Source organism: Mytilus galloprovincialis, chromosome 7 (genome assembly GCF_965363235.1).
Source record: "Mytilus galloprovincialis chromosome 7, xbMytGall1.hap1.1, whole genome shotgun sequence".
NCBI lineage: Eukaryota > Metazoa > Mollusca > Bivalvia > Mytilida > Mytilidae > Mytilus > Mytilus galloprovincialis.
In genome coordinates this window covers 73,303,244-73,371,201 of record NC_134844.1, presented here as the reverse complement: position 1 = coordinate 73,371,201, position 67,958 = coordinate 73,303,244, and the positions used below count along the sequence as shown (strand labels likewise).

Here is a 67,958-nt window from a genome sequence, read left to right as displayed (position 1 = left end):
ATCCTCTACATTGCTACTTGGATCAAAATTTACAAGGAGACTAAAGAGTTTCCGGTTTGACTTCCATGATGTGCTGACGTGTTTTCATCAAAGAGTGTAATCCAGAAGATATTTAGTGTACCCGCAGGCCATCAAGTTTTGGTGGCCTGCTATCGTCAAAGTTACTGTTCCAAGTCAGGTATATTCTGAACTTTTAATTGTTATTTTTGAATTTTGAGTGACTTTAGACTTCCCCTTCGCCATGTCTGGTGAGAGGGGAGGCCGTCTTTTAAAAGAACTGACATTAATTGTCGACGTTGCAGACAACAAGAAGGTTGGTGCAAATAGTATAATAGAAGAAGCTGAGGTTTTTTGTGGAGAAGGTAACGTTTTGGCGGTGGTACCCAGAAGTGGTAACTTATATGAAATAACTGTAGCAAACAGTGACGCGGCTGATGAACTCAGTAATGGTCCTTTTGTTATTGGTACAACTAGATTTAATTGCAAAGCGATATATTCCAAAGATAGAGTTGTAAGCTTTATGCACTTGCCGGTCTTTATTTCTGATGATGTGATTAGGGATAAGTTGGAAGCATATAATGTCGAATTAAAATCTCCGATAAAACAACACATGTATGATGGTACGAGTGTGACCGACGGAACGAGATATGTTGTAGTTAAATTTCCGCCAAATATATCCAGTCTACCGTACACCATGAAGTTTGATTTAGGTAACAATCAACATGAATACATAAGAGTCAAACACGACCACCAATCAAAGGTGTGTTCGAATTGCTTGTCACCTAACCATTTGTATCTTAACTGTCCAAACAGTGTCAGAGTTTTGGGCATATTTCCAAATATTGTGAAAGCTCCAAATGTATAAAATGTGGATTTTATCCTCGTAGATGTAAGTGCGAGTCGTCAGATAATTGTACTGCCTCTGGAAATTCTGAAAAAAACGACGAAAAAAAAGACACAGAAACTAAACCAAAACAGCGTGATACCAATGAAAACGAGCAAAACGATGAATCCGAACAACCCCTCCAGAAGAAAATCCGAGTTGAAAATGACACACCTACAAGTGAAACGTTAGAGAAATCTAAACCCGTTATTGACAATTTAAATGCCGATACCGTTCAGTCCGGAATGCGGTTCGATAAAATTGCTCCCCTTGTTTATTTCGCTCTCCTGTCAAATCATGTAATTTCGCTACCTCCAATGTTAGACGCTACAACGATGGGTGTCGTCAAAAAAGGTACGACTAAAGGAATCCGCTAGGAATTAGACGATCACCATTGGTATAGGTGAGTTGTTTAATAGTTGTTGCTTTGTGATAAATGCATGTTTTGGATTAATTGATAATCAGGAATAGCTGGAAAGGAAAGAAACGTGTTGCTACGTGAACCCGGAAAGGCCGGGACGAATTAAAAAAAAAATCTAGAGACGATCGTTCTGAGTGTGCCACCTACACATTCAAACGCGTACACAAGCACAATATTCCCTACCTATGTAATGTGTTTTCATAATTATGTGATATAGAGCAAAAAAGGTAGCAGTTTTTTGTGTCCTGTTGTTAAGCATTTCCAGGGGAGATAATGTTATTTTTTACGGTGTGTTTGATAGGTTTGTTACATTGTAACATTATGTAATACACACTCAGAAAGTGGATTAAATAGCCTCCCACACTAAATTAACTGAATTTCAATTATTCTATTTACCGTAATGCTATTATATAAACTTCGGAGGTTCATATCACTTATTTTCAACGTTTTAATATCTAGTCCAGTCATTCTATGGTTATACCTCAAACTAATTGCAACAGAAATGTTTTTTGTGGAATTCGTGAGAAATATAACGTATAAGAAACATATCAAAAATCGAGAAAAATCGAAATAGGGGAAAGTCGTCAATTTTAGCCCTAAAACAATCTGGATTTTACTTCAAATATTATGGAAAGATATGGCGCCCGTAGATTAAGAATGACGATATGGGAGACAACTCGTAATGGTCAACTGCAGACGACGCATCTAGGTTCCATCCTTTTCATTCTGGTAAGTTAATATAAAACTTATATATAAAAGTTTTATACGTATTTAACATTCTTAAGAGATAACGCTACCATGCAAGGTATTTTGGATGTTTTTAAAAGGCGTAAGATACACGGGAAATGTCAAAATATAGTACGCGGCAGAAATGAGCTCATTTCGGTTTGCCGAGGTTTCTAAACCAGAAATCACATACAAAACAGCTCTGTTTTTTTATATTTGGACTACAGTATAAACATTACATACATTAAACAGTCCCGTAATAAGGAAATTTTATTCTTGTTGCCAGGAGTTGCTGACGAAAAAAAAACTATGGAACGCCGATAGTGCCAAAAAAGTTACAATCGAACTAAATTTAATTCATGGAAAAATGAAGTTGTACCGATAATTAAATACAAAATTGATGCAGACAAATCGTGTTATGGAGCTACCATTTATTTTTTCATGTTAGTATGGGGGCTAGGATGAAATAAAAAAAAAATATAGGGTGGACAGGAGATGAGACAATTTAAAAAAAAATCAAATGATAAAAAATGAATATTTATTAATCAACTAAAAAAGGGAAATTAATATTCAACAAAAATACCATTATACAATTCAGTTGAGAACAGATACTACATCGGAATAATGTATTGGTTATAAGTCAACATATATCTTTTTTAATATTGTATTCAAAACAAATCTTATATGATAAAAATAAAATGAAAGCAAAATCAAAATCATTGAATCTCATCTTAACAGTTTGATCTTCTTTTTTTTAGGTAATGATGGATGCTTGTGTTTTTTGTCGGGTGTCTCTAACAAATGGTGAAGAAATAACACAACTAAGAGAAAAAGGATGTAACACGGTTAATAGGACCAGCCAAACCAGAAATGATACAATCGTCACAACTCCTGGACAAAAAGTTCATCAGAAATGCCGACGTGATTACATTAATGCTAACTCAATCAAGAAGGACATGCGAGAAAAGGATGTATCGATAACCGAGCCAACTCGTGACTTACGATCTTCTACTCCTGATTTTGAGTTCCAGAAGAACTGTTTATTTTGTGGATGTTTTGCAAAATTTTCAGAGAGCAAAAGGGGAATCGACGTGTTTCCTGTCAGGACAACAGATTTTTCTAACACCCTTAGAAACATCTGCAAAGAAAGAAATGATGAATGGTCCGAAATCGTTTTGAGGAGGCTCAACATTGCACCATCAGATTTGCACGCGGCAGACGCAATATACCATCAAACATGTAGTGTTAATTTTAGAACTGGTAAGCAAATCTCCGTCTCGAAGCAAGCAAACAAAGAGGTCAAACGAACGAGACCAGGACGACCAAAAGAAGATTCATCAGAGAAAGCTTTCCTGCAAATAGTTAGAGAATTGGAAGAAACGCAAGACGAACTTGCATCCGTAAGCGATCTTGTTCAGGCTATCGAAGACATTTGTGGAGATAAGGCGTATAGTGTGGTGCACATGAAAAAGAGACTGCAAACTTATTTTGGATCTGATATCATCATCACGGAAGTAAACGGAAAGCCGAATATAGTCACATTCAGGAGAACAGCATCATCTATACTGAACGAATTTTACAGAAGACCATCATCTAAGAGTCCAGAAGAGGAAAAACTATCGATGATAGAAACAGCAGCTAAGTTAATAAAGGCTGATATTATGAGTATTAAAGATTCAAAAGCTGTGTATCCGTCTTCTGTTGATATAAACTCAGAGCAAAACATTATATTTGTCCCAGATTCGTTACAAACATTACTACGTGCATTATTTAGTCAAAACGACTCTTCTGTTAAAGTTGCATCTGTTGGTCAAGCTATTATTCAGGCTTCCCGACCAAGAACACTTATTGCACCGCTACAAATTGCCCTCAGTGTACAAATGCACCATCACTTTGGATCAAGATTTCTATTGGACACTTTGAACACTCTTGGTTTCGCTTCTTCCTACACAGAGGTTCAACGATTTGAACTTAATGCTGCTGCTGCTGCTCATGACAGAACCAACACACAGTTTGGGAATGGTACTTTCGTTCAGTACATAGCTGATAACGTAGACCATAATCTGAGAACTTTAGATGGTCATGGAACATTTCATGGTATGGGCATGATTGCAGCTGTCACTCCAGGATTCAGACTTGACAAAGCTGTCCCTAGGCTGTCTCCCACACTAAAGGAAGTCTCTGACCTAGCAAAAATTAACATAGAATATTATAAAATGCAATCTAAACAATCATTACAGGCAGAGTTCGCAACCATGAATTATGAGCGAAATATGATCGATACAACGTGGAAGTTAGACCTTCTGTCATAAGTATGCTGGCCTTTGACATGCAACCGACCAAGTTGGTCCGCAATTATGCACAAAGTGATGGACGGTGACTACCCAGGAAGATCATCTGTTGTTTTTTTGCCAATGATAGACATGAATCCTAGTGATCTCACATGTATAAATTCAACACTTAACTTCATAGGCAAGCACGCAAAGGCTCAACATTGTGTACCTATTTTGACATTTGATCAACCCCTCTATTGGAAGGCAATGAACATAATTAAAGATGAACCATTGAACAGTCCTTTAAAGTCAGTTATCTTGAGACTTGGAGGCTTTCATTTAGAAATGAGTTTTGTAGGCGGCATTGGTCACTTGATGGAAGGATCAGGAATCACTGAGCTACTGGAAACAGTGTATGCACCAAATGCAGTAACTCATATGACTAGTGGAAAGGCAATTGCACGAGCAGTAAGGGCACATTTTTTGATAGATACAGCTCTCACGTCAATAATCTTGTCACACATATACGGCATACCACTTCCAGATGAAATCGAAAATGAGACTGGTACCAATGATATTAATCCAGCAAATTACATAAATACCGACAGTACCGATATTAACGCTGATGATCTTTCGGGTGAATTGCATGAAGCAGATGCGATGTTGGATGAACTACTGAAAGGAGACATATCTGTCGAAAAAGCTTGCGACGATGTTTTAATAGATCAAATTAAATCTAGGATAGATAACTTTCGGGAGTCACACAAAAGTTATCGTACTTCACAACTATGGTTCCAATATATGGATATGATAGATATTCTCCGTAGATTCATCAAAGCTGAAAGGACTGGTAACTGGGAACTGCATTTACAAACAGTCAAGGACATGCTTCCGTATCTTGCAGCTTCGGGACACAATCTGTATGTCAAATCATCACGGGTATACTTACAACAAATGGAGAACTTGAAAACAACCCATCCCGAAGTATTAGCTTTTCTACAATCAGGCCATCATGTTATAAGGAGGAGTGATAAATTTTGGGCAGGTCTTTCTTCTGATTTGGTCATAGAACAGGTTTTAATGAGAAGCTTAAAGACGACAGGCGGTATGACTCGAGGAAGAGGTATGTCAGAGGGTCAGCGTGCCCAATGGATTTTATCTATGCCAGACTGCGCGGAAATGAACAATGCTTTGCAAGAGTTTACTGGAGTCAATTATGGAACAAGTGACCAACATAAAGAAGGTGGGGAGTCAAGGAGATCTAGAGACTGTCAAGATTTGAAAACATTTTTATCGTTTCTTATTAGCAGAAGTCCTTTTGTAGAGGAAACGAGTTTGCGAAACATAGAAACAGGGGTCTCGGCGGACAAATTTGTCAATGTTGATAATTCGAAGGAATTAGGCATTAAAATTCTGAAGTCCATGGACGGAAAAAAAATAGATGAATTTTCATTTAACAGGAAAGAACAGGCCACTATCTTAAGTGCAAAATCGGCTATCAAAGTTGATGATGATGTCATTATTGTTGATTCACAGCTTCTCTTCCAGCGCTTTCTTGCTGCATCAAATGGCATATATGAAGATCAGTCCGAAATATTCCCCTATGAACTCTGTAGTCATCCCAGCTCAATGTTTGATCCAAATGGTCTCATGCGAACAGCGCAAAAGTCTAGTCTTGCAGATGCTATTTGGGGAAAGGGCGACTGTTGCGCATTTGAAATGAGCGAAAACGACGAAACTCAGTATGTTATTGATGGCGGCTCTCTTCTCCATCGTATACACTGGCAAAGCGGACTTTCTTTCGGTGAAATTTGTCAAAGGTACATTGACAGCGTAGAACGGAAATACAGTAAAGCGATAGTTGTATTTGATGGATATGCTTCGGGTCCAGATACTAAAGATGCCACTCATCAGCGGCGCACCAAAGGAATCATAGGCACAAAAGTTTCATTCACAGATAGAACTCCTTTCAAATCTAAAAAAGAAATATTTTTAGCAAACATTGAGAATAAGCAGAACTTTATTAATCTCTTGAGTGCAAAGATGGAAGAAAAGGAATCAAAACTAAACACGCAGATGCCGATGCTGATGTTTTGATTGCCCTTACTGCCATCGAATCAGCGAAAACAAAAGCAACTGTTTTGCTTGGAGAGGACACTGATCTTTTGGTACTACTCCTTCATCATGCGGACGTTGCATCAAATTCGCTGATATTCAAATCCGGCAATGTGTCAAAAGTTAACACACATATTAAAATATGGGATATTTTGAAGACCAAATTGCTGCTTGGTGAGGAACTATGTACATTTTTACCTTTAATTCATGCTATCAGTGGTTGTGACACAACTTCAAGAATGTTCGGTGTCAGTAAGGCAGCGACCCTAAAGAAATTTGGAGAACATGACTTTCTTAAGACTCAGGCACAGTTACTTTGCAATGCTTACGCAAATGATGATGTTATTTCTGCTGGTGAAAACATTATTTCCTCTTTATATAATGGTGCTCCATATGAAGGACTGAATGTTCTTCGCTACAGAAAGTTTGCTGCAAGAGTATTGACAAACAAAACATGCGTTCAAATTCATACTTTGCCGCCAACATCAAATGCGGCTTCATTTCATAGCCAGAGAGCTTATCTTCAAATGAAAATGTGGATGAACAAGGACAATCTAAATCCGTGTGAATGGGGTTGGAAAGTCGCTAATGGAAACCTTGTCCCGGTTAAGTGTACAATGGACGCAGCTCCCTCTAAATTGCTGAACATTATTCGATGCAATTGTAAGACAAACTGTGACACTAAAAGATGTACTTGTAGAAAAAACGGACTTGAATGTTCAGTAGCTTGTGGCGAATGTAAAGGAACTGGTTGTACAAATTCGAGCAAAACAGTTGACATGGACGATTAAGTGACAATCAACTTCTAAAGATTTATGTAGAATACGCAAAAACCATAATAAGCATAATTAAGGGGTTTCGGTAAAACAATTGCATGGTTTTGTTATCATATAAAGTAAATATTTTGGTTTAAAAATAAGTATAATACCGGTCAATCGTTTTTTATTGTTGTTATATGATCTATTGATTTTACGAATTGGTCATTATTTGATCCATCTAAACACTTCACATATATAAAATTAATTTGAAGACTCATGATATAATTTGATTTTTATTAAGAAAACATAAATTCCCAGTTTTTATCAAAAATACTAACATTTTCACCCAAAATTATCACTTCCTATACTTCAAAAATCATCATAGTTTATATTTCTTTATTATTGTTATAAGATCTATTGACTTGATTAAAAATTATGTACGTTGCTATTTTCGTTTTTTAGTCGCATCAAATTTCCAGTTTTCGGCGATTTTTCATCAAAATCCAAGGTTTTCACCCAAAATTTTCAATTTCCTGATCTTTGCAGTTCATCAACGTTTACATAAATCATAACTATAATAAGATCTAATGACTTTCTTAAAAATTGTGTCCGTTGCTATTTTTGTTTTTTAGTCACGGCAAATTTCCAGTTTTCGGCGATTTTTCATCAAAATCCAAGGTTTTCACCCAAAATTTTCAATTTCCTGATCTTTGCAGTTCATGAACGTTTAAATAAATCATTACTATAATAAGATCTATTGACTTCATTAAAAATAATGCAAGTTGCTATTTTTGTTTTTGAGTCACGGCAAATCAAGGTTTTCACCCAAAATTAACAATTTCCCTTCATCCAAACATTCTCGATTTTTTTTATGTTCAACAGTACACCTAAACCAGCTTGGAAAACTAGAAGAACATTCTGTTGCAATTAGTTTGAGGTTTGGTCATATTTTGGCTAGAATGACTAGACTATAATCGGATTTTTTTTTACTATTGATGTTGAACGGGTCATAGTAAAAAAAAATCCGATAAAACCATTGAATGTAAATGATATGAACCTCAGAAGTGTTATATATTGACCTTTAATATAAGACCGGAGGTTCATATCATTTACATTCAACATTTTTTATCGAATTTTTGTTATTAACTATCAATGTTCAACGGTTCAACGGTTCAACATTGGTAGTTAAAAAAATCCGATAAAAATTAACGGTTCAACATTGATAGTAAAAAACAATCCGATAAACATGTTGAATCTTAAAGATATGAAACTCTGAAGCCTTACATTATAGGACTATCGTTTATTAGTTCTTTATCCTAACTAAATGGTTTTTTTTGTGTGGTGTATATTACAAAAAAGGGGGAGGGGCTTTTAAAAACACCAAAATACCTTAACAATCCTACAATATTTATTTACAGAACGAGAATTGAATTCCGATCCGTTTGTACGGGGAACATGTGGTTGCAACCCCCTCTTTAATTGCCTGTTCGATTATTTTTTTTTGCAGTGTCGAAAAGGGAGATAGACAGCAGTTTTATCAAGAAGTTATGTACGTACTGCTTTACATTTGACAGTCAGGAATTATTCTGAAGTATACATGTCAACCAGAGGCATGGAACAGAGAGGAGAGGTTTTAAAGTACCAGATGCTTATCTGAGATTCCAATTTGAACTAAAGAAAGCAATATATAAAGATATGTAGGAGAAATAATCTATATGAATAAAGTTATGTCACAAAAGGAACTTGTTTTTTTTATATACAGAATTTGTCAAACGTCTCCATAAAAGAAGAGATGTGAATGCATCCTCCATAGTCTTGTAATACTAATGGTAATAATTTATATAATTTCTGAGATGATATAGCAGTGCTATTGGTTTCCCCTTTCTCCTTCTTCAAAGAACTTGATCATCTGAACTCTTTCTTTTTTTTTAAATTGGAGCCCTGTTCAAGAACAGTTAAAATATTTTAGCATATGCTTAATTTTCGTTATCTTTTACAATCATATTTTTTTTTTAAAATAAAACAGGTTGTACATTCTACATAAAGTATGCCAGTCAACCGCAAATATTAACACCCAAAAAAGGTCTTTAGTATATTCATTTTTCAACTTAAAAAATATGCCAAATGTTTAAACATCCTTAACATTACTCTTGTACAAAACTGTAACAGATTATCAAAGACTGTCTCGTAAGTACAACCGCTGCTCTTTTAAGCACCGTCTTAGCAACAACTTGGTTGATTGTAAGAGTTCGGTGTAGAGACTGAAGACTTGAGACAATAACATGGAGATAAGTATGTATAAGAACAACGTTTTCAAGAATATAGGCGGGGGAAGGGTGGGGGTGGTCTTTCGTCTGAAAAATATGTTTGATTAAACATAGGGAATCACTGGAGCGAGCTCCACTTAGCTCAGTCTTAATTCCTTGTTGATGGATTGTTTCCTGGCTTGCCTTGGTAGAGTATTGTCTACATGTTTCACACTCAAGTAATATATATATACGCATGTGCAGTACATGAAATATGAAGACACCGGTGTTCTACTATAGTACTTGACTTGTAATAGTGAGCAAGTATGAGAAAAATAGAGTGAGCCACCGTATACGGTGAAAATTAATATAAAGGAACTTTGATATTCTTGAATCTGTTTCTGAGTTGTGAAGAATTAAGATACAACTAACAGTGGGACGGTTATTCAAGTAAAGTACTATAATACAATCGAGTCTTTATGTGATAAACTATAGTAAAATTGAGTCTAATGTAAAACGGTTAAATAAGTAAAGACTCTTAATGTCTTGCAAATTTTCGACTGTAGGTAAACTAATAAGAAAAGAAAAAGATATAAATAGTAAATTCAAATCGTATGAATAATATTGGCGAACGAAAAAAGCATCACATTATGTCGCCGGACAATTGTAAGATGCTATAAGATAGACTAAAAATGTATCGAAAATATAGCATAAAAGAAATTATGAAATAACTCGGTGCAATCCCAATTTAAGATGCAAACACATCAAAACAAAATCACACCATATCTCCACATGACACAAAACAAAAAGCAACTGCAATCAACAAATAAGACGCAAAGAATATAAAAAAAAAATCCATTCGCGGGCAACTATACCGACTTATTATACTGTATGATCGGACACAAACACAGATCCCGCTAACATGTTTAACCCCACCATTATTTATGTATGCGCCTGTCCCAAGTCAGGAGCCTGTTATTCAGAGGTTGTTGTTGGTTTATGTGTTACATATTTGTTTTTGTTCATTTTTTTTTAAAATAAATAAGGCCGTTAGTTTTCTCGTTTTAATTGTTTTACTTTGTTATATCGGGGCCTTTTATAGCTGACTATGCGATATTGGCTTTGCTCATTGATGAAGGCCGTACGGTGAATATGACACCAAAGAAATAATACGCAAACTAAATTACAAAATTGCAAGATAAACAAATGACGTATAAAAATAATTCCGAACAACAATTGGTTAACACAAACAAAAGGAATACAACGATATAAATTTATGCTACCCCAAAAACTCAACTTCACAATGGTCAACTAATCCGGGTTACTGTATAACTAAGGTGTAACAAAATGTGTAACAAAACTTTTTAAAATTATACAGAAATTATGACTGTCGGTGTAATTGTAATTGTTAAAGAAAAAAACATGTCAAACATGTAAATACTATTTAAAAGAAATAGTTTTAATCACTTAAAAGTCATGTGATGTTACATATATAGGACGGGTGTGTTCGATTCGTAAATTAATTTACAAAACCCCGTCATATATCATCCAACTTTGAAATTGCGTCCAAATGTCAAATTTAGGTGTGCCACTTTGGGAATGGTCTTAAACGATTGGCAATTCATTTCTTAATTTTTGTAATTTTTCCCAGATTTTTTCTATGTCCAGCAAAAAAAAGTAGCAGTTTATAAGGAGACCCCCTAAATGACGTAACAGCTTGACTTATGGTTGTTTTAAAAACGATTGTTTGCAAGTTGCATTGTCAACAATTGTACAATATGAAAATTAAACAACGTGAATGCAAATATTTATTATGACTTTACGGAAATTAACTTTTGTGACATCTTGACAACCGTATACAAAGTTCATTTCACTTTTCTACCTTCTAAACACAAGAGGTCGAATTCTTTTGTTCTATTTAAACCGCATATCGGACTGCGTTATAACCGTTGAAGTACACAACAATGCAGATACCGTTATAAACGTAGATGAACATAACAATGATGAATCCAATGGTGAAGAAATAAATATAATCGAGACTGAGATGTGTGAAGCAGAAAAACCGTGTGAACAACGACGACCGAGGTTGCTGATGAAGCAGTTGATAATGAACTTGATTTACTTATTGATAATGACAATGTTGTTAATTCTTTTGATAATAATGTGCCCAGCCCTGGGGATATGTCTGAAAAGGGGGGTACAGATGTTGTGTGTGGTAAAGAGTCAGTGGACATGGAACACGAAGAGTGTACCATGACCTCTGACCCTGATGTATCTATTGACAAATTGAACTCAGAAAATGAGTCTTTGGTTGAAATGACTGATGAAGAAATGGCTAATGAATTAGTGAAATATGGTGGTAGAGCTAGACGTAATCGCATTGTTGTTAGGCCAAATATTCCATATGTTAGAAGACATTATGTCGGTAATAAGTCGAGTCCTAAAAATACTTAATTTTTCGCTTTCAAGGGACAACTTATTTGGTATATTTTTTTCTTGATGGTTCAATGTGTATCCATCAATGTTAATGGTTTGTTAGATGTTGCTAAATTTATAAAGATGTGTGCAATTTGTTCTGAAAATAGATATGATATTGTAGCTTTACAGGAAACCTTTTGGAACCCTGATTTTATTGTTGAAAACAAAAAACATTGGAATGGTGAAATTTTTTTTTCATGTTCAGATACAAACAGACAAGGAGTAGCATTTCTTGTTAGTCCAAAGTACAAAAATTATGTCACTGAAATCAAAGGTTTTGATGGTAGATTTATTTATATTCAACTTGAAGTTGATAATAAAATTATCGACATTGTAAATGTATATTGTCCAAATATCGTCAATGAGAGAGATCTGTTTCTGAAAAAAGTAAATGATAATATACCAAAGTCGGATGATTTGATATTGCTTGGTGACTTCAATCAATCACTATCCCCATTGGATAGGGTTGGAAAACATTTTGAAGATAAAGCTTTTAAATCGCTTAATAATTTATTAGATAGCTTTAACATCTATGATGTGTGGCGCGCTCGATTCCCAACATCGCGGGTATTTTCTTGGAGACGTGTGATCGAGAACAAATTAGTCCAGAGTCGGATCGATTATATTTTCATTTCTAAAATGTTTACATCGTTCGTTAAAAATGTGTATTATAAACACACAGCTTTTACGGATCGTTCGTTTGTTGTATTGAATATCGATTTTTCTTTAATAGAACGCGGGCCGGGTGTGTGGATTTTCAATAATATGCTCCTGGACGACGAAGTGTATGTTGAAAAAATAAACAATTTAATTATAAACGAAAAGAAATGCCGACTTTATAATGAAGCCCCATTAATTTGGATAGACAATTTAAAATATAGAATAAAAAAGAAACTCAAGTGTATGCTAGAGATAAAAAATGTAGAGAAAAGGCTGAATATTTTAAAATACAAAACAAGTTTAATAAGATTTCAAATCTAGCAGCAAATAATTTAGAGTATAATACGAATGAATATGAAGAAATAAAATCTAAAATGAAAGATTTTGAGGATAAAATATGTAAAGGCGCAATCCTTAGATCAAAAGCTTACGGGGCTGTTGAAGGCGATAAAAACTCAAAATATTTCCTGCAGTTGGAAAAATTTAGACAAGAAAATAATGCTATTAAAGAATTAGAAGATGATCAAGGCAAATTGCTGACAAAATCTACTGATGTCTTAGATGAAATACAAGATTATTATAAAAATCTGTACTCATGTACAAATATTGATGAATCTAAAATGAAAGAAATTCGCAATTTTCTAACAAATAAAGTTTCTGAAGATGATGTAAATTTTTGTGATTCAGATATAACATTAGAAGAAATCTTTAAATCTTTACATGAAATGAATAAAAACAAAAGTCCTGGTTCTGACGGTTTAACAGTCTCGTTTTATTGTAAATTTTTTCATTTATTTGGTGAAATTTTTCATAAAATTTTTCAAGTCATAGATCAAGGAAAAATAATTCTTCGTTCAATGAGATTAGGTATGATAACATTGATTTATAAAAAGAAAGGCAAAAGAAATAAAATTTCAAATTATAGACCTATATCGCTATTAAATGTAGATTATAAAGTCTTGGCACGAATAATGGCTAATAGATTAAAACATGTACTGCCTAAAATAATTTCTCCCAGTCAAACATGTTGCATTTTAGGAAGAGACATTGCTGACACAACTGCAAGTCTGAGAGACATAATTGAATTAATAGAAAATGATAATTTAGAAGGAAATTTAATTAAAATAGACCAAGAAAAGGCCTTTGACAGAGTGGACCATAAATATCTATTTCATATTTTAGAAAAAATTGGATTTGGTCCTCAATTTGTTCATTGGATAAAACTGTTTTATAAAGGAATTAGGAGTACAATAAAATGTAATGGATTTTTGACAAATTATGTGCCAATTTTAAATAGTTTAAGACAGGGGTGTCCAATTTCTGCTCTTTGCTACGTTATAGCAGCAGAACCTCTAGTACAGGCAATTTTGAAAAATAAAAACATAAAAGGAATAGAAATTCCAAATTCAGATAAAAATTCTACCGTTTTTGCGCACGCAGATGACTTTACTTTTACAGTTAAAGATAAACAGTCCATAGATGAAACTTTTAAAGTGTTGAATACTTATAGTGAAGCTTCAGGTGCTAAAATAAACAAACAAAAATCAGAAATAATGTGTTTAGGTTCAGGTTCAATTTCAAATCAAGAATTAACAGATTATGGAATAAAACAAGCTGATGAAGTGACACAATGTCAAATATTGGGAATTTACATATGGAAAAATTCTGAAATTTGTGATTATCTTAATTGGGATTCAAAAATTAAAAAGGCAAAAACCATTTTATTCTTTTGGTCTAAAAGAGAATTAACGCTGCACGGGCGTGCAACAGTTCTGACATCATTAATTATGTCTAGATTTTATTACACTTTAACAAGATTTCAAGATTTTATTGTACACTCTGACAGTTTACACTGTTACAAGAGGCAGATATACATAATATACAGTTTGACAGAAGTGGTATAAGATTTGTATAATAACAGAACAAAATTGAAATAAACATATATACAGGTCAATTGAATATAAGTCATCAAACACACCGTAACATACGGTTGTTTGACACGTGATTTAAACGATCAAAAGAAATACACTTATCATGACATACATACATATATATATACAAATGTATATAATATGATCAACTGGATTATAACACACAAATTGAATTAGGTAAGTACTAGACAGTTTCTTTTATCAAAAATACTTCATGATTTTTTGCAAAAATAATGCGACATTATTGAGTACTTTTATATTACAATAGTATAACAAACCAAAGAGCTTGTCCTCTGTTGGATTAAGGTTCATCATAACTATATTTTGTAATAACAGAAAAAAAATAATTAAAAATATATTTCAAACAACAATAACAGAATGTTTCATACCAAAATGTTCGCTTTTTATTGCTCTGTCTGATATATTGAAGGTCTCCTGGTCAAAATATGTAAAACAGTGTCTTTATCATGAATCTGTACACCAATGTGCAAAAAAATGCACCTATCTCCAAATACAATACAAATCTAAAAAAAGTAAAAAAATAGGTTTAATTGATCATATATTAGTTCCTGCCATACTTCAAATATGGTTATTATGAATAATAACAATGTAATTGAGTAAATAAAATCATGTCATTGATTTTTTTCTTTTAAGATTTCTCTATGAGGAACTACTTTTTATTAAAGTATGGTGTGCCTGTTTTCAATAAATGTGTCATGATTTTAATATCAATGTTCAAATATAGCAGAATGTTTTATCAAACCCTACAGTGTGTTACAAATTTTAAGATATAAGTTATACAAACTTTCAAATGTATAAACATTTTACCCATTTAATAAAAAATAAATAATAATAACTTATAGATAAAGGAATAGTAGTTACCTCCCTTGCATTTTATCTAAAGAGTTCAATCAATACCAAATGAAACCATTTCAATGGCATTTCTTGAATTAATGGTTATTTTTTTACATCTATATGTATTGTCAGTAAATACTTTTTACTGACATTAATCAGACACTTATTTATTAAACTACTCTTGCTTTTGTCAAATTCTAGTGTTGGTTGTGAATTGTAATACAAATGTAATTCCAGGATAATGTTACAAATTAACAAATGAAATAATCATTTATATTTCAACCTACTCATTGAAAATGATCTTTTTATGTAATATAAAGATGTCAAATAGAAATGGTTAAAATAATATTAAATGTTTTTTTTTTACAAATTGTGACTTGGATTGATTTTTTTCTCATAAGCATGAACACATCTTCTTATATCTAATGAATGGTAAATAATAATGACATAACATTCACATTTCTAAATAAAATACATAGTCTTAATTAACAATATACATTTACGATTGAAATATAATCCCATGTTCCCTATATCATGTATATATATATATAAATATGTTATATAAATACCATTAAATATCAATAAATTTCAAAGATCCTTTCTTGAAATCGTCATTTAGATGATCAACAATGTTTGCTTCTTTGTGGTTTTCATAATAAACCTCATACTCAGCATCTTCGTCTCCGTCATTTTTATCTATCACTGCAGTAACAGTCCCTTTATACCATTTGCCGGTACCATCATCCTCAATCCATTCATGTGATATTCTCCTCCCTACAAATTTTAAGCTGCTACACTTTCGCCTTGATCTGCAAAGATAACAATACATTTTTCAAGTAAAAAAATCCTAAATTAAAAAAAAAAATGGAAAGCTCAAACTAAGTACAGGAAGCATTTCACTTGGATCATAATGTTTCATGTTCTGTCATGCTTTTTTAAATATTTGCAAGTTCATGAACATATGTACATGCAAATGACTGTGCAGTGATTTTTTATACATCTTTGTGATTATTGCATGTTTGAAATTTAATTTCATAACATACATGACAAAGGTACCAAACGTCCTGACTTTATTTCATTCCAATGTTCTTTCATATCTTTTTCCATGAACATGATGAATACAAATATGTTGTCTATCTTTTGTTGCTGCATAATATTTTTCTTCTTTCATTTAGTATTTTTCACATCAATTACCCATTTTATTTGACATCTGCCAATTTGGGAATCTTATAGCTGAATATGCACTATGGGCTCTGCTACTTGTTGAAGGCAGCAATGTGATCTCTTGTTACATTCTATGTCGTTTGGTGTTTTGTGGACAGTTGTCTTATTGGCAACCTTATAACATGTTCTTATATCTATATATACATGTATGTGTAAATGTATGTCAAGACAATTGAATATCAAATTTTTGTAATCACTAAAAAAGAACATTCCTCTTGTAATACAAGCAATTTTTTAAAACTTTTCCTAATTTCTATAATATATTTGTTTAGGATTATGTGAATGTTTTTTTTTCTTCAATAAATCAGTATTTTTATAAAAAAAATTGATTAAAAGGATAGGATGAACTTTAAAAAAAAAAAATTGGACAGGATTTTTTTATAGTAAAAACAAGGAATGATGATAAACTATTATATAAAGGAACTAGCCAACAGAGTGAATCATAAAAAGGCAGGACAATTTTTTTTAAACCCCATTACCCCCCATTAAATAAAATGGTGGCTCCCTCACTTTAAATACATTGTTTCTTGCATGTACAGTTGTCTAATTGGCACTGAAACATTATTCATTAGTTCTTTACCCTGTAGTGAAATGCAAATGTTTTCAATTTTAAAATATACCTTTTCAAAGTAACTGTGTTTGAAGCAGCAGCACTAATATTAGAAAGGCAGCTATCCAAGTTCTGGTCTGATTTTCTTTTCCTAGATTTAGTGTGTGAAGTACTAGTTGAAGGCTGGTTTTCCAAGTTAGGTGATGACCTACTCACAAACTGAAAATAAAAGATATGAAAAATACAATAATTGTATATTTAAGGATATCCATAAACATAAATCCAAATTAACATATTGGCATTCTTTCTTGCTGTTTGAAAAACTATTATGTCAATAAATTTATGGAAAAGTACACTATATACATGTAGTGTACCCTTACCTAAACCTACATGAAGTTTTAAATTAAGAGTTGTATGTTAACATTCATATATTCTTTAACTTCTAATTGTCTTTAAGAACTATGATATGGCTGTCGGTGGACGTCATGTCAATATCTGCAAATGATATTATTAAATCACTATTCAGTGTTTCCATATTGGTTTAAAATTATTTTTTAAAAATAAACACCTTCAGTCAAACATAGATTTAACTATTTATTTATGTCTATATTAATATGGTTGTCAATGTGACTCAAATATATAGTTTTTTTCCATAATCAAGTACCTATTTACATCTTTTAATCTAATATCTAACAGTTTGACTACTCCTTCTGAATTTTATTCAGAAAACAAATGTAAATAGAGTTTAAATATAAATTTATTCTTTATCAAGAATAACAGCTGTTTTCATACCCAAATTCCAGGTTCTCTTATTCCTGGATACTTTGAAATCCTAGGTGCTGATAGTTCGGGTAAAACCGCTTTAAAAAAGAATGAAGAGAGTTTGGGTTGCATTTGATGTGTCCAGAAAACTGAGTCCTTAAAAATTCTTTCAACGTGCAGTTCATATGGATTCGTTGTCCTCACAATTAAATCAATCCAGGGTTTGTTGCATACATTAAGAAGGCCTTGGCATTGGTAGTAATAATTATGTGATCTTTTAACTTGTAACTTTTTTTCTTTTAATTCCAAACAGAAGTTTTTAACTTGTTTAACAGCATCTGTAAAAGATGTGTCTTTCCTATACAGAACATTTTTTATTTCTATTAACCCAACACTGGGTGGTTTTCCTATTTCCTCCTCGGTAACCTTTCCATCCGGACTTCCAGCTAGAAATTTATGTGTTTTATCTATAACTAATCCCATTCTTTCTACTTTTACATGAACATTTTGTTTTAATTTATATTGAATGTATTCTTTAATTGTGATTCTTTCTTCACTCAACCCATGCCTTGTTGCACTGTTTCCATAAAATTTTGAATTCAATAATTGGTTAAGTAATGGTGTTACAGGAATTTTTGGATTTCTTTTAAAAATTAGGCCAAAGTTTGATGCTGTTAGTCGTGTTGCTCTTTCGTCACGCCATCTTTTGCAAGAACCTTGTAAACGGGTATTTATTTCAATATCATCAATTTCACTAGGAGTAATTTCAATATGTTTCTTAAGGTACTGTTGTTTTTTCTTGTCTAGTTCCTCTGAGGAAATGTCTGCCTCAACCTGAATAGCTTCTGGACCATAATGTTTTTTGGAACTAGCAGCTGTTGATTCTTTGGCAGATTTCATTTTTCTCTTATACCGTCTACTTTTGATTTCCTTCTTTCCTTTTGTTTTTGTGTTGTTTTTCAGGCATTGTAATCTCTTACTATATAAAGTAGTATAGTAATGTCCAGAGACAGATGAAGTTGTCTCTTCCCAGGTTTGTGGTGACCACTGAATACCTTTATTAAAGCGCAAACTTGCAGCATAGCATCTGTTATGCCAAGACCCACGATTACAATGATTATAGATCTTACCCCCATCATACTTGGTGCGAACATGCATCCACATTTCCGCTAAATTAGATGTGAAATTTCCAAGCAAACTTGCGCTTTTCTTTGCAACACGACTTAAAATTAATGATAAATCTTGTCTCATACATGACATCAAATCAGTTATAGATAAATTTGAGGATAAACGCGACTCTTCCAATGCATCATTACTTGTACCTTCATTCCAAAAACAACTTTGTTCATCAAAAATATTTTCGGTGTCATCATTATCAATAGCTTCATGACCTTGTGCTGAACTTTTATCTTTTAAATTGGCCTTGCAGAAATCTGAACATCTCGAATGGTCTCCATAAATATGGTTGATACAATTGGTAATGTCATGCTCTAAATTTTTTATAGCTTTTCTTTTATCACTCTCCAAAGATCTCATTCTAATGGCACATCTGATTGAGCTAACGATTCTTACTCTTATTTGTTTCGTTAATTTTCCCTTGCCTTTGTACTCTGGGTTTTCATTAACAAGTTTCTCAAGATTAGAGCGCACACATTTACAAACATGATTTGAACATTCTATTTTTTTTACATATTTCCCCCAAACAGGTACATTTTGCATAATCTGGGCATATACGCTGGAATCACCATCACCAATCAGATGCATATATCGAACACCATGTTCATTAGCTTTCAAAAATCCCTCTACAATTATATCTGCTTCCATAGCCTGACTGGATTTGTCCCAATTTTTAAAACACTCATGTTCTTTGGCATCAACTTTCAAATTGCTTGCTCTATTACAAATATAACAATATTTGTTTCTCACCCCTAAATGTAAAATTTTTTTAGTTTCAGCACCTATTATGACACCTACTCCACCTAAAGCATTATAGGAGTGTTTATGAGAGCGCTTACTCCAACCGCCATCACATATTACAGTTACGGAAGGCACACCTAAAAATAACAATGAAAACTAAAAAAAGGGAAAACTAACTAGAGGCTCTCAAGAGCCTGTGTCGCTCACCTGACTATATTTGTGTTTTTTAAATCAAATAAAAAAATATAAAAATCATAACAGACACTTAAATAATGATTGAGATCTAGTTTAAAATTTCTTTCAATTCAGTGGTTCTCGAAAAGAAAACATTTGCATGTATTTCTCAACGTGTCTTAAGCCTCCCCCACCCACTGCCATATTGGATGATCGATCGGCAACAAAGTAAAAACACTTAGTCACCATCTCATAAGGAACATTCATGCTATGTCTCATTCCATTCAGTGGTTATCTAAAAGACAACTTTTTTATGTTTTTCCCTTAGGGTCCTATGTTAAAATAAGTCCACTGCTGCCCAGCTGGTGGCCATTTTGAATGATGGAGCTGCTACAAAGTAACAACATGTAGTCAGCACCTCATAAGGAACATTCATTCCATGTTTGGTTTCATTCAAATGACATACATGTACACTAAAAATAATTATTTCAAAACAAGAATTGTGTCCACAGTACATGGATGCCCCACTCGCACTATCATTTTCCATGTTTAGTGGACTGTGAAATTCTAATAAATTCTGTAATTTGGCATTAAAATTAGAATGATCTTATCAAAGGGAACATGTATACTAAGTTTCAAGTTGATTGGACTTTTACTTTATCAAGAACTACCTTGACCAAAAACTTTAACCTGAAATTTGCACTATCATTTTCTATGTTCAGTAAACCGTAAAATTGGGGTCAAAACTCTAATTTGGCATTAAAATTAAAAAGATCATATCACAGGGCACATGTATACTAAGTTTCAAGTTAATTGAACTTCAACTTCATCAAAAACTACCTTTACCAAAAACTTTAACCTGAAGCGGGACAGACGGCCGAACAAACAGACAAATGAACAGACGAACGGACGCACAGACCAGAAAACATAATGCCCGTATACTATCGTAGGTGGGGCATAAAAATCTAAATAGAATGTGTCATGTGTTTACAATGCATATACATGATATATGTGATCAATGAAGATGTGCATCTTGAAATTTTATTCATATCATTCAATTTAATGCATTATTATTGTCAATATGAGGACTTTTTTATGTTTAAATTTACTTGAAGAGATACATGTATAAGCCAAAAACTGCTGTATACCCCTGAAGCCTATATTGTAGATAAGTTAAACTTACATGTCGGATGATAGTGGCTAAGTAGTTTCAGACTAATAAATCATGTGAATTAGGTTATATATATATATATTTAGAATGACGACAAGACAGCCAAGCGATGATGAAAACTTAATTAACATAAAATCAAAGTATAAAAAATCTTCAGCCAAACCAAATTTCAAATAATATTCCTTATTTTCGCGATCTTAAATTTAAACAAATATTATATATTGCTTGGGAAAATTTATTTAAATATATGTCCTCACTGTGTACAACAATGTCAAATAACTGCATTAGGACATCATAAGGATAATGAACAAAATAAAGTTAATATAAAATAGAATAATATCTCAATTTGGTTTGGCACAAAGGAGACTTAAGATCTCATGAAATAAAAAATCATTTCATAACCCTTTAAAATTTGAACATAATTTTTTGGTATTTTGTTTGGTAAAATAATATACATGCATCTTCCAAAATTAATAACCATAATGATAAGTATTAAATCATCTCCATTAATTGTTTTGTTTTCCAAAAGTTTTACATCAATACCAATTCTAACTACTATATAAAAATAATAAAGTCATAAAAATTTAAATTATATTCTATAATTGTAAGGTTATGAAATGAACTTAATAAAAAAAATGGTAAATAAGTATAACGGTAAGTCAGTCAGGGTAAATACTTTTCCATAGGAGGTTGAGTAACACCAGTTCATGTAGTTATCTCCCCAAGTCATCTTTATTTAAAGTAATACATAATAAAAAATTTCATTCAATATCTTAATTGTGTATACATTTGATGCATGAACTATAATCAATATATATATATATCTTCGTTATAAAACTAGTATTTTCCCTGACTGTGGCAATATTAACTAATAAATAATCAACATTAATTAAGAAATCAACATGGAAATGGATGTTTTTTGAGAAGATAGCATGATTTTTTATTGTAATTCCTTGAATAATTCATGTGAAGATGTTTAGATACATGTATATATCTAATTTTTGGATTGTTGTATAGTCCTGAACAATCATGAAATATATAACACTTGGATTGAATATTGAGCAACAATTTGTGGAAGCCTAAAGGCTTTATAAGCATTGTGTATAATTGTTTTGAATGAAATCGTATAAACCGTAAGGAATATTCTGTATCGAGATATTTTACATACACATGATTATGTAATTTTTTATTATATAATAACACGATATATGCTGTATGGGTTTTGCTCATTGTTGAAAGATCTTATTGAACTTTTCAACAAGTATATTACATGTCTTAATAACATGCAATATATGATTACCATAATGTTTCATTTATATGATGGATATGACATACCTGCCAACTGTCACTATTTGCGGGGGATTTCCCCATGGAGGCTCCCAAATTGAAATTTTGAAAGAGCAATTTTGTCCACAATTTAAACAAAACAATTCATTTTCCAATGAATTTAGGCTTATAAAAAGTATGAAGAAGCCAAAAAACAACATTAAAATGTATTTGCAGTCCCCCTTAAAGGTATTTAAGAACTATGACAGCCATCTTGAACCCAAAACCCCCATGGATATTTTTAAAAGTTGGCAGGTATGAAATGATATTTATCAAGTGTACCGGTACAAGATAACTCTGTTATTGAAATTTTTTCAAGGAGTCATAATTAAAAGTTTACAGTAAGAGTTTTTAACAACCATAAAACACAATATTGAATAGTTGCTGGTACATGTCATGCACATATAATATATCAATTAGAATATATTATAATAATAATTTGATAATTGATAATGTTTCCTAGGATTAACCAGAAAGTCAACAATAAAGATAATACTTGTGATATAATCTGATAAAAATGTAATGGTCAATGATGGTTGAATTATAATTTTAATTGTAATAATTTTTTTGAAATCTAAGTTTTATTTTTTATATGTCCAATAGTTACAATAGGTTATAAACATGATAAATTATGACACATGTAGTTAGGTTTTCTCTCATTTGTTTATAGCATCTACATAACTGGAAAGTGTACATGCACTTTTTATAACAAAATCACTGGAAGTTTATATTTCATGTTTAATTATAATTACTTTTTTGTCCATTTATCATGATTAATTAAGATAATCTAATCCTGTTATTGAGGGACCAGTTTAATATATAAAATGAAAAAAAAATGCTTTTAAAGTTTTTTAAGACTGATTAGACATGCATAATGTTATAATTCAGTTTATTCTTATTTGAAAATTTAAATTTATAGGATTTGTATTTGAATATATGTACAAAATGTACACACAGACACAAATGCATATATTTATCAATTAGAACTTTAAATCTACATGTACATGATGTAGACCCATAATGGGTTATACATGTGTGAATGGTAGAATGCTTTGCATCTATCCTATTTTATGTATTTGTGTACTTTAATTTAATTACATGATATATACATGTACAATTGTCCTGTGACAACAGTTGTAGGATTGTTTAATTGCTTTCATTATTTTTTTTTAGATTAAATACACATCAAACATGTCAAACATGCAATGACATATGTGTTCAAATATAAGCCTGAGAAATGAAATATGAAAATTATAAAAAAAATTATCTTAAAAATGAATTAGATATGTTAGATGGTTATTTGTTTACATAAGTACATTTGTAAATTACATGAATTACATGTATAGGAAATATCTAAATTTATATGACTTATTGAGTGTAGAGGTTAATGAATCAAGAATGTGTCCATAGTACATTGTACATGTATGCACCAAAACGCGTCCAAGTTGATTGAAAACTATCTAGAGTAAAAGCTATAAATTGGAGCGGGATAGACGGATTATGTATGTTTAGTCACAGTGAATTGTGAACATGTGTACTACATTTCAAGTTGATTGGACTTCAATAAAAACAACCTTGACCAAAAACTTAATCTGTAGCGGGACATACAGTCAATCAAATGTATGAACAGACTGAAAAACGGACGAACAGACCAGAAAACAAAATGTCGTCTACTATCGAAGGTTGTGCATAAAAATGCGGTTAGCTTACAATCGGTATAGAATTTATTAAAACATTATCTGTAACATGCCATGTGCTAATTTTTAATAATAAATTATTTCTTTATTGTCATTTCCACTAGGCAAAATGAGTATTTAAACTATTTAGGAATATGATTTGTTTAATAACAAAATATAAATGTTATATACAATGTACAGGTACATATATACATGTACATGTACCTTATACATTTTAAATCCTCCTAAAAGGGTACATGTTGAATAGAAATATGTTAACTCTGTGTTTTTGACAAGTAGTGAAAATATTGCCTTAGTGGGCCATCTGGTTGGCCATATGGAATATAAATGCAGAAGTTTGCAGACATGTTAGATCAGCATGATCAGATAATGTTAAATAAAATGCATCATGAAGAGACATTGGCATTGCAATATTTGTATGTGATCCAAAATTTGTTAATGTTACAGTGGAAGTCAAAAATGTCCATCCACATCATCCTGATGGTCACTTTTGCAAGACCTACATGACCTATTTATCATATTTATTGGTTATTAATTAAAGTCTTTAAAATTGATGAAATATTTGCCACTTGACATTTAACAAAAATAATGAAGTAACCAATTAGTTAAATTTGGATAATGTGCATATTGAAATGCCTTGATTTTAACTGACACAGTGTATATTGTTTTTTTTGTATGGACAGTCAAGACACTGTTCAAAGTGAAAGGGCCTCATATCCTAAATGTCCTATATTACATTCATAGTGATACATAAAAAAAAATAATTATCAATAAGTTAAACTGTTGAAGTATTAATATTTTTTAAAAGTTATATGCACGTAAATGGTGCTTATAAAAATTATGATGGACTTCAATGTAAATAGAGTAAATATGTCATTTTCTTATATTCAAAATATGTTTTATATTCAGATATTAATTCCATTTTTATCAACTGAAATTATTTCATCAACCAGAATAGACATTTTGCACCTTGTAAGTTTTGATTAAAACATTTCAAACAGTCATTTTGCAGTGGCCAATTTTTGACAATTAAAACATGATGATATGCACCATAAATTATAATAGAGTATATTTATATTAATGAGAGACAACATGTACACACCTTCATGAAAGTTACCCTTTGCAATAGCTATTTTTTTTTCCTCTGCAATAGCTTGTGAAAAGTCTTCTTGCAGAAGATCTTTCCACCACTGACTGATTTCGTTTTCAATCGTTGTAAATGTATTTTGTGACATAGTCGGAGAGTCTAATGTCGCTAATACTTCATTTAAATGTGCTAACCCATTTCCGCTGGCCAGTGCTCCCCATACAGCACGGACATTAACATCGAAATGTCTACTGGCGTTTGTTTCGAGTCTTGAACTAGTGTCAAATGACAGCTTCTGCTGACAACCAGAGCAACGGGCTTGAAGTGTTGTAGCCAATCCATAATTAGCGGGCTGTGAAATGATCTCAACCATATTACCTCCCCTTACAGCTATATCTCTTGCCTTGTCACAAAAGACAACATGATTAGCAATATCGTGGTAATGCTGTTGTAATTTCTGAATTGCAATTAATCGGTATCCAGATGCCGGTGAGTTACACGATTTGTAATTGGAAGATTTTAAACACCCATCAGTTGCTCGAAACACCCTATCTGAACTGTTCAAATGTTTTCTAAGTAAGTTTATACGACGCCTAGTAAAGGATGATAGCGATCGCTTCTTAAAAATCTTCAGTCGTAAACCTTCTCCTGCATTGCAACCATATGTTTTGCTTTTGTTTCCACTATATATGTTTTTAGATTTGCGATGTACTCTAAATCTACCCGAAGGCAACCCAAACCTCTTATATGTTTTCTTCTTTCTATTAACCATTCTTAGAACCTCATATACTCTTGTAAACCTGTTTTACTATTTCAACTTTGATTTTGTGATAGTATGCTTGCAACAGAAGCCCTCCATACATTGGTCAACTAATATAGAACCTAATAATTGTTTATTACATTTTTTAAAATATATTTATATGGTGAAATATTCCTTACCAATACATTAGGGCTGCATATAATTAACTGAAAACAATTTAAAACAAATTTTAAATTATAAAAATAATCATCAAAGCATGCCGATCAATGATTGAAATGTGATGCTGCAAAGAGATCGATGGAAAGATCTAAGTAGTTTTTTTCATGGTATCCATAAATAACATCATTTATACCTGTATGAAATAAGCTGAAGACGTACGAAGATGTAAAAACCCTGAAAATCTGTACTTTCACTTCGTATGTTCAAAAGATCAACCAGAGTGCAACGTTCCTGTGTAACCGGAAGTGTTTATTCCTGAAATAGTCCAAAAGAATGAAATATATTACGATATAACATACGATCGAAATCGGAATAAAAATTGGATTTCAAACTAAAAAGATCAAAAAATCCTATGAAAGATATTTTATTCAGCTATAAAATTCTTTCTTAATATTTTTAACGATAATTTCCTACGCACACTTTACGGACATGCTGCTGAAATGTAAACATAGCATTTGTTTACAAAATAAAAGAAGGTATACGTCTGCATACATAACTCCGATTTCCATAAAAGTAGGCACACACACTAGAAGATTTAAAAATTAACCAATGGTTATAAAACTGGAACTGACAGTGGAAAGAAATTCTTATATTGACCTCAAACTTTCTTAACCCCTATTTGCAACATGGCAGCCTCCATGTTTTTAGCATGCTCAAACTTTGAAGTACTGTTCTTTCCTAACCAGAGAGAGAGAAAATAAAAGAGGTATGGCAGGAACTGGGGGTGAAGATAACAAATCATTTGGTATGTTTAATTGGGGATGAAAATGTTCCAATAACTTGTTCCAGTTTTTTTGCTTACATGTGTTGTTAGTTTGAAAAGCTCGACAAGAAATGCATGTTTTTAAAAAATAACACTCACATATACAGACCACCTGTACAAAATAATTGACCTCAGAACATACACATATCATTGCATTTGACTTTTATTGGAAAACAATAGTAAACTGTTCATAATAGTGTAAACAAAAAGTTGTCATTTTGGTATCCATTTTGAAAATGAATTCCTTATGATGAACCTTAAAAAAATAATATCTTGGTATATGCATTTTTCTAATTCTTTCAATATTAGGGTTACAACATACTAGCAGATAATGAAATTCATTTCCTATCACCCCCATGTCACATAATGTGCATATTCTGTCCTCACGAGGTATATTTAACCATCTACCGGCTTCTATAGGGAATTTTAAATTTGAACATCGCAGTTTACTCAATTGTACTCTGCGTTGTTTATTTAGTTTTACCAAGTAGCCTTCAAGACAGAAATCCCTTTTAAATGATAAATAAAGTTCCCCTCTTGAGGCACTATCAGCCATATTGTGCCATTTTTGTACAAATTGGTCTTGTAAGATTTGTTTAACATAATATTTTATACTATTTTTACTAAGAATTTCTTGGCTATCCCATACAAATGATAAGCCAACATCATTCAGTATAGATTTCACATTTAATAACCATTTTGATTGCATATTTGCTGAACAATGCATTCAATCATTGAAATAGTACAAGAAAAATACCCAGAATTACGAAGTTGGGTGATCATAAATGCATACGGAAGAATTTTAAATGCAATACCGCAATTGTGGAAAAACGAATTAACAGCAATAAATCCAGTTAATGTTGACAGATTTCCATGTTTAACGGTCGGAACAAATATGACCGAATTCCCGAAGGCTACTACAAAAATTTTCTATAAACTCCTCCTACTTGTAAGGGTTTTCCGAGCCGCCCACATCAGAAATGTTTTGGTTGAAACACTTCCCTTCAATGTGTTTTCGTGCATTATATACCGGGTTGTCAATCAATATCATATCCCGTCTGAGTGTATTAGTCTAAATTATAGGGTGGCAACAAACACTATATTTACGCTTGATAAATTACAACGTATTAACAAGGTAGATAGTAACACGTGTTTGTCATGCAAATCAAGCCCTGAGGATATGTTTCACCTTTGGAGTGGTTGTATGTTTCAGATCGATTTCAAACGGTATTTAATTGACATAATACACAATGTACTTTTAAAAGACACACAACATACAATCATGGATTATGATCAGCTGATCTTACATGGATATTTGGTTGATACAAAAGCAGTTAACACATATTTTGTCAATTTTCTATTAAGTGTTGCAAGATTGTCAATATATATAAAGCAAGACAATTAAAAATTTACGAAGAAAAAGATATAGGTACAAAAAGATTATTTATCTTTACAATACACAAATATGTTGAATATGAACACACATATTACAAAATGACCAACAAATTACATCTTTTTATTAAATATTTTGTGGAAAAGAATCCACTGCTGCTGTACACGCATGAATCGGGTAGCTACAAACTTTTAATTTAAAACGTCCATCAGTAGACGTGAAGGTAGAAAGACATTAAGAGTTATTCCTCTTGTATCAATATGTTTAATTTAGTGCCTGTGATAGACGATATTTTATATTTTAAAATTGATAAATATTTTGAGCTCTCATAGACAATCATTGAATGAACATTATTTCGAGCTCTGTATAGAAAGTAAACATACAATCTACATGGAATTCTGTTAAGATTTACTAACACATAAATTGGTAAATTAACAAAAATTGTTTTAAATACTAGTGAATTCGGAGACTTGCCGATTCACATTTTATTGTACATATTGTGAATAAAAATTTTATTGAATGAGAAAAAAAAAGTGCATCGGACTACTATCACAAAGGTTCCTGGTTCGATTCCCGTTCGGAATGAAAATTTCAGGAACTCAATTTTCGGCTCTCCCTTGACACCATTTGTGAGTATGTTCTTAAGGAAACGATGATAGTCCGTCGGAAGGGGTCGATAAATGGCTGACCCGTGTTAAGAGAGAGCCATATATCTTGCACGTTAAAGACACCCTTTTAGATATCGAAAAAGAGAAGGCTAATGCCGCTACAAGGCAGCACTCGCACCCGCAAAGTGGATATAAGTTGCAAAACTTGTTTCCTAATCCACTATAAATAAATATGTTTAAACTATATAAATTGTTCCAAAGTTTCTATTTTAAATAGCGCTAATGGAATTGCTATTCATTTGAAAGCTTAAATTGTTTCCCAGTGTATGTTAAAAAGCCAGATTTTAATCAAATGTATTGTGTGTATCTTCAAATGATTATTACAGGAAGCAATTGATGTTATATTGTGGGTTGATTTTAAATGTCTAACAATTTTCTTTTCTTTGCAGCTGCCATTTTGATGCCATTAAAGGCGCAGATCTATGGGTCTACTACCTGACTATTCTGACATTTGTCGTCGTCGTCGTTAACGTTATCCTCTACATTGCTACTTGGATCAAAATTTACAAGGAGACTAAAGCACCGGCTAACGTTTTGGGGCATGAGGCTCAAGCTATCAAAAGTATCCACAACTCTGCCAGAAATATGTCGTTCTTCGTTTCTGTATTTTTGATACAATGGTTCTCATTGGCCGTGTACTCTATTACAGCTCTACTTGGACGTGTACCGGAAGTTATATTGTACAAGGTTATTTTATTTCCTTGAATAACCTTGGAGGAGTTATGAATGGACTAGTTTTCATTATTCTGAAACGGCGGAGAAAGAAAAAACCACAGAAAACAGATTCCATGACAACAATGACAATTAGCCAATCAGTGTCGACCGTATCCTCGAAGTTTTAACAAAACAAATTTGTGAGATTAAGCCCTATTTTTCAGCATATCTACACAATTTATAACATTTTAATTAAGAATATTGTACTTTTTTTTTTAAATATTGGATATTCTTGTTTATATATAAATTATAAAAATGTAATGTCATCGAGCGTTGATGAATTGGTACTTTTTCTGTTATATACCTCGAAATTTTGTATAAATTTTTATTACGGTGGTCAGCGGAGAAACGACAAGCTGAAGTAATTTACCATTTGTTTCTCTTTTCTCTTCTTTTAAAAAGAACACTTTGTTTTGACAAATATTAATAGTTTAATTAATTTCAGAGAATGCTTTCCAGTTATTGATATGAATTAAAGTCTTATACTACTAGTTTGAGGTCTTATACTACTAGTTTGAGGTCAACAAATGAATGTCTTAACACTGATAGCGAATTTTAATATGGATTTCATTACTGTATATATCTTAAATATAAATATATTGCTGATAAATGATAACACTTCTATTTTGGGCCCTTTATAGCTTGTTGTTCGGTGTGAGCTCCGTGTTGAAGGCCGTACATTGAACTATAATGGTTTACTTTTATAAATTGTTATTTGGATGGAGAGTTGTCTCAATGGCACTCACACCACATATTCCTATATCTACATTCAGTAATCAATTTCATATTTTTTTTTACATTAAAGCTTTTGGATTTGGAATCGAGCATTATTTTAGAGAAGCGAAAGCCGAATTTTCTTCATTAGTTAAGAATGATTGAACATCAGTTTGCATTTTATTCCATTTGCAACGGTTTAATGCTCTTGAACTTCTTACTTGTTTGGCTTTATAAATATTTTGATTTAAGCGTCACTGATGAGTCTTATGTAGACGAAACGCGCGTCTGGCGTACCAAATTATAATCCTGGTACTTTTGATAACTATTTAAACCACTGGGTCGATGCCACTGCTGGTGGACGTTTCGTCCCCGAGGGTATCACCAGCCCAATAGTCAACATTTCGGTGTTGACATGAATATCAATCATGTGGTCATTTTTATAAATTTCCTGTTTACCAAACTTTGAATTTTTCGAAAAACTAAGGATTTTCTTATTCCAGGCATAGATTACCTTAGCCGTATTTGGTAGAACTTTTTTTAAATTTGAATACTCAATGCTCTTCAACTTTGTACTGGTTTGTCTTTATAAATATTTCGATTTGAGCGTCACTGATGAGTCTTATGTAGACGAAACGCGCGTCTGGCGTATTTAATTATAATCCTGTTACTTTTGATAACTATGTTAACCTATCTTCATTTGATTTTTAATCATTGTAAATAGACAAAACTTTTCAATTTTGTAAATACTTATGTTGAAAAGAAATTCTGCTTTACATTGAAGTGTATGATAAAAATGTTATCAATTTACATTTGCAAAATGCCGCTTATGTATTTAAATCAACTTAATCTAGTTGATGTTAGAAATTGATTCTAAACTGTATTGGAAAACTCGCAGTCGTATTAAGATCGCACAGGGGGATACAGAAAAAAATAAAGTCAGTGACATCTTTTGATTTGTATCCCCAAAGTATATAAACTGTGTCTGAATGTCTAACCTAAACCAAAACGGAAGCTGCTGAAGGAAATGAAGTTAAAGCCTATACAACCACGTGATTTGGCAAAACTATTCTTTTGATTGCCTTTGAAAATGCATACATTGTATTATTTAAACGGAAGTGTACTTACTTTACATGTTGAGAAGACTATAGTGTCATAAACTATTTAAGATTTAAATGTCACTCGTAATTCTTTTTTTCAGATAAAACTAGAGTCTTCAAGATTCGCGCCCACTTCGATTCGATAACTTGGAAGGTTTGCTAAAAGGACAAAATCGATAAGTAACGCCAACGGCCCTCTAAATAGGCAAAAAATAAACTAACATGTCGAACAAAATAGTATAATTTCTTTGCATTTTGAAACCTCTAATTTAATAAATACAACCTAGTTTGCCATCGTGTGATAAAATCCTAAGCGAGTACAAAATGTAGAAAAATGGTAGTTTTTTCGATGCTTCTGTACATTTTAAAATATGACCCACAATAATATTCAAACAAGTCATTCTTTGGAAAAAAATGTTTCAAAATTCCAAATATCTTCGTGGGTCGTAGGTACGCTCATAGTTAAAAAGATAAAAAAAAATACATGAAAAATCTGGGCAGTTTCGATGGCCCATCGTAATATTTAAATGATATGCGGACCGGATATTATTTCCGGTACTACACTGAACTGAGGTAGACGGAGATCTGTACACTTTTATAAATGATTTCCAATTGTCTGGTAAGTTTTTTAGCTAGTTAACCAAATATAAAACATTCATACAAGTTACATTTTCTTTTAAGGTAGATAGGGTGTCTTCCTCCATCTTGGATTTTGAAATACTAGAAAACAAGGTCTAGATCTTTGATGAAATGTGCAAATTTTTATAGTAGTAGGTAATTCATGTGTAAGAATTTTCATTATAATATAGAAAATGCCATGTTTGATCATATTTATGATTGTATTTTACAAAAGTAAGAATTCTTTTGTTTGATTTATTTTTTTCCAACTTTGTCAAATAAGGGGAGGCAACTCAAATGCAAGGGCAGATAATTCAGATAGTGGTACTTTTACAATAGAATGTGTTAGGAATTTACCCATTTTTACATGTAGCAATAAAACGAGTCCGGTGACCCCATTTTTTCTTTTTCTTATCTGAAAGCATAATATTGAAGCTATCTTCTCATATTTTATCTCAAAATTCTATGGTGTGGTTTGCGTTTTCTGGCGGAAAAATGGGTTTTCCATGCATAATCTATACAAAATCTTGACAATTTTGAACAACCTGTAGCGTGAAAATAAGTCCGGTGGCCCATTCTCTTTATTAATGTTTTTAAACAAGCAGGATATGAACTACATTTTGGCAAATTATTAAAAGATTCTATGGATTATAATTTAGACACCCCATCTACCTTAATTGTGTTAAATACAATGTTTTCCCCGTGTAATAAGACTAAGGTTGCCTGAAGCCAAAGATCCAGGTGGGTAAAGTTACGGATTTTTTTTTCGGAGGTCCAAAGTTGGGGTCGGGTGACCCTACCCTCCCCCTTCTTTAATTCATAGCCAAGTCCCTACGGCAAAGCTTTTAACCACACTAGGTACACTCGATAGTCAATTGCCTAAGCTTGCCTGGGCCTAAAGATCCAGCTGGGTAAAGTTACGGAATTTTTTTTTCGGAGGTCCAAAGTTGGGGTCGGGTGACCCTACCCTCCCCCTTCTTTAATTCATAGCCAAGTCACTACGGCAAAGCTTTTAACCACACTAGGTACACTAGATCAGCAATTGCCTAAGCTTGCCTAAGCCCAAAGATCCAGTTGGGTATAGTTACGGAATTTTCTTTTTGGAGGTCCAAAGTTGGGGTCGGGTGACCCTACCCTCCCCCTTCTTTAATTCATAGCCAAGTCACTACGGCAAAGCTTTTAACCACACTAGGTACACTAGATCAGCAATTGCCTAAGCTTGCCTAAGCCCAAAGATCCAGTTGGGTATAGTTACGGAATTTTCTTTTTGGAGGTCCAAAGTTGGGGTCGGGTGACCCTACCCTCCCCCTTCTTTAATTCATAGCCAAGTCCCTACATCAAAACTTTTAACCACACTAGGTACACTCGATAGGCAATTGCCTAAGCTTGCCTGGGCCCAAAGATCCAGCTGGGTAAAGTTACGGAATTTTTTTTTCGGAGGTCCAAATTTGGGGTTGGGTGACCCTACCCTCCCCCTTCTTTAATTCACAGCCAAGTCCCTACATCAAAGCTTTTAACCACACTAGGTACACTCGATAGGCAATTGCCTAAGCTTGCCTAGGCCTAAAGATCCAGGTGGGTAAAGTTACGGTTTTTTTTTCGGAGGTCCAAAGATGGGGTCGGGTGACCCTACCCTCCCACTTCTTTAATTCATAGCCAAGTCCCTACGGCAAAACTTTTAACCACACTACGTACACTCGATAGGCAATTGCCTAAGCTTGCCTGGGCCCAAAGATCCAGGTGGGTAAAGTCACTGATTTTTTTTTTTATCGGAGGTCCAAAGTTGGGGTCGGGTGACCCTACCCTCCCACTTCTTTAATTCATAGCCAAGTCCCTACGACAAAGCTTTTAACAACACTATGTACACTCGATAGGCAATTGCCTAAGCTTGCCTAAGCCCAAAGATCCAGGTGGGTAAAGTTATGGATATTTTTTTTTCGGAGGTCCAAAGTTGGGGTCGGGTAACCCTACCCCCCTTCTTTAATTCATAGCCAAGTCCCTACGGCAAAGCTTTTAACCACACTAGGTACACTCGATAGGCAATTGTCTAAGTTTGCCTGGGCCCAAAGATGCATGTGGGTAAAGTTACGGATTTTTTTTCTTCGGAAGTCCAAAGTTGGGGTCGGGTGACCCTACCCTCCCCCTTCTTTAATTCATAGCCAAGTCCCTACGGCAAAGCTTTTAACCACACTAGGTACACTCGATAGACAATTAACAAAGCTTGCCTGGGCCCAAAGATCCAGGTGGGTAAAGTTACGGAACTTTTTTTTTTTGAGGTCCAAAGTTGGGGTAGGGTGACCCTACCATCCCCTTCTTTAGTTCATAAAATTTTCCCTACGGCAAAGCTTTTTTGCCCACTAGGTACAAATGATAGACAATTGCCTAAGCTTGCCTGGGCCCAAATACCCAGGTGGGTAAAGTTACGGAACTTTTTTTTTTAGGTCCAAATTTGGGGTAGGGTGACCCTACCATCCCCCTTCTTTCGTTCATAAAATTTTCCCTACGGCAAAGCTTTTTTTGCCCCCTAGATACAAATGATAGGCACTTGCCTAAGCTTGCCTGGGCCCAAATACCCAGGTGGGTAAAGTTACGGATTTTTTTTTTCGGAGGTCCAAAGATGGGGTCGGGTGACCCTACCCTCCCACTTCTTTAATTCATAGCCAAGTCCCTACGGCAAAACTTTTAACCACACTACGTACACTCGATAGGCAATTGTTTAAGCTTGCCTGGGCCCAAAGATCCAGGTTGGTTAAGTCACTGAATTTTTTTTTATCGGAGGTCCAAAGTTGGGGTCGGGTGACCCTACCCTCCCACTTCTTTAATTCATAGCCAAGTCCCTACGACAAAGCTTTTAACCTCACTAGGTAAACTCGATAGGCAATTGTCTAAGTTTGCCTGGGCCTAAAGATGCAGGTGGGTAAAGTTACGGAATTTTTTTTTCGGAGGTCCAAAGTTGGGGTCGGGTGACCCTACCCTTCCCCTTCTTTGATTCACAGCCAAGTCCCTACGGCAAAGCTTTTAACCACACTAAGTACACTCCATAGGCAATTGTCTAAGCTTGCCTGGGCCAAAAGATCCAGATGGGTAAAGTTATGGAATTTTTTTTTTCGGAGGTCCAAAGTTGGGGTCGGGTGACCCTACCCTCCCCCTTCTTTAATTCATAGCAAAGTCCCTACGGCAAAGCTTTTAACCACACTAGGTACACTCGATAGTCAATTGCCTAAGCTTGCCTGGGCCTAAAGATCCAGCTGGGTAAAGTTACGGAATTTTTTTTTCGGAGGTCCAAAGTTGGGGTCGGGTGACCCTACCCTCCCCCTTCTTTAATTCATAGCCAAGTCACTACGGCAAAGCTTTTAACCACACTAGGTACACTAGATCAGCAATTGCCTAAGCTTGCCTAAGCCCAAAGATCCAGTTGGGTATAGTTACGGAATTTTCTTTTTGGAGGTCCAAAGTTGGGGTCGGGTGACCCTACCCTCCCCTTCTTTAATTCATAGCCAAGTCCCTACATCAAAACTTTTAACCACACTAGGTACACTCGATAGGCAATTGCCTAAGCTTGCCTGGGCCCAAAGATCCAGCTGGGTAAAGTTACGGAATTTTTTTTTCGGAGGTCCAAATTTGGGGTTGGGTGACCCTACCCTCCCCCTTCTTTAATTCACAGCCAAGTCCCTACATCAAAGCTTTTAACCACACTAGGTACACTCGATAGGCAATTGCCTAAGCTTGCCTAGGCCCAAAGATCCAGGTGGGTAAAGTTACGGATTTTTTTTTTCGGAGGTCCAAAGATGGGGTCGGGTGACCCTACCCTCCCACTTCTTTTAGTCATAGCCAAGTCCTTACGGCAAAACTTTTAACCACACTACGTACACTCGATAGGCAATTGCCTAAGCTTGCCTGGGCCCAAAGATCCAGGTGGGTAAAGTCACTGAATTTTTTTTTATCGGAGGTCCAAAGTTGGGGTCGGGTGACCCTACCCTCCCACTTCTTTAATTCATAGCCAAGTCCCTACGACAAAGCTTTTAACAACGCTATGTACACTCGATAGGCAATTGCCTAAGCTTGCCTAAGCCCAAAGATCCAGGTGGGTAAAGTTATGGAATTTTTTTTTTTCGGAGGTCCAAAGTTTGGGTCGGGTAACCCTACCCCCCTTCTTTAATTCATAGCCAAGTCCCTACGGCAAAGCTTTTAACCACACTAGGTACACTCGATAGGCAATTGTCTAAGTTTGCCTGGGCCCAAAGATGCAGGTGGGTAAAGTTACGGATTTTTTTTCTTCGGAAGTCCAAAGTTGGGGTCGGGTGACCCTACCCTCCCCCTTCTTTAATTCATAGCCAAGTCCCTACGGCAAAGCTTTTAACCACACTAGGTACACTCGATAGACAATTAACAAAGCTTGCCTGGGCCCAAAGATCCAGGTGGGTAAAGTTACGGAACTTTTTTTTTTTTGAGGTCCAAAGTTTGGGTAGGGTGACCCTACCATCCCCTTCTTTAGTTCATAAAATTTTTCCTACGGCAAAGCTTTTTTGCCCACTAGGTACAAATGATAGACAATTGCCTAAGCTTGCCTGGGCCCAAATACCCAGGTGGGTAAAGTTACGGAACTTTTTTTTTTAGGTCCAAATTTGGGGTAGGGTGACCCTACCATCCCCCTTCTTTCGTTCATAAAATTTTCCCTACGGCAAAGCTTTTTTTGCCCCCTTGATACAAATGATAGGCACTTGCCTAAGCTTGCCTGGGCCCAAATACCCAGGTGGGTAAAGTTACGGATTTTTTTTTTCGGAGATCCAAAGATGGGGTCGGGTGACCCTACCCTCCCACTTCTTTAATTCATAGCCAAGTCCCTACGGCAAAACTTTTAACCACACTACGTACACTCGATAGGCAATTGTCTAAGCTTGCCTGGGCCCAAAGATCCAGGTTGGTTAAGTCACTGAATTTTTTTTTATCGGAGGTCCAAAGTTGGGGTCGGGTGACCCTACCCTCCCACTTCTTTAATTCATAGCCAAGTCCCTACGACAAAGCTTTTAACCTCACTAGGTAAACTCGATAGGCAATTGTCTAAGTTTGCCTGGGCCTAAAGATGCAGGTGGGTAAAGTTACGGAATTTTTTTTTCGGAGGTCCAAAGTTGGGGTCGGGTGACCCTACCCTTCCCCTTCTTTGATTCACAGCCAAGTCCCTACGGCCAAGCTTTTAACCACACTAAGTACACTCCATAGGCAATTGTCTAAGCTTGCCTGGGCCAAAAGATCCAGATGGGTAAAGTTATGGAATTTTTTTTTTCGGAGGTCCAAAGTTGGGGTCGGGTGACCCTACCCTCCCCCTTCTTTAATTCATAGCCAAGTCCCTACGGCAAAGCTTTTAACCACACTAGGTACACTCGATAGTCAATTGCCTAAGCTTGCCTGGGCCTAAAGATCCAGCTGGGTAAAGTTACGGAATTTTTTTTTCGGAGGTCCAAAGTTGGGGTCGGGTGACCCTACCCTCCCCCTTCTTTAATTCATAGCCAAGTCACTACGGCAAAGCTTTTAACCACACTAGGTACACTAGATCAGCAATTGCCTAAGCTTGCCTAAGCCCAAAGATCCAGTTGGGTATAGTTACGGAATTTTCTTTTTGGAGGTCCAAAGTTGGGGTCGGGTGACCCTACCCTCCCCTTCTTTAATTCATAGCCAAGTCCCTACATCAAAGCTTTTAACCACACTAGGTACACTCGATAGGCAATTGCCTAAGCTTGCCTGGGCCCAAAGATCCAGCTGGGTAAAGTTACGGAATTTTTTTTTCGGAGGTCCAAATTTGGGGTTGGGTGACCCTACCCTCCCCCTTCTTTAATTCACAGCCAAGTCCCTACATCAAAGCTTTTAACCACACTAGGTACACTCGATAGGCAATTGCCTAAGCTTGCCTAGGCCCAAAGATCCAGGTGGGTAAAGTTACGGATTTTTTTTTTCGGAGGTCCAAAGATGGGGTCGGGTGACCCTACCCTCCCACTTCTTTTAGTCATAGCCAAGTCCTTACGGCAAAACTTTTAACCACACTACGTACACTCGATAGGCAATTGCCTAAGCTTGCCTGGGCCCAAAGATCCAGGTGGGTAAAGTCACTGAATTTTTTTTTTATCGGAGGTCCAAAGTTGGGGTCGGGTGACCCTACCCTCCCGCTTCTTTAATTCATAGCCAAGTCCCTACGACAAAGCTTTTAACAACACTATGTATACTCGATAGGCAATTGCCTAAGCTTGCCTAAGCCCAAAGATCCAGGTGGGTAAAGTTACGGATTTTTTTTTTTCGGAGGTCCAAAGTTGGGGTCGGGTAACCCTACCCCCCTTCTTTAATTCATAGCCAAGTCCCTACGGCAAAGCTTTTAACCACACTAGGTACACTCGATAGGCAATTGTCTAAGTTTGCCTTGGCCCAAAGATGCAGGTGGGTAAAGTTACGGAATTTTTTTGTTCGGAGGTCCAAAGTTGGGGTCGGGTGACCCTACCATTCCCCTTCTTTGATTCACAGCCAAGTCCCTACGGCAAAGCTTTTAACCAGACTAAGTACACTCCATAGGCAATTGTCTAAGCTTGCCTGGACCCAAAGATCCAGATGGGTAAAGTTACGGAATTTTTTTCCGGAGGTCCAAATTTGGGGTCGGGTGACTCTACCCTCCCCCTTCTTTAATTCATAGCCAAGTCCCTACGGCAAAGCTTTTAACCACACTAGGTACACTCGATAGACAATTGCCAAAGTTTGCCTGGGCCCAAAGATCCAGGTGGGTAAAGTTACGGATATTTTTTTTTTTGAGGTCCAAAGTTGGGGTAGGGTGACCCTACCATCCCCTTCTTTCGTTCATAAAATTTTCCCTACGGCAAAGCTTTTTTGCCCACTAGGTACAAATGATAGACAATTGTCTAAGCTTGCCTAAGCCCAAAGATCCAGGTGGGTAAAGTTACGGATTTTTTTTTTCGGAGGTCCAAAGTTGGGGTCGGGTAACCCTACCCCCTTCTTTAATTCATAGCCAAGTCCCTACGGCAAAGCTTTTAACCACACTAGGTACACTCGATAGGCAATTGTCTAAGTTTGCCTGGGCCCAAAGATGCAGGTGGGTAAAGTTACGGAATTTTTTTTCCGGAGGTCCAAAGTTGGGGTCGGGTGACCCTACCCTCCCCCTTCTTTAATTCATAGCCAAGTCCCTACGGCAAAGCTTTTAACCACACTAGGTAAACTCGATAGGCAATTGTCTAAGTTTGCCTGGACCCAAAGATGCAGGTGGGTAAAGTTACGGATTTTTTTTTTCGGAGGTCCAAAGTTGGGGTCGGGTGACCCTACCCTTCCCCTTCTTTGATTCACAGCCAAGTCCCTACGGCAAAGCTTTTAACCACACTAAGTACACTCCATAGGCAATTGTCTAAGCTTGCCTGGGCCAAAAGATCCAGATGGGTAAAGTTATGGAATTTTTTTTTCGGAGGTCCAAAGTTGGGGTCGGGTAACCCAACCCCCCTTCTTTAATTCATAGCCAAGTCCCTACGGCAAAGCTTTTAACCACACTAGGTACACTCGATAGGCAATTGTCTAAGTTTGCCTGGGCCCAAAGATGCAGGTGGGTAAAGTTACGGATTTTTTTTTTCGGAAGTCCAAAGTTGGGGTCGGGTGACCCTACCCTTCCCTTCTTTGATTCACAGCCAAGTCCCTACGGCAAAGCTTTTAACCACACTAAGTACACTCCATAGGCAATTGTCTAAGCTTGCCTTGGCCAAAAGATCCAGATGGGTAAAGTTACGGAATTTTTTTCCGGAGGTCCAAAGTTGGGGTCGGGTGACCCTACCCTCCCCCTTCTTTAATTCATAGCCAAGTCCCTACGGCATAGCTTTTAACCACACTAGGTACACTCGATAGACAATTGCCAAAGCTTGCCTGGGCCCAAAGATCCAGGTGGGTAAAGTTACGGAACTTTTTTTTTTTGAGGTCCAAAGTTGGGGTAGGGTGACCCTACCATCCCCTTCTTTCGTTCATAAAATTTTCCCTACGGCAAAGCTATTTTGCCCACTAGGTACAAATGATAGACAATTGTCTAAGCTTGCCTAAGCCCAAAGATCCAGGTGGGTAAAGTTACGGATTTTTTTTTTTCGGAGGTCCAAAGTTGGGGTCGGGTGACCCTACCCTCCCCCTTCTTTAATTCATAGCCAAGTCCCTACGGCATAGCTTTTAACCACACTAGGTACACTCGATAGACAATTGCCAAAGCTTGCCTGGGCCCAAAGATCCAGGTGGGTAAAGTTACGGAACTTTTTTTTTTTAGGTCCAAAGTTGGGGTAGGGTGACCCTACCATCCCCCTTCTTTCGTTCATAGAATTTTCCCTACGGCAAAGCTTTTTTGCCCTTTAGCTACAAATGATAGGCACTTACCGAAGCTTGCCTGGGCCCAAATACCCAGGTGGGTAAAGTTACGGAACTTTTTTTTTGAGGTCCAAAGTTGGGGTAGGGTTACCCTACCATCCCCCTTCTTTCGTTCATAAAATTTTCCCTACGGCGAAGCTTTTTTGCCCACTAGGTACAATTGATAGACAATTGCCTAAGCTTGGCTGGGCCCAAATACCAAGGTGGGTTAAGTTACGGAACTTTTTTTTGAGGTCCACAATTGGGGTAGGGTGACCCTACCATCCCCCTTCTTTCGTTCATAAAATTTTCCCTACGGCAAAGCTTTTTTGCCCACTAGGTGCAAATGATAGGCACTTGCCTAAGCCTGCCTGGGCCCAAATACCCAGGTGGGTAAAGTAGCGGAACTTTTTTTTTTAGGTCCAAAGTTGGGGTAGGGTGACCCTACCATCCCCCTTCTTTCGTTCATAAAATTTTCCCTACGGCAAAGCTTTTTTGCCCACTAGGAACAAATGATAGGTACTCGCCTAAGCTTAACTGGGCCCAAATACCCAGGTGGGTAAAGTTACGGAACTTTTTTTTTTGAGGTCCAAAGTTGGGGTAGGGTGACCCTACCATCCCCCTTCTTTCGTTCTTAAAATTTTCCCTACGGCAAAGCTTTTTTGCCCACTAGGAACAAATGATAGGCACTTGCCTAAGCTTGCCTGGGCCCAAATACCAAGGTGGGTAAAGTTACGGAACTTTTTTTTTTGAGGTCCAAAGTTGGGGTAGGGTGACCCTACCATCCCCCTTCTTTCGTTCATAAAATATTCCCTACGGCAAAGCTTTTTTGCCCACTAGGTACAAATGATAGGCACTTGCCTAAGCTTGCCTGGGCCCAAATACCCAGGTGGGTAAAGTTATGGAATTTTTTTTTTAGGTCCAAAGTTGGGATAGGGTGACCCTACCATCCCCCTTCTTTCGTTCATAAAATTTTCCCTACGGCAAAGCTTTTTTGCCCACTAGGTACAAATGATAGGCACTTGCCAAAGCTTGCCTGGGCTCAAATACCAAGGTGGGTAAAGTTACGGAACGTTTTTTTTTTTTTAGGTCCAAAGTTGGGGTAGGGTGACCCTACCATCCCCCTTCTTTCGTACATAAAATTTTCCCTACGGCAAACCTTTTTTGCCCACTAGGTTTCAAATGATAGGCACTTGCCTAAACTTGCCTGTGTCCAAATACCCAGGTGGGTAAAGTTACGGAACTTTTTTTTTTTAGGTCCAAAGTTGGGGTAGGGTGACCCTACTTTCCCCCTTTTTTAATTCATAAAATTTTCCTTATGGCAAAGCTTTTTTGCCCACTAGGTACAAAAGTGATGCACTTGCCTGAGTTTTCCTGGACCCAAAAGATCCAGGTTGGTAGAGAAACGGAACTTTTTTAATATAGGTCCATAGTTGGGTCGGGTGATGCTACCATCCCCCTTCTTTAATTCATAAAAAAATCCGTACGACAAAGATTATGTCCCGACTAAGTACAAATGATAGGCACTTGCCCAAGGTTTCCTGGGCCCAAAGACCCAGGTGTATAAAGTTACGGAACTTTTTAAATTGAGGTCCAAAGTTGGGGTAGGGTGAACCTACCATCCGCCTTCTTTAATTCATCGAAAAAAATCTCTACGGCAAAGCTTTTGTCCCTAATAGGTACAATTGATAGGCACGGCCTAAGGTTCCCTGGACCTAAAGACCCAGGACGGTAAAGTTACGGAACTTTTTTAATTGAGGTCCATACTTTGGGTGGGGTGACCCTACCATCCCCTTCTGCAATTCATAAAATAATACCCTACGGCAAAGATTTTGTCCCCACTAGGTACAATTGATAGACACTTGTCTAAGGTTGCCTGGATTCAAAGACCAAAGTAAGTAAAGTTACGGAACTTTTTTTTTTAGGTCCAAAGTTGGTGTCGGGTGACTCTACCACCTCTTTTCTTTATTTCAAAGCAAAGTCCCTTCGGCAAAACTTTTGTCAACACTGGGTACACTCGATAGCCAATTGCCCAAGGTTGCATTGATCCAAAGACACAGGTGGGTAAAGTTACGGATTTTGTTTTATTGTGAACAAAGTTGGGGTCGGGTGACCTTACGACCCCCTTCTTTAAGTCATAGCATAGTCCCTACGACAAAACTTTTGTCCAAACTAGGTAAACTCGATAGGCAATTGCCTAAGGTTACCTGGACCCAAAGACCCAGGTGGGCAAAGTTATGGAACTTTTTTAATTGAGGTCCAAATTTTGGGTTTTGTGACCCTACCACCTCCCTTCTTTAATTCAAAGAAAAGTCCCTACGGCAAAGCTTTAATTCGTGAAAAAAAATCTGTATGCCGAAATGCTTTGAACCTCACCAGATACATATACAATTGAATAGCACAAAGTTTACCTGATTAGATGATGCATGTGAGTCAATCCTGTCGAAGATGTAACAATAAATCAATATCTTCGATATAGGCAATGGTAACATGATATCGTATCGATATCGATGTTTGCTTCAAACATCCATGACACAAACAAACATACCCGGATGTAAATATCAACAATTTTCATAAGACAATCTCAGATATGCCAGATGTCGACGATATCGACAAAGTCGAATCGATTTCGATTTGATATCGAAGCTTGGTCTGTACATCCATCACATAACCATATTTCGATATAGCATGAATGCTTGATATTTGAAGATCCATCAAAGTGGAATGAAATGTGTGCCAACGCACAGATATATCTGGTCAGACCATTCAGAAAGCAAACCACAGTGAGCATAACCTTCATGCGAACTGGGGTTGGGATAGCACACAAATCAGCTTACAGAGATATTACACCTCACGGAAGGAGAATAGATAAATCTGATAAAACCAACAGTTAGAAGAGAAATGTTACCGCCAAGGAAGGAAAATATTAAGCAGCTAACTAATGCAAACAAAGTGATATGGAAAGTTTTCGATGATGATGTCATGGAAAACATCTTAAAAGCAAAATTAGCAGGAAAAGTTGAGAGCACTGACGTCCATTATTTACTTCGTAGGAAAGGAGAGATTTTGGGTTGATTACATCTGGGAAAAGAGAAAGAACACGAAGTCAGAGTAACCGCAGACAGTATAAGAACATTGATCTGAGAGTGGACTTCAGAAGGTTAAGGAATAGTTAAAGAGATGCTATGGAGTAGGAAAGGTTACCTCTACAACAGTAGGAAAGAAACATGGGGAAAATTTAAAACACTAACAAGAGCAATAACACATATACTGGTAACATGAAATAATGGGGCAAATGAACGAGTTCAATTCACAGCACAACAATTTCTGTATATGAAGAGATTTTTTGGCGCCAGAGGATCTGGTTAATTGGACAACTGAAAGGATGAAGTCGAAGAAAATAAAAAAAAAAACACAAAATGATGAAAGGCGAGAGGAAGATCTGGAAGAATGTAAGAAACTGGCAACGCGAGAGGAACCAATATACTGTGAAAGTACTTTTATTCGTGGGGAACCAATTTTCGTGGTTTTCGTGGATGGCTTTATCCACGAATTTAAGTGTCAAACGAAATAAAACAGTCATTGTCCAAATCAAGACATGGAAAGATCCTCATATTAAGGTTTGACTACCCGGCGATTTGATCTAAAGAATATATCGAATATGCAAAATCTGAGACAACTGTAATAGTAGCCACAGGGCAAACGCACTATGAACTTCAACTGCAGGCAGGATTATATATACCCATTCAATCTATAAAAACCTAAACTGTACAACTTTTGATCTTTTCATTTTCATAATAAAATAATTTTGATCCATGAAAGTTTGATTTCGGTAATGATACACTATGATAAAGTGTTCATCTATATCCTAATAATTCTCGTACGTATGGGAAATAATCATTTCATGCTGGGCTTGCTTTTTATAAGAATTAATTTTACAATTCAAAGTAATTTTATAGCATTTGTTTATGTAACTGTTCTCTTTAGGCGACATGTTTATGGCCTTATTAACACTTTTGATGGTCTTTAATCTTTTGATCACTCGATCTAGAGTTAATTAGGGTGATCACTACAATTTACACTGGTCAACAATTTAAAGGTTTACTTTGCAGTTTCATTCCATCCAGACAATTTATATCTTCGTTTCTAATGGCTTCAATTTTTCAATATCTTTATTTTAGAAAACTAAAATCCACGAATTTAAGAACCCACGAGCATTTTAATTTTGCTCAAACCACGAAAATTGAAACCCAGGAATTAAAGTACTTTCACAGTAACTACATGTGTATTTGCAATTGATAAGTCAGAACTGAAGTTTAACAAAGTGCAGGATGTTTTGAAGAAAACAAGAGCAGTACCATGGCCATACAGTATATGTTCAAAGCTAACCAGACGATTCTAGAAGTTTTTGAGAGTAGTTTGGAGAAAAAGAAAGATGATAGATGCATGGTATAAAACAAATAGATGTTTTATTTTGAAGGGAAAGAACTCCATGAAAGTTTAGCTGTTTTGAACCATCTCTATACTGAACATCGAGGGTAAAATCCTACCAGTTTTAGCAAGGAACAACAAGGTTCCTGTTAAGTAATTAATAATGCATAGACCTATCGGTTCAGAAATAAAGCATGACAGAGGTATCCGGATGTATTGACTATACTAGTGTTTTGACTCAGATCTAAAGGGAATCATATGAGAAGAAAAGCGACTTTGGCTAGACCTTGCTTATGCTTACGGATTCATACCTCACAAACTGGTAGATTTGACATTACAGAGGTACGTTGTGCCAACCACAACAGGACAATGCTGCAGGAATACTTTGATCACATAGAGATGGTATTTACAGTAGGAGATTTCAACACAGCTTGGCCGAGACAATGAGAAGGAATATTAATGGGATGTACATTGTCATAGTATTGTTTGCAGCAGCTGTGAATCCTCATTATGAAGTCAGTTGAAAAACCAGGAAGAGGACCATTAATGTCATCAGATAGAAGACAAAAACCAATAAGAGCATTTATAGAGGACATGACTATTAACTATTACAAATTAAGAAATGCATCTCCCTCTTGCAAAGCTCTGATTCCTTTCAAGGATATGGCTATACTTTTTGGACCTTTTGGAATATAGCTCTCCATCTTTTATATAAGCTTTGGAATTCAAATATTTTGGCCACGAGCATATCACTGAAGAGACATGTATTGTCGAAATGCGCATCTGGTGCAGGAAAATTGGTACCTTTCATGTTATTACTACCACTGGGTCGATGCCTCTGCTGGTGGACTGTAAGTCCCCGAGGGTATCACCAGCCCAGTAGCCAGTACATAATACTGGCATGAAAATACGGATTTTTGTGTTATTAAAAATTATTATAAATTAAGGAATGTATCTCCCTCATGCATAGCTCTGATTCCTATTCTTTTTGGACCTTTTGGATTATAGCTCTTCATCTTTTATATAAGCTTTGGATTTCAAATATTTTGGCCACAAACATCACTGAAAAGACATATATTGTCGAAATGCGAATCTGGTGCAGGAAAATTTGTACCGTTAATGCTATTACAGCAAACACAGAACTAGGGAGAAGATGGACCTTAGAGATGTTGGAAGGAATGATAAATTGGGCAACAATGAAATTCAAACCCAGTTAATTCAAGAAGTTTACTTGTGAAAAAAGGCAAAGTGAGAGATGAAACTTTCGAATTAGCAGAGGAATTTACCCAACAGTCGGAGATAAAATGCTTTTGGGAAAAGTTTGCCTCTACACCAGTAGACAGTAAAACATAAAAGAAATACTTATGCAGCTGGTATAGATAGATTGGCTGTCGAAGATAGACCAATGTGGTCTGCCAGGAAGATACAAAGCTTGGATGTATCAACATGGTGTCTTGCCAAGAACACTATGGCCGTTATTGTTATATGAGTTTTCCGTGTCCAAAGTTGAGGTTAAAAAAAAATATGACTTTGGTTCTGCGTAACAAGAAGTTTCAGCAGCGTTGACAATATAGTGACTAAACAGCAATAACCACTCACTTAATTCGTGGACTGAAGAGTTTAAAGTTACAAAAACACGACAGGTCATGATGGTAAGTAACAGCAAAGATGGCAAAGTTCGAGGAGCCAAAGTGAAGATCAAGACAAGAAGAAAGTGAAAAGCAGAGAAAGCAGGAAGTTCGGCAAGTAAAAGAATAGAACAGTAATAGCAATGCGGTAGTTATGAAGCCGCAAGGTGGCTGGTCTATTTGGGAGGAACTAGAAGCGAGGTTTTTGCCAGGAGCGATATTTGGAGTATGGCGGGATATCGTTTCAGCATCAATCTGAGATCAGTGTATGATGTAATGCCAAGTCTATCAAATCTCTATACATAGGGGTTGATAGAAGATCCAATGTGCACCTTATGAAAAGACAAACCAGCTTCTCTACAACATGTGTTGTTGTCATCTTGTCAAGTGGCACTGAAAAATTGTAGGAACACATGGAGACATGATAGTGCACTGAACACATTAACAGCGAGGTTGTACTTCAGGAGGAGGAAGAAAAAGGTAAGAAAAAAACTTTTGAGAGCATGGCCAGCACATCTGAAGGCCATAGGATCCATGCAAGAGTAACAGACTGGAGCTTTACTATAGTCTTGCCGGAACTGAAGTCCCTTTAGAAGAAAGGATGTATGAGGTACACGAAAGGAAGATGGTAAAATATCAAGTATCAGATTGCCAACAATAGGGATTGAGGACTTAGTGCTTTGTATTGAAGTAGGGTGCAGGGGTTTTGCGGAACAGACAATATGGCAAGCTCAAAGAACCTAATTAGCGGTAGGAGCAGATAGGGGGAAGCTTATTTCAGAATTGTAAAGACAAGCGGAAGTATCATCATAGTGAAGATAGGGTGAGAGAGATGAGATCTGGAAAAGTGGCAATTAAATTTATTAAGCGATTTGAAGACATTTAGTGGAAATAATGGACTTATGATAGAAGAGACTTTAAAATATGCTCTGGTGAAAGCATCAATCATTGACAGTGCAAAAGTTACATCAGCTGACACATCGAGTGCAATGTAGGCCATCCACTTTTAGAGTCAGACTGAGCCGGCGCACCTCTGGAGATTGCATGGTGTTGAATAGCACAGAAACAGCTGCGGATGGAGGCTGTACATGATAAAGGAAATGGATCAGCATTGTTACGATGTTTACAAGGTTAATCAATATATGATTCTTGAAGTGCATTCAGTTGATAGACATTATTATACTAGCTGAAAACTTACAGGAGATCGTGCTATGCAAGATGCTTTCAATTCTCATCTAAGTATCATGAATCCAAAATAGTAAAATTGTTGCCCAAATATGTCAGACAGACATACACCTGTGATAAGGATCAACATCCAAACAACAAGTTGATTCCTTCTACACCTCTGCAATTATAAACAGCGCGACAAACTCCCGCAGATGTATGCTTGTGTTCTGCTTGTTTTTTGTTTTTTTTACATAACTTTTTAGCATCACCTTTGTGTTTATTTTTACTTTTTGAAACATTTTATATGTTTAATAAATGTCAAGATGTTTCCCGTTGTAGTAGATTTTGCTAATTAGGAATTTTCGAATGCTGATGTTGCGATATGAACAAGACAGAATCTTCATTTGCATAAAATGTTTCTGACGTGAACATATTAAGGAAGTTCCCTTGTCATGTTTTGGAATTTTTTTCAGAATTTCGGAATCCTCTGGTTTTATCCATTTGAATGCCTTAACATATTTTGCCCATTGACCCCCATTTTTCTTTTTATAAATCTCTAACATGTATCATTGTAAGCCATCAGTAAAAGTAATATAAAATCGTTGTTATTTTTAACAGTTTATGAGAACTTAAACTTGTCAATGATAAAACTATGAAAAGTCAAGGGAGAACATTTTCCCGCCAAAATTTTAATGGCTTATATCTGGAAACAAGCACATTGACCTATATTTGTTTTTGCTATTTTGGTTCCTTTATCAGTCTCATATCAATATATACTAGTGTTATGAAAAGCTTGTTATTTTAAAAGGAAAAAATACAATTCAACGTGGCCTGGTACTTGTACATCCTAAAAACAAAAACAAAAGACACTGAGTACAGATCTTATAACACTCTCAGTACTGACCGCTAGTTCAAAGCCACTAACAGCTAATAAAAAAATCATGCATCTAAGACTTAATTATCAATCAGTACACACCCGACATCCAATTTATTTAGTATAAAGACGTCATAAACAGTCAGAGAAAAACATGCCCTTGTGCAATGCCAAGATAAGGGTATCGATAGATTGTAGATTCATGAACGTGTATATGTATATATATAACATAATAGTAATATTTAGTTTTCTTTTAATTTACTGATAACAAAATCGATATTGATACCAATAAAAACAATATACAATGATATAATTACAGTGTTGATTTGGTAAACTTTCAGAACAAGTTTATTTGACGGATTGATAAGTTTACCAGGATCTCTTCTTAATTTCCGGACACGGTAAAAAATATTTCCGTAAAAATGGATGTGTTTTCCCGATAGAAATAAGTTTCTACAGGTACAGCAAAACGTCAAAACAAAATCCTTATATCTATGGAAGAATTACGTTTAGGTATTTTGTGGTAAAGAAATCCCTGGCTTAATAATTTTACCAGTAGAACATAAATGGAAAGTTTTAAAACATGTTTTGTTGTTGCCCCCTTCTACTTTATTTTTTTCAAAAAAATAACAATTTATGTCACATGAATCTACAGTTCCATACTAGAAAAGAAAAACAAATTGTTATTATCAGCTTCATTAGCAACATGGTTTTTTTCAGTAACAAGAATGCTTATTAAAATATACGGGTTTATTAGGCTTGCTTAGTGGAAAATAATAGTTAAAAGTAATATTGTGTATTAGTAAATACACATTCACTATCATATATAATCTGCCCTACAGGGGGTCAGTGTGAGCTTTTCACAAACATTGATGTTTGTCGTTTGTAATCCGTAGTCGTCCGCCGTCGACATTTGTTTACTTTTACAAAAGACTTAAGTAGCTATATATATAGTTTCCTAAAAAATGAATCGCTCATTAAGATCAACTCTGAATATTTTTTGTCGTCAGTTGACTGTTTATATTGTGCTGATACATTTCTGTGTTATGTTAAATCATTTAAAGTGTTAACAGTGTTCCTATTATTTTATAAACTTTTCAACTAGAAATAATGTGTTGTGTGAAATTGCTTTCCTTACTTTCGGCATCCTGTCAAATAGTTCCAAAAATGACATTTTCTGTAGATTAAACTTATAGACAATGTATAAACTATTTAGACGATAACCTTTCAAAACAAAAACGATTGAGAAAACTTACTTGTGTCGAAAAAGCAGATTTAATCCTCCTTTTTGTTAAATGACTAAGAACTATATTATGTATCAATGTAGGGTGCGCAACTTTGCTTTTCACCTTACTCCAATTTTGGTGCTAAAAAAAAAAATTCCGTGCCTATCGAGTGTACCTAGTGTGGACAAAAGCTTTGCCGTAGGGACTTTGCTGTGAATTATATAAGGGGGATGGTAGGGTCACCCGACCCCAACTTTGGACCTCAAAAAAAAAAGTTCCGTAACTTTACCCACCTGGGTATTTGGGTCCAGGCAACCTTAGGCAAGTGCCTATCGAGTGTACCTAGTGTGGACAAAAGCTTTGCCGTAGGGACTTTGCTGTGAATTATATAAGGGGGATGGTAGGGTCACCCGACCCCAACTTTGGACCTCAAAAAAAAAAGTTCCGTAACTTTACCCACCTGGGTATTTGGGTCCAGGCAACCTTAGGCAAGTGCCTATCGAGTGTACCTAGTGTGGACAAAAGCTTTGCCGTAGGGACTTTGCTGTGAATTATATAAGGGGGATGGTAGGGTCACCCGACCCCAACTTTGGACCTCAAAAAAAAAAGTTCCGTAACTTTACCCACCTGGGTATTTGGGTCCAGGCAACCTTAGGCAAGTGCCTATCGAGTGTACCTAGTGTGGACAAAAGCTTTGCCGTAGGGACTTTGCTGTGAATTAAATAAGGGGGATGGTAGGGTCACCCGACCCCAACTTTGGACCTCAAAAAAAAAAGTTCCGTAACTTTACCCACCTGGATCTTTGGGTCCAGGCAAGCTTTGGCAATTGTCTATCGAGTGTACCTAGTGTGGTTAAAAGCTTTGCCGTAGGGACTTTGCTGTGAATTAAATAAGGGGGATGGTAGGGTCACCCGACCCCAACTTTGGACCTCAAAAAAAAAGTTCCGTAACTTTACCCACCTGGGTATTTGGGTCCAGGCAACCTTAGGCAAGTGCCTATCGAGTGTACCTAGTGTGGACAAAAGCTTTGCCGTAGGGACTTTGCTGTGAATTATATAAGGGGGATGGTAGGGTCACCCGACCCCAACTTTGGACCTCAAAAAAAAAAGTTCCGTAACTTTACCCACCTGGGTATTTGGGTCCAGGCAACCTTAGGCAAGTGCCTATCGAGTGTACCTAGTGTGGACAAAAGCTTTGCCGTAGGGACTTTGCTGTGAATTATATAAGGGGGATGGTAGGGTCACCCGACCCCAACTTTGGACCTCAAAAAAAAAGTTCCGTAACTTTACCCACCTGGGTATTTGGGTCCAGGCAACCTTAGGCAAGTGCCTATCGAGTGTACCTAGTGTGGACAAAAGCTTTGCCGTAGGGACTTTGCTGTGAATTAAATAAGGGGGATGGTAGGGTCACCCGACCCCAACTTTGGACCTCAAAAAAAAAAGTTCCGTAACTTTACCCACCTGGGTATTTGGGTCCAGGCAACCTTAGGCAAGTGCCTATCGAGTGTACCTAGTGTGGACAAAAGCTTTGCCGTAGGGACTTTAATGTGAATTATATAAGGGGGATGGTAGGGTCACCCGACCCCAACTTTGGACCTCAAAAAAAAAAGTTCCGTAACTTTACCCACCTGGGTATTTGGGTCCAGGCAACCTTAGGCAAGTGCCTATCGAGTGTACCTAGTGTGGACAAAAGCTTTGCCGTAGGGACTTTGCTGTGAATTAAATAAGGGGGATGGTAGGGTCACCCGACCCCAACTTTGGACCTCAAAAAAAAAAGTTCCGTAACTTTACCCACCTGGATCTTTGGGTCCAGGCAAGCTTTGGCAATTGTCTATCGAGTGTACCTAGTGTGGTTAAAAGCTTTGCCGTAGGGACTTTGCTGTGAATTAAATAAGGGGGATGGTAGGGTCACCCGACCCCAACTTTGGACCTCAAAAAAAAAGTTCCGTAACTTTACCCACCTGGGTATTTGGGTCCAGGCAACCTTAGGCAAGTGCCTATCGAGTGTACCTAGTGTGGACAAAAGCTTTGCCGTAGGGACTTTGCTGTGAATTATATAAGGGGGATGGTAGGGTCACCCGACCCCAACTTTGGACCTCAAAAAAAAAAGTTCCGTAACTTTACCCACCTGGGTATTTGGGTCCAGGCAACCTTAGGCAAGTGCCTATCGAGTGTACCTAGTGTGGACAAAAGCTTTGCCGTAGGGACTTTGCTGTGAATTATATAAGGGGGATGGTAGGGTCACCCGACCCCAACTTTGGACCTCAAAAAAAAAGTTCCGTAACTTTACCCACCTGGGTATTTGGGTCCAGGCAACCTTAGGCAAGTGCCTATCGAGTGTACCTAGTGTGGACAAAAGCTTTGCCGTAGGGACTTTGCTGTGAATTAAATAAGGGGGATGGTAGGGTCACCCGACCCCAACTTTGGACCTCAAAAAAAAAAGTTCCGTAACTTTACCCACCTGGGTATTTGGGTCCAGGCAACCTTAGGCAAGTGCCTATCGAGTGTACCTAGTGTGGACAAAAGCTTTGCCGTAGGGACTTTGCTGTGAATTATATAAGGGGGATGGTAGGGTCACCCGACCCCAACTTTGGACCTAAAAAAAAAAAGTTCCGTAACTTTACCCACCTGGGTATTTGGGTCCAGGCAACCTTAGGCAAGTGCCTATCGAGTGTACCTAGTGTGAACAAAAGCTTTGCCGTAGGGACTTTGCTGTGAATTAAATAAGGGGGATGGTAGGGTCACCCGACCCCAACTTTGGACCTCAAAAAAAAAAGTTCCGTAACTTTACCCACCTGGGTATTTGGGTCCAGGCAACCTTAGGCAAGTGCCTATCGAGTGTACCTAGTGTGGACAAAAGCTTTGCCGTAGGGACTTTGCTGTGAATTATATAAGGGGGATGGTAGGGTCACCCGACCCCAACTTTGGACCTCAAAAAAAAAGTTCCGTAACTTTACCCACCTGGGTATTTGGGTCCAGGCAACCTTAGGCAAGTGCCTATCGAGTGTACCTAGTGTGGACAAAAGCTTTGCCGTAGGGACTTTGCTGTGAATTAAATAAGGGGGATGGTAGGGTCACCCGACCCCAACTTTGGACCTCAAAAAAAAAAGTTCCGTAACTTTACCCACCTGGGTATTTGGGTCCAGGCAACCTTAGGCAAGTGCCTATCGAGTGTACCTAGTGTGGACAAAAGCTTTGCCGTAGGGACTTTGCTGTGAATTATATAAGGGGGATGGTAGGGTCACCCGACCCCAACTTTGGACCTCAAAAAAAAAGTTCCGTAACTTTACCCACCTGGGTATTTGGGTTCAGGCAACCTTAGGCAAGTGCCTATCGAGTGTACCTAGTGTGAACAAAAGCTTTGCCGTAGGGACTTTGCTGTGAATTAAATAAGGGGGATGGTAGGGTCACCCGACCCCAACTTTGGACCTCAAAAAAAAAAGTTCCGTAACTTTACCCACCTGGGTATTTGGGTCCAGGCAACCTTAGGCAAGTGCCTATCGAGTGTACCTAGTGTGGACAAAAGCTTTGCCGTAGGGACTTTGCTTTGAATTATATAAGGGGGATGGTAGGGTCACCCGACCCCAACTTTGGACCTCAAAAAAAAAGTTCCGTAACTTTACCCACCTGGGTATTTGGGTCCAGGCAACCTTAGGCAAGTGCCTATCGAGTGTACCTAGTGTGGACAAAAGCTTTGCCGTAGGGACTTTGCTGTGAATTAAATAAGGGGGATGGTAGGGTCACCCGACCCCAACTTTGGACCTCAAAAAAAAAAGTTCCGTAACTTTACCCACCTGGGTATTTGGGTTCAGGTAACCTTAGGCAAGTGCCTATCGAGTGTACCTAGTGTGAACAAAAGCTTTGCCGTAGGGACTTTGCTGTGAATTAAATAAGGGGGATGGTAGGGTCACCCGACCCCAACTTTGGACCTCAAAAAAAAAAGTTCCGTAACTTTACCCACCTGGGTATTTGGGTCCAGGCAACCTTAGGCAAGTGCCTATCGAGTGTACCTAGTGTGGACAAAAGCTTTGCCGTAGGGACTTTGCTGTGAATTAAATAAGGGGGATGGTAGGGTCACCCGACCCCAACTTTGGACCTCAAAAAAAAAAGTTCCGTAACTTTACCCACCTGGATCTTTGGGTCCAGGCAAGCTTTGGCAATTGTCTATCGAGTGTACCTAGTGTGGTTAAAAGCTTTGCCGTAGGGACTTTGCTGTGAATTAAATAAGGGGGATGGTAGGGTCACCCGACCCCAACTTTGGACCTCAAAAAAAAAGTTCCGTAACTTTACCCACCTGGGTATTTGGGTCCAGGCAACCTTAGGCAAGTGCCTATCGAGTGTACCTAGTGTAGACAAAAGCTTTGCCGTAGGGACTTTGCTGTGAATTATATAAGGGGGATGGTAGGGTCACCCGACCCCAACTTTGGACCTCAAAAAAAAAGTTCCGTAACTTTACCCACCTGGGTATTTGGGTCCAGGCAACCTTAGGCAAGTGCCTATCGAGTGTACCTAGTGTGGACAAAAGCTTTGCCGTAGGGACTTTGCTGTGAATTAAATAAGGGGGATGGTAGGGTCACCCGACCCCAACTTTGGACCTAAAAAAAAAAAGTTCCGTAACTTTACACACCTGGGTATTTGGGTCCAGGCAACCTTAGGCAAGTGCCTATCGAGTGTACCTAGTGTGGACAAAAGCTTTGCCGTAGGGACTTTGCTGTGAATTATATAAGGGGGATGGTAGGGTCACCCGACCCCAACTTTGGACCTCAAAAAAAAAAGTTCCGTAACTTTACCCACCTGGGTATTTGGGTCCAGGCAACCTTAGGCAAGTGCCTATCGAGTGTACCTAGTGTGGACAAAAGCTTTGCCGTAGGGACTTTGCTGTGAATTAAATAAGGGGGATGGTAGGGTCACCCGACCCCAACTTTGGACCTCAAAAAAAAAAGTTCCGTAACTTTACCCACCTGGATCTTTGGGTCCAGGCAAGCTTTGGCAATTGTCTATCGAGTGTACCTAGTGTGGTTAAAAGCTTTGCCGTAGGGACTTTGCTGTGAATTAAATAAGGGGGATGGTAGGGTCACCCGACCCCAACTTTGGACCTCAAAAAAAAAGTTCCGTAACTTTACCCACCTGGGTATTTGGGTCCAGGCAACCTTAGGCAAGTGCCTATCGAGTGTACCTAGTGTGGACAAAAGCTTTGCCGTAGGGACTTTGCTGTGAATTATATAAGGGGGATGGTAGGGTCACCCGACCCCAACTTTGGACCTCAAAAAAAAAAGTTCCGTAACTTTACCCACCTGGGTATTTGGGTCCAGGCAACCTTAGGCAAGTGCCTATCGAGTGTACCTAGTGTGGACAAAAGCTTTGCCGTAGGGACTTTGCTGTGAATTATATAAGGGGGATGGTAGGGTCACCCGACCCCAACTTTGGACCTCAAAAAAAAAGTTCCGTAACTTTACCCACCTGGGTATTTGGGTCCAGGCAACCTTAGGCAAGTGCCTATCGAGTGTACCTAGTGTGGACAAAAGCTTTGCCGTAGGGACTTTGCTGTGAATTAAATAAGGGGGATGGTAGGGTCACCCGACCCCAACTTTGGACCTAAAAAAAAAAAGTTCCGTAACTTTACCCACCTGGGTATTTGGGTCCAGGCAACCTTAGGCAAGTGCCTATCGAGTGTACCTAGTGTGGACAAAAGCTTTGCCGTAGGGACTTTGCTGTGAATTATATAAGGGGGGTGGTAGGGTCACCCGACCCCAACTTTGGACCTCAAAAAAAAAAGTTCCGTAACTTTACCCACCTGGGTATTTGGGTTCAGGCAACCTTAGGCAAGTGCCTATCGAGTGTACCTAGTGTGAACAAAAGCTTTGCCGTAGGGACTTTGCTGTGAATTAAATAAGGGGGATGGTAGGGTCACCCGACCCCAACTTTGGACCTCAAAAAAAAAAGTTCCGTAACTTTACCCACCTGGGTATTTGGGTCCAGGCAACCTTAGGCAAGTGCCTATCGAGTGTACCTAGTGTGGACAAAAGCTTTGCCGTAGGGACTTTGCTGTGAATTATATAAGGGGGATGGTAGGGTCACCCGACCCCAACTTTGGACCTCAAAAAAAAAGTTCCGTAACTTTACCCACCTGGGTATTTGGGTCCAGGCAACCTTAGGCAAGTGCCTATCGAGTGTACCTAGTGTGGACAAAAGCTTTGCCGTAGGGACTTTGCTGTGAATTAAATAAGGGGGATGGTAGGGTCACCCGACCCCAACTTTGGACCTCAAAAAAAAAGTTCCGTAACTTTACCCACCTGGGTATTTGGGTCCAGGCAACCTTAGGCAAGTGCCTATCGAGTGTACCTAGTGTGGACAAAAGCTTTGCCGTAGGGACTTTGCTGTGAATTATATAAGGGGGATGGTAGGGTCACCCGACCCCAACTTTGGACCTCAAAAAAAAAAGTTCCGTAACTTTACCCACCTGGGTATTTGGGTCCAGGCAACCTTAGGCAAGTGCCTATCGAGTGTACCTAGTGTGGACAAAAGCTTTGCCGTAGGGACTTTGCTGTGAATTATATAAGGGGGATGGTAGGGTCACCCGACCCCAACTTTGGACCTCAAAAAAAAAGTTCCGTAACTTTACCCACCTGGGTATTTGGGTCCAGGCAACCTTAGGCAAGTGCCTATCGAGTGTACCTAGTGTGGACAAAAGCTTTGCCGTAGGGACTTTGCTGTGAATTAAATAAGGGGGATGGTAGGGTCACCCGACCCCAACTTTGGACCTCAAAAAAAAAAGTTCCGTAACTTTACCCACCTGGGTATTTGGGTCCAGGCAACCTTAGGCAAGTGCCTATCGAGTGTACCTAGTGTGGACAAAAGCTTTGCCGTAGGGACTTTGCTGTGAATTATATAAGGGGGATGGTAGGGTCACCCGACCCCAACTTTGGACCTCAAAAAAAAAAGTTCCGTAACTTTACCCACCTGGGTATTTGGGTCCAGGCAACCTTAGGCAAGTGCCTATCGAGTGTACCTAGTGTGAACAAAAGCTTTGCCGTAGGGACTTTGCTGTGAATTAAATAAGGGGGATGGTAGGGTCACCCGACCCCAACTTTGGACCTCAAAAAAAAAAGTTCCGTAACTTTACCCACCTGGGTATTTGGGTCCAGGCAACCTTAGGCAAGTGCCTATCGAGTGTACCTAGTGTGGACAAAAGCTTTGCCGTAGGGACTTTGCTGTGAATTATATAAGGGGGATGGTAGGGTCACCCGACCCCAACTTTGGACCTCAAAAAAAAAGTTCCGTAACTTTACCCACCTGGGTATTTGGGTCCAGGCAACCTTAGGCAAGTGCCTATCGAGTGTACCTAGTGTGGACAAAAGCTTTGCCGTAGGGACTTTGCTGTGAATTAAATAAGGGGGATGGTAGGGTCACCCGACCCCAACTTTGGACCTCAAAAAAAAAAGTTCCGTAACTTTACCCACCTGGGTATTTGGGTCCAGGCAACCTTAGGCAAGTGCCTATCGAGTGTACCTAGTGTGGACAAAAGCTTTGCCGTAGGGACTTTGCTGTGAATTATATAAGGGGGATGGTAGGGTCACCCGACCCCAACTTTGGACCTCAAAAAAAAAGTTCCGTAACTTTACCCACCTGGGTATTTGGGTTCAGGCAACCTTAGGCAAGTGCCTATCGAGTGTACCTAGTGTGAACAAAAGCTTTGCCGTAGGGACTTTGCTGTGAATTAAATAAGGGGGATGGTAGGGTCACCCGACCCCAACTTTGGACCTCAAAAAAAAAAGTTCCGTAACTTTACCCACCTGGGTATTTGGGTCCAGGCAACCTTAGGCAAGTGCCTATCGAGTGTACCTAGTGTGGACAAAAGCTTTGCCGTAGGGACTTTGCTTTGAATTATATAAGGGGGATGGTAGGGTCACCCGACCCCAACTTTGGACCTCAAAAAAAAAGTTCCGTAACTTTACCCACCTGGGTATTTGGGTCCAGGCAACCTTAGGCAAGTGCCTATCGAGTGTACCTAGTGTGGACAAAAGCTTTGCCGTAGGGACTTTGCTGTGAATTAAATAAGGGGGTTGGTAGGGTCACCCGACCCCAACTTTGGACCTCAAAAAAAAAAGTTCCGTAACTTTACCCACCTGGGTATTTGGGTTCAGGTAACCTTAGGCAAGTGCCTATCGAGTGTACCTAGTGTGAACAAAAGCTTTGCCGTAGGGACTTTGCTGTGAATTAAATAAGGGGGATGGTAGGGTCACCCGACCCCAACTTTGGACCTCAAAAAAAAAAGTTCCGTAACTTTACCCACCTGGGTATTTGGGTCCAGGCAACCTTAGGCAAGTGCCTATCGAGTGTACCTAGTGTGGACAAAAGCTTTGCCGTAGGGACTTTGCTGTGAATTAAATAAGGGGGATGGTAGGGTCACCCGACCCCAACTTTGGACCTCAAAAAAAAAAGTTCCGTAACTTTACCCACCTGGATCTTTGGGTCCAGGCAAGCTTTGGCAATTGTCTATCGAGTGTACCTAGTGTGGTTAAAAGCTTTGCCGTAGGGACTTTGCTGTGAATTAAATAAGGGGGATGGTAGGGTCACCCGACCCCAACTTTGGACCTCAAAAAAAAAGTTCCGTAACTTTACCCACCTGGGTATTTGGGTCCAGGCAACCTTAGGCAAGTGCCTATCGAGTGTACCTAGTGTGGACAAAAGCTTTGCCGTAGGGACTTTGCTGTGAATTATATAAGGGGGATGGTAGGGTCACCCGACCCCAACTTTGGACATCAAAAAAAAAAGTTCCGTAACTTTACCCACCTGGGTATTTGGGTCCAGGCAACCTTAGGCAAGTGCCTATCGAGTGTACCTAGTGTAGACAAAAGCTTTGCCGTAGGGACTTTGCTGTGAATTATATAAGGGGGATGGTAGGGTCACCCGACCCCAACTTTGGACCTCAAAAAAAAAGTTCCGTAACTTTACCCACCTGGGTATTTGGGTCCAGGCAACCTTAGGCAAGTGCCTATCGAGTGTACCTAGTGTGGACAAAAGCTTTGCCGTAGGGACTTTGCTGTGAATTAAATAAGGGGGATGGTAGGGTCACCCGACCCCAACTTTGGACCTAAAAAAAAAAAGTTCCGTAACTTTACACACCTGGGTATTTGGGTCCAGGCAACCTTAGGCAAGTGCCTATCGAGTGTACCTAGTGTGGACAAAAGCTTTGCCGTAGGGACTTTGCTGTGAATTATATAAGGGGGATGGTAGGGTCACCCGACCCCAACTTTGGACCTCAAAAAAAAAAGTTCCGTAACTTTACCCACCTGGGTATTTGGGTCCAGGCAACCTTAGGCAAGTGCCTATCGAGTGTACCTAGTGTGGACAAAAGCTTTGCCGTAGGGACTTTGCTGTGAATTAAATAAGGGGGATGGTAGGGTCACCCGACCCCAACTTTGGACCTCAAAAAAAAAAGTTCCGTAACTTTACCCACCTGGATCTTTGGGTCCAGGCAAGCTTTGGCAATTGTCTATCGAGTGTACCTAGTGTGGTTAAAAGCTTTGCCGTAGGGACTTTGCTGTGAATTAAATAAGGGGGATGGTAGGGTCACCCGACCCCAACTTTGGACCTCAAAAAAAAAGTTCCGTAACTTTACCCACCTGGGTATTTGGGTCCAGGCAACCTTAGGCAAGTGCCTATCGAGTGTACCTAGTGTGGACAAAAGCTTTGCCGTAGGGACTTTGCTGTGAATTATATAAGGGGGATGGTAGGGTCACCCGACCCCAACTTTGGACCTCAAAAAAAAAAGTTCCGTAACTTTACCCACCTGGGTATTTGGGTCCAGGCAACCTTAGGCAAGTGCCTATCGAGTGTACCTAGTGTGGACAAAAGCTTTGCCGTAGGGACTTTGCTGTGAATTATATAAGGGGGATGGTAGGGTCACCCGACCCCAACTTTGGACCTCAAAAAAAAAGTTCCGTAACTTTACCCACCTGGGTATTTGGGTCCAGGCAACCTTAGGCAAGTGCCTATCGAGTGTACCTAGTGTGGACAAAAGCTTTGCCGTAGGGACTTTGCTGTGAATTAAATAAGGGGGATGGTAGGGTCACCCGACCCCAACTTTGGACCTCAAAAAAAAAAGTTCCGTAACTTTACCCACCTGGGTATTTGGGTCCAGGCAACCTTAGGCAAGTGCCTATCGAGTGTACCTAGTGTGGACAAAAGCTTTGCCGTAGGGACTTTGCTGTGAATTATATAAGGGGGATGGTAGGGTCACCCGACCCCAACTTTGGACCTCAAAAAAAAAGTTCCGTAACTTTACCCACCTGGGTATTTGGGTTCAGGCAACCTTAGGCAAGTGCCTATCGAGTGTACCTAGTGTGAACAAAAGCTTTGCCGTAGGGACTTTGCTGTGAATTAAATAAGGGGGATGGTAGGGTCACCCGACCCCAACTTTGGACCTCAAAAAAAAAAGTTCCGTAACTTTACCCACCTGGGTATTTGGGTCCAGGCAACCTTAGGCAAGTGCCTATCGAGTGTACCTAGTGTGGACAAAAGCTTTGCCGTAGGGACTTTGCTTTGAATTATATAAGGGGGATGGTAGGGTCACCCGACCCCAACTTTGGACCTCAAAAAAAAAGTTCCGTAACTTTACCCACCTGGGTATTTGGGTCCAGGCAACCTTAGGCAAGTGCCTATCGAGTGTACCTAGTGTGGACAAAAGCTTTGCCGTAGGGACTTTGCTGTGAATTATATAAGGGGGGTGGTAGGGTCACCCGACCCCAACTTTGGACCTCAAAAAAAAAAGTTCCGTAACTTTACCCACCTGGGTATTTGGGTTCAGGCAACCTTAGGCAAGTGCCTATCGAGTGTACCTAGTGTGAACAAAAGCTTTGCCGTAGGGACTTTGCTGTGAATTAAATAAGGGGGATGGTAGGGTCACCCGACCCCAACTTTGGACCTCAAAAAAAAAAGTTCCGTAACTTTACCCACCTGGGTATTTGGGTCCAGGCAACCTTAGGCAAGTGCCTATCGAGTGTACCTAGTGTGGACAAAAGCTTTGCCGTAGGGACTTTGCTGTGAATTATATAAGGGGGATGGTAGGGTCACCCGACCCCAACTTTGGACCTCAAAAAAAAAGTTCCGTAACTTTACCCACCTGGGTATTTGGGTCCAGGCAACCTTAGGCAAGTGCCTATCGAGTGTACCTAGTGTGGACAAAAGCTTTGCCGTAGGGACTTTGCTGTGAATTAAATAAGGGGGATGGTAGGGTCACCCGACCCCAACTTTGGACCTCAAAAAAAAAAGTTCCGTAACTTTACCCACCTGGGTATTTGGGTCCAGGCAACCTTAGGCAAGTGCCTATCGAGTGTACCTAGTGTGGACAAAAGCTTTGCCGTAGGGACTTTGCTGTGAATTATATAAGGGGGATGGTAGGGTCACCCGACCCCAACTTTGGACCTCAAAAAAAAAGTTCCGTAACTTTACCCACCTGGGTATTTGGGTTCAGGCAACCTTAGGCAAGTGCCTATCGAGTGTACCTAGTGTGAACAAAAGCTTTGCCGTAGGGACTTTGCTGTGAATTAAATAAGGGGGATGGTAGGGTCACCCGACCCCAACTTTGGACCTCAAAAAAAAAAGTTCCGTAACTTTACCCACCTGGGTATTTGGGTCCAGGCAACCTTAGGCAAGTGCCTATCGAGTGTACCTAGTGTGGACAAAAGCTTTGCCGTAGGGACTTTGCTTTGAATTATATAAGGGGGATGGTAGGGTCACCCGACCCCAACTTTGGACCTCAAAAAAAAAGTTCCGTAACTTTACCCACCTGGGTATTTGGGTCCAGGCAACCTTAGGCAAGTGCCTATCGAGTGTACCTAGTGTGGACAAAAGCTTTGCCGTAGGGACTTTGCTGTGAATTAAATAAGGGGGATGGTAGGGTCACCCGACCCCAACTTTGGACCTCAAAAAATAAAGTTCCGTAACTTTACCCACCTGGGTATTTGGGTTCAGGCAACCTTAGGCAAGTGCCTATCGAGTGTACCTAGTGTGGACAAAAGCTTTGCCGTAGGGACTTTGCTGTGAATTATATAAGGGGGATGGTAGGGTCACCCGACCCCAACTTTGGACCTCAAAAAAAAAAGTTCCGTAACTTTACCCACCTGGGTATTTGGGTTCAGGCAACCTTAGGCAAGTGCCTATCGAGTGTACCTAGTGTGGACAAAAGCTTTGCCGTAGGGACTTTGCTGTGAATTAAATAAGGGGGATGGTAGGGTCACCCGACCCCAACTTTGGACCTCAAAAAAAAAAGTTCCGTAACTTTACCCACCTGGGTATTTGGGTCCAGGCAACCTTAGGCAAGTGCCTATCGAGTGTACCTAGTGTGGACAAAAGCTTTGCCGTAGGGACTTTGCTGTGAATTATATAAGGGGGATGGTAGGGTCACCCGACCCCAACTTTGGACCTCAAAAAAAAAAGTTCCGTAACTTTACCCACCTGGGTATTTGGGTTCAGGTAACCTTAGGCAAGTGCCTATCGAGTGTACCTAGTGTGAACAAAAGCTTTGCCGTAGGGACTTTGCTGTGAATTAAATAAGGGGGATGGTAGGGTCACCCGACCCCAACTTTGGACCTCAAAAAAAAAAGTTCCGTAACTTTACCCACCTGGGTATTTGGGTCCAGGCAACCTTAGGCAAGTGCCTATCGAGTGTACCTAGTGTGGACAAAAGCTTTGCCGTAGGGACTTTGCTGTGAATTATATAAGGGGGATGGTAGGGTCACCCGACCCCAACTTTGGACCTAAAAAAAAAAGTTCCGTAACTTTACCCACCTGGGTATTTGGGTCCAGGCAACCTTAGGCAAGTGCCTATCGAGTGTACCTAGTGTGGACAAAAGCTTTGCCGTAGGGACTTTGCTGTGAATTAAATAAGGGGGATGGTAGGGTCACCCGACCCCAACTTTGGACCTCAAAAAAAAAAGTTCCGTAACTTTACCCACCTGGGTATTTGGGTCCAGGCAACCTTAGGCAAGTGCCTATCGAGTGTACCTAGTGTGGACAAAAGCTTTGCCGTAGGGACTTTGCTGTGAATTATATAAGGGGGATGGTAGGGTCACCCGACCCCAACTTTGGACCTCAAAAAAAAAGTTCCGTAACTTTACCCACCTGGGTATTTGGGTTCAGGCAACCTTAGGCAAGTGCCTATCGAGTGTACCTAGTGTGAACAAAAGCTTTGCCGTAGGGACTTTGCTGTGAATTAAATAAGGGGGATGGTAGGGTCACCCGACCCCAACTTTGGACCTCAAAAAAAAAAGTTCCGTAACTTTACCCACCTGGGTATTTGGGTCCAGGCAACCTTAGGCAAGTGCTTATCGAGTGTACCTAGTGTGGACAAAAGCTTTGCCGTAGGGACTTTGCTGTGAATTAAATAAGGGGGATGGTAGGGTCACCCGACCCCAACTTTGGACCTCAAAAAAAAAAGTTCCGTAACTTTACCCACCTGGGTATTTGGGTTCAGGCAACCTTAGGCAAGTGCCTATCGAGTGTACCTAGTGTGAACAAAAGCTTTGCCGTAGGGACTTTGCTGTGAATTAAATAAGGGGGATGGTAGGGTCACCCGACCCCAACTTTGGACCTAAAAAAAAAAAGTTCCGTAACTTTACCCACCTGGGTATTTGGGTCCAGGCAACCTAAGGCAAGTGCCTATCGAGTGTACCTAGTGTGGACAAAAGCTTTGCCGTAGGGACTTTGCTGTGAATTATATAAGGGGGATGGTAGGGTCACCCGACCCCAACTTTGGACCTAAAAAAAAAAAGTTCCGTAACTTTACCCACCTGGGTATTTGGGTCCAGGCAACCTTAGGCAAGTGCCTATCGAGTGTACCTAGTGTGGACAAAAGCTTTGCCGTAGGGACTTTGCTGTGAATTATATAAGGGGGATGGTAGGGTCACCCGACCCCAACTTTGGACCTCAAAAAAAAAAGTTCCGTAACTTTACCCACCTGGGTATTTGGGTCCAGGCAACCTTAGGCAAGTGCCTATCGAGTGTACCTAGTGTGGACAAAAGCTTTGCCGTAGGGACTTTGCTGTGAATTAAATAAGGGGGATGGTAGGGTCACCCGACCCCAACTTTGGACCTCAAAAAAAAAAGTTCCGTAACTTTACCCACCTGGATCTTTGGGTCCAGGCAAGCTTTGGCAATTGTCTATCGAGTGTACCTAGTGTGGTTAAAAGCTTTGCCGTAGGGACTTTGCTGTGAATTAAATAAGGGGGATGGTAGGGTCACCCGACCCCAACTTTGGACCTCAAAAAAAAAAGTTCCGTAACTTTACCCACCTGGGTATTTGGGTCCAGGCAACCTTAGGCAAGTGCCTATCGAGTGTACCTAGTGTGGACAAAAGCTTTGCCGTAGGGACTTTGCTGTGAATTATATAAGGGGGATGGTAGGGTCACCCGACCCCAACTTTGGACCTCAAAAAAAAAAGTTCCGTAACTTTACCCACCTGGGTATTTGGGTCCAGGCAACCTTAGGCAAGTGCCTATCGAGTGTACCTAGTGTGGACAAAAGCTTTGCCGTAGGGACTTTGCTGTGAATTATATAAGGGGGATGGTAGGGTCACCCGACCCCAACTTTGGACCTCAAAAAAAAAGTTCCGTAACTTTACCCACCTGGGTATTTGGGTCCAGGCAACCTTAGGCAAGTGCCTATCGAGTGTACCTAGTGTGGACAAAAGCTTTGCCGTAGGGACTTTGCTGTGAATTAAATAAGGGGGATGGTAGGGTCACCCGACCCCAACTTTGGACCTCAAAAAAAAAAGTTCCGTAACTTTACCCACCTGGGTATTTGGGTCCAGGCAACCTTAGGCAAGTGCCTATCGAGTGTACCTAGTGTGGACAAAAGCTTTGCCGTAGGGACTTTGCTGTGAATTATATAAGGGGGATGGTAGGGTCACCCGACCCCAACTTTGGACCTCAAAAAAAAAAGTTCCGTAACTTTACCCACCTGGGTATTTGGGTTCAGGCAACCTTAGGCAAGTGCCTATCGAGTGTACCTAGTGTGAACAAAAGCTTTGCCGTAGGGACTTTGCTGTGAATTAAATAAGGGGGATGGTAGGGTCACCCGACCCCAACTTTGGACCTCAAAAAAAAAAGTTCCGTAACTTTACCCACCTGGGTATTTGGGTCCAGGCAACCTTAGGCAAGTGCCTATCGAGTGTACCTAGTGTGGACAAAAGCTTTGCCGTAGGGACTTTGCTGTGAATTATATAAGGGGGATGGTAGGGTCACCCGACCCCAACTTTGGACCTCAAAAAAAAAGTTCCGTAACTTTACCCACCTGGGTATTTGGGTCCAGGCAACCTTAGGCAAGTGCCTATCGAGTGTACCTAGTGTGGACAAAAGCTTTGCCGTAGGGACTTTGCTGTGAATTAAATAAGGGGGATGGTAGGGTCACCCGACCCCAACTTTGGACCTCAAAAATAAAAGTTCCGTAACTTTACCCACCTGGGTATTTGGGTCCAGGCAACCTTAGGCAAGTGCCTATCGAGTGTACCTAGTGTGGACAAAAGCTTTGCCGTAGGGACTTTGCTTTGAATTATATAAGGGGGATGGTAGGGTCACCCGACCCCAACTTTGGACCTCAAAAAAAAAGTTCCGTAACTTTACCCACCTGGGTATTTGGGTCCAGGCAACCTTAGGCAAGTGCCTATCGAGTGTACCTAGTGTGGACAAAAGCTTTGCCGTAGGGACTTTGCTGTGAATTAAATAAGGGGGATGGTAGGGTCACCCGACCCCAACTTTGGACCTCAAAAAAAAAAGTTCCGTAACTTTACCCACCTGGGTATTTGGGTCCAGGCAACCTTAGGCAAGTGCCTATCGAGTGTACCTAGTGTGGACAAAAGCTTTGCCGTAGGGACTTTGCTGTGAATTAAATAAGGGGGATGGTAGGGTCACCCGACCCCAACTTTGGACCTCAAAAAAAAAAGTTCCGTAACTTTACCCACCTGGATCTTTGGGTCCAGGCAAGCTTTGGCAATTGTCCTATCGAGTGTACCTAGTGTGGTTAAAAGCTTTGCCGTAGGGACTTTGCTGTGAATTAAATAAGGGGGATGGTAGGGTCACCCGACCCCAACTTTGGACCTCAAAAAAAAAGTTCCGTAACTTTACCCACCTGGGTATTTGGGTCCAGGCAACCTTAGGCAAGTGCCTATCGAGTGTACCTAGTGTGGACAAAAGCTTTGCCGTAGGGACTTTGCTGTGAATTATATAAGGGGGATGGTAGGGTCACCCGACCCCAACTTTGGACCTCAAAAAAAAAAGTTCCGTAACTTTACCCACCTGGGTATTTGGGTCCAGGCAACCTTAGGCAAGTGCCTATCGAGTGTACCTAGTGTGGACAAAAGCTTTGCCGTAGGGACTTTGCTGTGAATTATATAAGGGGGATGGTAGGGTCACCCGACCCCAACTTTGGACCTCAAAAAAAGAGTTCCGTAACTTTACCCACCTGGGTATTTGGGTCCAGGCAACCTTAGGCAAGTGCCTATCGAGTGTACCTAGTGGTGACAAAAGCTTTGCCGTAGGGACTTTGCTGTGAATTAAATAAGGGGGATGGTAGGGTCACCCGACCCCAACTTTGGACCTCAAAAAAAAAAGTTCCGTAACTTTACCCACCTGGGTATTTGGGTCCAGGCAACCTTAGGCAAGTGCCTATCGAGTGTACCTAGTGTGGACAAAAGCTTTGCCGTAGGGACTTTGCTGTGAATTATATAAGGGGGATGGTAGGGTCACCCGACCCCAACTTTGGACCTCAAAAAAAAAGTTCCGTAACTTTACCCACCTGGGTATTTGGGTCCAGGCAACCTTAGGCAAGTGCCTATCGAGTGTACCTAGTGTGGACAAAAGCTTTGCCGTAGGGACTTTGCTGTGAATTAAATAAGGGGGATGGTAGGGTCACCCGACCCAAACTTTGGACCTCAAAAAAAAAAGTTCCGTAACTTTACCCACCTGGATCTTTGGGTCCAGGCAAGCTTTGGCAATTGTCTATCGAGTGTACCTAGTGTGGTTAAAAGCTTTGCCGTAGGGACTTTGCTGTGAATTAAATAAGGGGGATGGTAGGGTCACCCGACCCCAACTTTGGACCTCAAAAAAAAAAGTTCCGTAACTTTACCCACCTGGGTATTGGGGTCCAGGCAACCTTAGGCAAGTGCCTATCGAGTGTACCTAGTGTGGACAAAAGCTTTGCCGTAGGGACTTTGCTGTGAATTATATAAGGGGGATGGTAGGGTCACCCGACCCCAACTTTGGACCTCAAAAAAAAAAGTTCCGTAACTTTACCCACCTGGGTATTTGGGTCCAGGCAACCTTAGGCAAGTGCCTATCGAGTGTACCTAGTGTGGACAAAAGCTTTGCCGTAGGGACTTTGCTGTGAATTATATAAGGGGGATGGTAGGGTCACCCGACCCCAACTTTGGACCTCAAAAAAAAAGTTCCGTAACTTTACCCACCTGGGTATTTGGGTCCAGGCAACCTTAGGCAAGTGCCTATCGAGTGTACCTAGTGTGGACAAAAGCTTTGCCGTAGGGACTTTGCTGTGAATTAAATAAGGGGGATGGTAGGGTCACCCGACCCCAACTTTGGACCTCAAAAAAAAAAGTTCCGTAACTTTACCCACCTGGGTATTTGGGTCCAGGCAACCTTAGGCAAGTGCCTATCGAGTGTACCTAGTGTGGACAAAAGCTTTGCCGTAGGGACTTTGCTGTGAATTATATAAGGGGGATGGTAGGGTCACCCGACCCCAACTTTGGACCTCAAAAAAAAAAGTTCCGTAACTTTACCCACCTGGGTATTTGGGTTCAGGCAACCTTAGGCAAGTGCCTATCGAGTGTACCTAGTGTGAACAAAAGCTTTGCCGTAGGGACTTTGCTGTGAATTAAATAAGGGGGATGGTAGGGTCACCCGACCCCAACTTTGGACCTCAAAAAAAAAAGTTCCGTAACTTTACCCACCTGGGTATTTGGGTCCAGGCAACCTTAGGCAAGTGCCTATCGAGTGTACCTAGTGTGGACAAAAGCTTTGCCGTAGGGACTTTGCTGTGAATTATATAAGGGGG

The 67,958-nt window shown here is 38.5% G+C and overlaps 1 protein-coding gene across 1 annotated transcript; it reads right to left on the bottom strand.

Annotated features, from left to right (window-relative positions):
• Positions 1-14,833: 14,833 nt before the first annotated feature.
• Positions 14,834-26,489, bottom strand: LOC143083627 (uncharacterized). The gene is made up of 5 exons (XM_076259902.1): positions 26,367-26,489; positions 17,913-19,936; positions 17,191-17,339; positions 15,916-16,155; positions 14,834-15,015 (listed from the first exon to the last, which is right to left on the bottom strand). Exons 2-4 carry the CDS (start codon positions 19,704-19,706, stop codon positions 15,918-15,920), a joined length of 2,181 nt encoding a protein of 726 aa, XP_076116017.1. The 5' UTR covers positions 19,707-19,936; positions 26,367-26,489; the 3' UTR covers positions 14,834-15,015; positions 15,916-15,917.
• Positions 26,490-67,958: the final 41,469 nt, after the last annotated feature.

Coding starts and splice junctions, on each gene's coding strand:
- LOC143083627 (XM_076259902.1), bottom strand. CDS start 19,706: ATGGAAGCAGATATAATTGTAGAGGGATTTTTGAAAGCTAATGAACAT. Junction 17,340..17,912: donor TAAGAGAACCTGGAATTTGG/GTATGAAAACAG, acceptor TTTTATTTTCAG/TTTGTGAGTAGGTCATCACC. Junction 16,156..17,190: donor AACACAGTTACTTTGAAAAG/GTATATTTTAAA, acceptor TTATCTTTGCAG/ATCAAGGCGAAAGTGTAGCA.